We start from the raw sequence: 72,089 nt of genomic DNA, 5'->3' as shown, positions 1-72,089 counted from the left end.
TCATTCGGATCATAAATGTGACCTATACTTTGTTTACAATTTAACATCAACAGACGGACGGACATGCATAAATCGACTTAGAAAGTGATTCTATGCATATTCTAAACATCTCGTTTCAACATCTCGTTTTCTTTTGCCTGAAACAAACATATGCACAAAGACATAATACCATGTTCCATAGTTTGATGAAGGGTATAAAACTATTACAATTGCAACCTCGCAGTGAAAAAGTATCCAATCAAAACCAGTAAGGAAAGTAGTAAAGTCGGACGGGGCCGACTATATGATACCCTTCACCACTATGGGTATATTAAACAGGACAATTAACATGAAATTGGATGAACTAAAATATGTGATATTCATCTAAATGTGGATCAACTTAGATCAATCTATAAGCATGTCATTTGTTTGTTACAATGGGACAAATGTTGGGCTATGTCTGTACTTCCAGAAAAGGCAACTACGTTATTCTATGCTCAATTTTGTACGTTGTGCAAAATTTCATGTCAATCTGACAAACACCCAGGGCTGCCAGATTTGACGATTTATCGTCATTTTGACGATTTTTTGGTTAAAAATTGAAAAATGACGATTTGACGATTTTTGCCCAAAAAAATGACGATTTTTGGTCATTTTAGTAATATTCCAATATTTGGGTTCTTTTTGTTATGGCAACATCAAAAATGTACAAAGCGAAAGAATATGAATATTTGGCATATGTGTGTGAGGTATACTTTGTATTGTTACAAAGCCAACAAGAGTTTACGTTTACCCAGATATATGAAAAAATCCCAATCAGCTGTGCCGTTCTCTGGGTAAAAAGCAACAAAACAAATTAAAGTTAATGGTTGTTGTTTTTTGACACGGGCAAATAGAAGAAAATTGGTGAACGGAAAAGTTGTTATATTAAATTTAAGTTTCAATTTATACAAAGTTATTACAATTTTAAAAAGATTTGATTTGAAAGCATTTTTAAAATTGTATCTATGATAAGTCCCACGTATATTAATAATGAAAAGAATAATTCATTTTTCATAATTCATAATTCATATCCTTAAAGAATTTCCACATTTTGTGAACGAAGATGAAAAACAAAAATTGTATTCAGAATTTCGCGAACTAAGGTTGTTTAATTTGGTAACATTTGTGAAAATGATGAAACCGATTTATTTCGTTTTTGGAATGCAACATTCGATTTGAAACGTGGTGATGGTTCATATGTTTTTCCTATAATAACTAAATTTGTACGGAAGGTAATGGTATTACCCCATTCCTAAGCAAATGTTGAGCGTATTTTCAGCCGAGTAAATCTTAATAAAACGAAAAGTCGAAATTCCCCCAATAAGGATTCAATGGAGAAATGTATACCAAAGATTATTTAAAAGTTAACAAAACAAATTGTTATGATACGTTAATTAAAACCGACATGTTGAAAATGATATACACAAATATTTCTTTTCAAAATGAATGACTTTATTAAAGTCGAAATGACTATTCAAATATTTATTTATAAAATAAATGAATTTCTTGATTAGCTTTAAAAACGTGTTTAATAAATTGAATATCTCTTTTATGTTCCTTTTAATAATAAAATATATTTAAATATATCTAAATGTGCGTATTTAAATTTTTGACGATTTTTGATAAAAAAATCGTCATTTTGACGATTTTCCCAAAAAAAAAATCTGGCAGCCCTGCAATCACCATTTGCAACGTTTACTTAAAATCGGACGGAAATATATGTGGAATCTATATCCAATATGAACCGATTTCAACGAAACTTGTCACAGGTTGGGTTATACTAATTTCAATACGTTTTGTTCCTATCAACCATATATTGGTTCCTTGGTGCGTCAATTACTTAAAATCAATCGATCTATGCAATATTAGAACTTTGGTACATTATTTACATTAAATCTGACGGAAATATATACATCTTAATCTGAACCGATTTTCACGAAACTCAGCACACATCATTCCAGGCTCAATCCAGTATGCTATACCAAATTTCGTGCAAATCGAAAGATTTATAGGGACTTTGGTGAATCTTTAACATAAAATCGGGCGATACTATATATGGAAGCTATATCTAATTCTGGACCGATTTTCACAAAACTTTGCATAAAGCACTCTATGCTCAATTAAGTACGTTATGCCAAATTTCGTGCAAATCGAAAGATATATATATATATCGATTTACATGAAATCGGACGAAACTATATATGGGGGCTATATCTAAATCTATACCGATTTTCACGAAAATTTGCTGACATCACTCTAGGCTCAATTCAGTACGTTGTGCCAAATTTCGTGCAAATCGAAAGATATATGGTGCACCATTTACATGAAATCGAACGAAACTATATATGGGAGCTATATCTAAATCTGGACCAATTTTCACGAAAATTGGAAGACATCATTCTAGGCCCAATTCAGTACGTTATACCAAATTTCGTGCAAATCGAAAGATATATAGGGGCTTTGGTACACCATTTACATTAAATCGGACGAAAATATGTATGGGAGCTATATCTAAATCTGAACCGATTTTTCCCAATTTCAATACGGTTCGTCCTTGGGCCAAACAAATGAGCTGCGCCAAATTTCATCTAATTCGAATCATAAAAGCGCAGAGAAATATCTGGAAAGTAAATGTAAAAAACAATTCGAAAAAAAATTGGCTGAAAAAGCCATTCATAAACCCCAAAAACCTGTCTGTCGCTTTATTGAAGGAATTATGCATAACATTTATTATTTGAACATTCGAAAAGATCATTCAAAATGTGCTGGAAAATAGGCATTGGGGACAATATTTCAATTTTATCAAGATAATGACCACAAAATCGTGATCGTTCATGAATGGATGTTTTATAAATGTCCAAAAATGATTGAAAGTCAATTCCCAAGATTTGAATTCCATGGGGAATTCAAGTTTTCCTCAAGATCTTCATCTGTAGTTCCCCATGCAAAAATAAATGGAGTCGACCATTTGAGATGCCCATGATATTAGTAATTTCGCGCCCTTTTATTCGTCGATTATTTAAATACCATATCATGCACTTTGGCTACAATTTCTTTGGTTTTAGTTTTTTTTTGGACGCTCACTACGTGGTTCATATTCAATGCTTGTACGTCCGACCGTTTAAATTCAGCAACCCAATTTTTTACTGTTGCATATGAAGGAACACTTTCACCTAACAAATTCACCATATCATTATGAATTTCTTGTCCCGATAAACCCTTTTTAATATAAATATTTAAAAACAGCACACATTTCTAATTTTTCCATTGGAAAAAAATTGCGGATGGGTATATTTTCCTATGTACAAATTCCTGTCGATAAAAAAGCCAATGCATCTTTGGATCTACATAGACAGTTCAATATACTATGCGTAATTTCGTGCCAATCGGACAGACATTGGTGCTCTATTGATAATAAAAAAAAATGAATTTCTGGTTGTTTTTCTTTTGTATTTTTAAAAATTCTGGCTAGTATTTACTTCGTCAAATTATTATTAAATTATAGTCTCTTACTCCATATTGCACACAAACCTAATAGTAATTATAATCCGCAAATGCGGAAATCTTAAATGACGTCAAACAAATTAAAATTATTTTTTTGTATCAATTCTATCTGAATATAACTTGCTGACCTGAAAATGTTGCCTTTCCTTAGCAATATTTCGATGTATACATTTCGGCATTTTAGATTTATTTTATACCCACATACATTTGCACATGTATTGCTAATACACCTACGATATTTGTATTGAACATGTTGGTACACTTTTAAGGGTAGCGCCCATATAACGGTACCCCCAATATTCGGTATTTTGAAGCATCTTGGCACGTTTTTCAGCGAAATTTGTTTCCAACTTAATACTTATTGAGCAGAAAATCTCCCTACTTAAAATTATCAAAATTGGCCCAAATATACGGGTAGCCCCCATATAACGGTATCATATAATATTCGGTATTTGGATGTAATTTTATATTTGGGATGATCATTGAGTAGAAAATGTTCTTAACAATATTCGGCCAAGCTATTGAATAGCCCCCATATAATGGTACTCCACATTATTGCATGTTTGGGGGTTTGAAATGAACCCACGTTGAACTATACTACATCGAATGCATTTTTAGCTAAAATCTCAGACGTCATTTTACTAACTACTGGGGATCACAAATACCAAATTGCAGCCAGTTTTGCTGATAGCTTTTCAAAAATATCACCAACCATAATGTATTGACATGAATAAAGATAATAAAAGAGAGATTATAACAAAAATTGGACTTATACAGACGATTTTTTAACCCATGTTGTGAACCACAAAAAACACAAAAATAAATTTCAGCAATTCTTAATTATTAAAGGGACATTTAAAAACCTGGCGCCACTAATTTGGGCATACAATACGATGGTAGTTCCCTGGTCGACAACGACACGATAAACACAATTCAAATGAAGTGAATTTGTCTCTATAAATATCAAATGTTCCAAATTACTAATTACAACTTCATCATTCTCGCTGATTGGCTCTAGATTTTTTTCTGTATTCTTATTACAATCAATTAGACAATTAATGTTGAAATACTTTGTTGCAAGCAAATAATTTTTATTCACGATTATCTGTGATTAAAATTGGAACAGGTGTAACACATATTAACACATCAAATTATAGTTATTAATGTTAATTGTTTGAGTAAAACGATAATTACACTGTGCAACACAAAAAATATTTATAGGGAAATTGAAGAAAATAAAAAAGTCCCGAGAAATTTGCTGTCACATTCTTGAATTTCTGTAGTTTAGTAAAATTCATTAAATGCTAATAAAACAAATAACTAAAGCCAAAAATAAGCAAATGTAAGGGTTTTATAAACAAGTTCTATATTGTCGTTTGATATTTATATTAAGTTCCATTAATTTATTTAATGGTATTAATTTTTAGTGGGAAGAGGAAACCCTTGCACGGCTGCGAGAAGATGGTTGATAACACTGTGCGAACGAAAATTTTTCAGGGATTCTAATGTACAAATTCTGTTTAGTTGGAGTCCCTGGACCACGAAAATACATTTGGTTTTTCTGGGTCAAAGAAACATAGGGTATAATATACCAATATTTCGATGATATACCAATATTAACTCGATTAAGCATAATTTTTGGGGTATATAAAGCAGTGCCCATCATGGGCTGTCGGTGTGTACTTGCCCAAAATGTATATAACTTCATTAGCCATAAGTCTGGGGGTATATTTCCGTCCTCTAATGGAGTAATAGTAATAATATGCACATAGTCACCTTTACTTAATTACGTATAACTCCCGCATCGGAGTAGGGGAGACTGGGGCACCTTCGGCAATCGTGTTTTCGATATGAAGCTCTCACCGTACATCACTAGTTTCGATACATTGGTATCGAATATCGAAATAAATAACTGACACAAAGTTTAAAATTTCTAGCTAATAAGCTTATTTAGATACATAGATGATTGTATTTTTATAGATGTTTCTGTAATATTTCAATTCCATTTCGTAAGTATTTCGCGATAAAACTTTTAAAATTTTTAAGACAATATTATTAAAAAGTGGTTAACTACGATGTGTATTATTATTTAAAAATATAATGTTTTTACAAATCTGATCGAAAAAAATGAAAAAAATATAAAAAGTACATTCGGGGTACATTCGGCATTTTAAAGTGTGGCACATTCGGCCATATACAGATTGTGCAATATTATTTCCTTAAAATGTTTTTGAGTTTGTCTTTAAAACTAATCCTTTAATATGGCTCGAAATTGCATATATAAGATAAAACGTGCTTGTATTGACGAAAATGCGATAGAAAACCCCTATTTCTGATGGTGTGTGCGACCTTGAGATGTAAACGTCCGCCGCTAGAAAATCTTTTCCAGAAACAATAGGGTCTTCATTGGCCAGAACCCATCCTACATACAAAAATCCGTGAAGATTGGTCCATAACTGTGGCCTGTATCGCGGTTACAAATTATAATGGATAGACGGACGGACGGACGGACACACATGTCTAGATCGACTCAGCTAGTCGAGATATGACGATCGGTATACTTAAAGGTGGGTCTAGGACCAATATTTCGCGGCGTTACAAACACTTGGGGCTATAATACCCTGGCAACATAGTTGTGTAGGGTATAATAAAAACTCAGAACATGAGAATTAACCATGTACAGACGAGCGATGTTCGCTCTCTCATTCGTTGTTCGACCCTTAATTATGAAGTGATTACTTAGTTCCCCATACACAATTTTCTGAGCGAACACCTACTTTTGTACGTTGTTCAATTTGAATCACGAAGAAATTTGTCCCATCCCTTAAGCGGTGTACACACTATAATTTTTGACTGTAAATTTTTTTTATCGATTACTGACTGTCCAACAACCATAAATATTTTTGTGGTTGCCTGATGAATGACAAACATGTGAGGCCACACTATCAAACAAGCAAAATTTGGGCAAGAGTGCCATTCAAAAATGATAGTGTGTACACCGCATAACAATTGAGAGTATTTATCGAAAATAAATTAATTTTGACAGCTTGAAAATATTTATAAAATTTTCAAACTTTTTTAGTAAAATTGAAAATGATGAATAAAAAGTAAAAAAATTGTCTAGTTTGTATATATGCAGCAGGATGTAAATTTTGTTATCTACATAATGCAATATGAATTTCTTTCCCTTGGTTCTAATTAGCGCACAAAACTAGAAACAAATTTGGGAAAACTCAAACAAAAAATTCTCCAAATTTTTATATGTATGTGACATTTGAATTTAGAAAATATACAAATGTATGAAAACAACAATATTTTCAGAAAAAAATGGAAATTATGAATTAAAAGTAAATAGATATGGGTTCATACTATAGTCAGGAGAAAGAGAATTAATTTTTCTATTTAGATCCATATGTGATTCATGCAAATATGTTAGAATTTTAGTTCAAAACAAGAAACAAAAAGTTTGAAATAAAAAAAAACTCTGATGACATGGATTAAGAATAGTGTTGTATGAACGGGTTAATTCATGTACGTAATTCTGGGAGCGAACTACGTTGTTCGAATGCCCGTCAGAACATGGCATTAAGAAACGATTCAATTTCGAATTTTATTGAAGAAGGTTCAAATATTTTTGCAGTATGTGAGGAAATATCGATTACTATTGAATTTTTTTTTTATATCAAATCGATTGTTTGAGTAGTACAAAATATATTATATCAAAAATATATCAGTCACAACAGATATCCCCATATCCGTCCCCTTGCAACAATAGACTTAGACTCCAGAATTTATTTTTGAATGTGTCGATATGTTTTTCGTGAGTCTTTCCATGATTTGGCGCAGTGTGAAAATATGGTGTATAGTGGATTTCCCAGGTCTGAAGCCGCTTTGATAAGATCCAAAAATATCATTGACCATTGGATACAGGCGTTGACATAGCACGCTGGATATCACTTTATATGTTGGCACATATCGTCTTGTCTCCTGTTTTGTGCAACGGACATAGAATGCTGAGGTTAAAATCACCTGCATCTGACCACCGGTCTTGAATAGTTCGACTGGTAAGCCATCGGTACCTGCTGCTTTACTACTCTTCAGTCGATTGATTGCTATTCTAACCTCATCTTGGCTGGGAGGTATACACTCTATACCGTCATCTCTTATTGGTTCTGGGATATCTTCTTCATCCCCACTATTTGATACCAAGAACATTACAAAATACTCCTTCCAGATCAACACTCAACACGCTGTCTGTATCTGTCATCTCCTCTCTCTTTTTCTATCGATAATTCTCTCCCGCATTGCGTGTTGCCACTGTTTGCAGCGTTGCCCTATACGCTGCATTTTCAAACTCAGTAGCATTACGACACCCCTGATCGTACCATGGGTTTCTTGATGGTGGTCTTTGGTACCCAAGTGTTGATTTTGCTGCAGTTTGTAGGAAGTGGGTAATTTTTTGTCATGGTACTTCTATATTATAATCGGAAGAAGTGGCGCTTTCGACAAGCAAGTTGGTAAGTTGAACGGAGTAGGCTTCTGCTATCTGTTGGGTTTGCAGCTTCTCGACGTCGAGTTTTCGTGTTACATTAAATGCTACAAGTTAGTGGTCCAAATCGATAGTCGCTCCTCGGATCGATCGAACGTCTAAAACACTGGATGAATGTCTACCGTCTATCACAACATCATCAATTTGATTTCTTGTTGCTTGATCTGGAGAAATCAGGTGGCCTTGTGTATATCGATATGCTTGAAGCTGGTGCAGCTACCTACCATGTTTTTTGCTGCTGCGAAATCAATCAAACTCAGTTCGTTGTCGGATGTTTCTTCATGGAGGTTTAATTTTCCAACGGTACACTGTGGGCGAAATAGATCTAGCGTCGTTTAATTCAATTTTCAAAGTGTTTAATTGCGCCAAAATTGTGTCTCTATCGATTACTACCATCCCACTGAACTAATATATTGATTCTATTCTGATTGATATGATCTAGTTGAACAACTGTGAGCTGTCAAACACAACACATGTTTCAGCCAATGCATCACTAAGCTTCAACGCGTGTTTTCTTTGCATTGCCAAATTTTCTCTATAGTTGCATTTGCCTCAATTAAGTGAAAGAAAAGTTGATTTATTTATTGTTAGAGGTATGTATTAACTAAAAAAAAAATTGTTTGTGACCTGTGCATACGTGTTGTTGAAAAAATAAAGCTCAAGTGTACTATACCACTCATCTGCTACCATACCACTCATCCAAATTAAGACTTCCGTAGACCGGAACTTTTGATATTCGTGTGTATTTGCGCTATGTCGTCTTGTGATTGTAAAATGTCCAAATGATCTGCAGCCACCTGCAACATTACATGATATTGCATTTTTTAGGAACAATGTCGGTGCTCAGACTAGAAGTTTATTTACTACTGCGCAACGAGCCTGTTCGTACTAAAAAATGTTCTGTCCTTGAAACTCATATATCTAATAATATTATTAATATCTATATTTACGATGCTAATAATGTCCTTCTAATAAACAGGCTGGGAAATGGAAAATCAATCATAGAAGCAGCCACAAATTTGAAGAAAACAAGAAGGAGTGGTTAGACGGACAACTTTTATTAGTTAATCCACTGGCTAATCGTGGAAGACCCGATAAGAAGTTTGACGAATATTCCAACAAAACGAAACTAAAATGTCATCCAAATGGAGTCCAATTTACGAATTATTCAGCTCAAGTGCCTTTACAAGATATGGTGGATAATATTGTTACGCGCCTCGCTGAAGGTCATTCTTCTATATCTGAATTTAATGTTGCTGAACGGAATGAGCAGAATCTCATTTCTTGCGGGCTCAAAATTGATATTGAATTTTTTTAGGCAATATGCTTTACAGACCGCAGAACTTTTTATCACACAGAATCCTTGGTTTTATATCCCTTGTTCCATACATAAAATCTTAATACATGGAGCCGATATAATTAAAGTAACACCACTTCCAATAGGAAAAATGTCGGAAGAAGCGTTAGAAGCCCGGAACAAAGATTACCAAAATTTCCGTGAGCACCATAAGCGAAAGACATCCCGATTAAATACAATGGAAGACTTAATGCATGCGCTTTTGTGTTCATCAGATCCCTTGATTTCAAATTTACGCAAACCACAAGGCAACAAAAAAAAAGAAAGATGTCGATAATTATATTTTACAACTTTTGTCAGAACATTGTGTACCTTGCACCTTAGATTCATCCAGTAAGTTCCGAATCGGAATATGAAACTATTATTACTATTGTAATCAGTATTTTTTTTTTGTTGCTTTATAATTAAATTTTTTTACGAAATGTATGAATGATTTTTTTGTTTATCTTTGTAGCTTAATCTATTTCCAACCAAAAAAAATATTACAAAAAAAAAACAAAATCCCTAAGCGCTATTAATTAAACGCCGCTATATAAGCCTTTTCGCCCACTGTGCGGTGGGGCCGAAAATATTTTCCTTACTGATTTTTGCATTAAACTTCCCCACCAGAATGTTAATGTCATTGCCAGGACAGCGGTCATGTGCTGTTTCTTGGCGCTCGTATAATACGTTTGTGGTCTGTTAATCTACGTCTTCCGTCGGAGCAATAATCCTGTAAAGCAATAATATCTGCTTGTACATCTTGAGTACAACCGCGCACATTTCAAGTACCGATACGGAGATCGTTGTCCTTTATACGTTTGTGGAGATCGTCAACATTAGAGAGGTTTGATTATATTTTTCTTTGATTTTACATAGTAGGGGGGGTTTTCCGAGTAGCCGAAGCCTCAACCCATACATACGAAAATTTCAATGTGAAATCGAAAAACGTACATTTTTGGGATAATGCCAACAATTTTTAGCGTATTCAAGAAGTAATTAAAAATTCAATAGAAGTGTTAGGTGCTCGATCGCTTTTTATACCCTCCACCATAGTATGGAGGGTATGTTAGTTTTGTTTTTCCGTTTGTAACGCATCGAAATAATCATTTCCGACCCTATAAAGTATATATATTCTTGATTTGATACGTTGGGTTCTTATTGGGTACTTAATGTATCCACAAAAATTATTAATATAGGTCCACTTTTTCTGTTAGTCCCCATATAACGGTACCTCCTAATTTTCAGTATTTTGGGGATTTTGATCGTAATTTTCCGCCGAATTAGCTGTAATTTAGTATTCTGAGTTCTTAATAAGCACCAAATTTCCCCACAAAAAATTATGAATACAGGTACATAGGTCCGGATAGCCGCCATATAAGGGTACCCCCAATTTTCGGTATTTTGGGGTTCTTGAACGCGTTTTTTAGCCGAATTTGCTGCAATTAGGTATTTTGTAGTCGTATATGGTAACAAATCTTCCTACCAAAAATTATTAATATTCGCCCCTTTTTGGGGTAGTCCCCATAGAACTTAACGCTTTTTCACTTGTTTTGTGCTAAAATAGTTTAAAATCTAAATCTAACAATAATAATTGTTTGTGAACTTTCTGCCAAACTTACTGTAATATGAGGTCTGATTAATCTATACTAATAAAAGAGTAAAGTGATTGACTGACTGACTGACTGATTGACTGACTGACTGATTTAACGATTCATCAACGCCCAGACGAAACGGCTGAAGCTAGAATCTTGAAATTTTGGGTAGGGTCACTCTTGGCCCAAATGTGACAGATAAGGCTGGGTTTTTGGAAATTCGTACTAGAAGGGTACGAAAAGTACTAAAAAGTACTAAATATGATATCATTTGTATTTGGCGAACCAGTACAGCTTGAACTCTGAAATTTGGATTGAGGGTCACTGATGGAGTGTAGGATAGATGTACCAAAGGGTTTTTGGAAATTCGAACTACAACTATCCGAAATGTACGAAAATATACTAAATTTGGTACAATTCTGTAGCATGAGAACGGATAGAGCTAAAAACTTGAAATTTGGAATGCGAATTAGGGTTGGGAAGTAGGGTCGATATAAGGAGATGGTTTTGAAACCGTGTACTCATGTGTACGAAAAGTACTATATGGTACTGTATTTGGTACAAATTTGATTTGGAGGTACAAATGGAGCTAGAATCCTGAACATTGATATTAACATTACCGTCGGAGTATAGGATTGGGGTATGTACGTAGTTTTGGAAATTTGTTACTTATGAGTACGAAAAGTACTAAATCGTACTATAATTGGTACAATTTGGATTTGGGTGAACCGATAGAGCGGGAACAATAAAATTTGGAGTCAGGATCACTGTAGGGATGTAGGATTAGGGTCAGGATTCAGTTTAAGAAAATAATACTTATGGGTACTAAATGGTACTAAATTTGGTACAATTTGAATTTTAGGTGAACCAATAGAGCTAGAATCATGAAATTTGGAGTCAGGATCACTGTTGAGGTGTAAGATTGAAATATGTAGGATGTTTTAGAAATTTGTACTAATGTGTACTAAATTTGGTACAATTTAAATTGTGGGTGAAGCGATAAAGTTTGAATCCTGAATTTTGATTCAGGATCACTGTGGAGGTGTAGGATTGGAGTATGTAGGTAGATTTGGAAATTGGTACTAATGTGTACTAAATTTGGTACAATTTGAATTGTGGGTGAACCGATAGAGTTGGAATCCTGAAATTTTGATTTAGGATCACATTGGAGGTGTAGAATGAGGGTATGTAGGAAGTTTTGGAAATTGGTATTACTATGTACAATTTGAATTGTGGGTGAATCGATAGAGGTGGAATCCTGAAACTTGGTTTCAGGATCAGTGTGGGGGTATGATTGGGGTGTGTAGAATGTTTTAGAAATTCGTACTACTGTGTACTAAATTTTGTACAATTTAAATTGTGGGTGAACAGATAGAGTTGGAATCCTGAAACATGGATTTAGTATCACTCTGGGGGTGAAGGTTTGGGTTAAGTAGGAAGTTTTGGAAATTCGTACTACTGTGTACTAAATTTGGTACAATTTTAATTGTGGGTCAACCGATAAAGTTGGAATCCTGAAACTTGGATTTAGGAACACTGTGGGGGTGTTGGTTTGGGCTAAGAAGGAGGTTTTGGAAAATCGTACTACTGTGTACTAAATTTGGTACAATTTAAACTATGGGTGAAGCGTTAGAGTTGAAATCATGAATCTTGGATTTAGTATCACTGTAGGGGTGTAGGTTTGGGGTAAGAAGAAGGTTTTGGAAATTCGACCTATTGTGTACTAAATTTGGTACAATTTGAATTGTGGGTGAACCTATAGAGTTGGAATCCTAAAACTTGTATTTATGATCACTGTAGGGATGTAGGATTGAGGTAGGTAGAATGTTTTGGAAAGTGGTACTACTGTGTACTAACTTTGGTACAATTTGAATTGTAGGTCAACCGATAAAGTTGGAATCCTGAAACTTGGATTTAGGATGACTGTGGGGGTGTAAGAAGTTTTGGACATTGGTACAACTATGTACTAAATTTGGTACAATTTGAATTGTGGGTGAACCAATAGAGTTGGAATCCTGAAACTTGAATTTAGGATGACTGTGCGGGTGTAGGATTGAGGTATGTAGGAAGTTTTGGACATTGGTACAACTATGTACTAAATTTCCTACAATTTGAATTGTGGGTGAACCAATAGAGTTGGAATCCTGAAACTAGGAAGTTTTGGAAATTCGTACTACTGTGTACTAAATTTGATACTATTTGGATTATAATTAATTTTATCTAATTCATGATTTCAATTTGATTGCATGATGTAGGTAGTAATGGAAATTTTTACTTATGTATTCTAAGTGGTACTAAATGTGACACAAATTGGATTTAAGTGAACCGATAGAATCCTGAAATTTGGAATTAAGATTGTGGTATGTGGGAAGTGTTGGAAATTCGTACTTATGATTGCTAAAGTAGGTAGTTATGGAAATTTATATTAATGTGGACTAACTGATACTCAATTTGGATTTGGGTGATTTTTTTTTCAAAATAAGTATAACAAGAGTACAAATGGTAAAAAGTTACACCAAATTTAGTATAGAGGTAGATTTCTGTTGCGGTCGGAATGGGTGTGTAGGGTTGAGATACAGAGATATATTTGAGAACATACTATGGTACTAAATGGTTCTAAAATTTCAATAATGATCGATATAGGGTGGTTTTAAATACATCCCACATTCGCTAACGAAGTAGCGGGTATATGCTAGTAACTTATAATTCCTTAATTAAAGTGAATGATTAATTCACATTCGTAAAAATGAGATTCATATTTTTGTCTTGCTTCGTGACGTTATATGTTATACAATATTTGGTTAAATATTTCTTAATCGACAATATTTGTGTTTTATAAAGGATATAATGGAACAATCATGGGTCACTCCTGGTAGGACCTGCCCCATAAGGGTCAACATTTTTGAAAATGTGTATATATAATACGAAGCTTATTGACCCCAACTGTAAATGTCTACATTAGTTATTTATTACTTAGTTGTATGTTCTTATTAATCTACAAAAAACACACATTTTATTAATATAAAAATTATTTTTATTACAGACAATATGTTGGTTTGTTAAAAACACATTGCTCCAGTTGCACATTATAATAAGATCCGGAAGAGCAGTTATATTGGACGCCTTTGATTATACCGTTTTCTTTATAGCAATAAATATATCTGGAAGAGAACAAAAATAATATATATATATTGACTGACTGTATTTGTTGTTTACTAATATAAGACTGCAAATGACAATCTACAGATCAAATTAATCGATATATGGGTTACCATTTAAAGTATACAAATTATGAAATATTTAACTACACATCTAAATTTATAACACTTCAATTTTTAAAATGTTTGAAATTCAATCAGTTTTTTTTAAAGAATTTAAATTCTGTGAAATTGAAAATACAATAAATTTATATACCTTTTGCAGTATGGATCCATTGGTGATGTTGGATATAAACCAACTTGTCCCATTGCACTGCAAACTTGTTGTGGTGTTAAGCCTTCACTTGGATTTGGTGTGGTTGGAAAAACGCCCTCACCGCCATTACCACCATCTTCTGGTGTTGATGAACCAATTCCAGGTGTTGATGTATTCTCACTGCCATCATTGCCACCACCATCATCACCGCCCTCGTCCACCACATCACACGTGGCACTTTCAACCAATTCCTCCAAAACGCAAATTGCATCACTATTGGCATCGCAAACAAGTCCTTGCGGACAGTAGCCAATTTGTCCGATAGGCCGGATGGCGCCATAACACATTTGAAATGTGGTTCGACTCAGACAGGCAAACAAATGATTGCGATGGGCACTGCACATCCCACACAACGATGTGTCACCACAACTGGGCCGGCGCTGCGATGAGCTCTGGACGCAAATTGCATTCAAATCGGTGCAATCGAAACCCTCCTTGCAGTGATACAAAGTTTCCGTATTCGGCACATCATCTGAAAGTAGGACATAAAGTGGCAAATCAATGCAGCAGTCAGTGTTGGTGGCCAATAAGTCACTAATCAATGTTGAGTGTTCTATTTACCACCAAAGCACAAATAGAAGGATGTTGAATTGATACAGGCGGCTTGATTCGATTGGCACACATTGCATTCGCCGGCAGCATAATTGGAATGCAGCAGCAGTAACAGTAGAGTGGCCAGTATTAACTGATTTGTGAAACAGGGTGTTGGGCGCCAATTGAAGAGGCAAAAAATACAGACATGATTAGTACGAATATTTGGGAAATATAGTTTTGAAGTTCACTAGAACTTAATAATTAATAAAGCAATGATTTGTGACGTGTTAATGATGTAATACTTATGACAAATAATGATCATAGGAAAACATTTTATAGTAAAGAAATTGGCAATGAAACCCTGATTCAGGGCATGTGTACTAGAAACCAGCCTCATTCAGTCTCATCGAATTCTTATATATAAACATACCACCACATTTTTGATATTTTGAAGATTCTAGCAGAATTCTCAAAATGAAGTTACTGTTTTTTTTCACAAGGAAAACTACTTAAAAAATAAACATCCGATCTTCTTCAAGTACTCTACTGAAATCATTCCCGCCCCCATCAATTATATCCATATTTGCTAGTATATGCCTCTAGTCGTCCCCGAACCCACTTATATTAATCTAGTTCTCTTTTATGCAAAAGTGCATTCAGAAAGCCCGAGGTATAGACAATAGGGTTAGAAGTCGAGAAATGGCTCCACACAGCCGTCTTAAAAAACGTAAGGCACATACATACTTTAATACAAATAAGGAAATTGAATTTGAGAGCAATGTTGTGAGGGATGTGGGTATAAAATAACTATTTACTTGCGGTAAAATACAAATTCATCGGCTGAACACACACTATTGGCTGACGACTGTTGTTCTGAGGTAATTGTGAGAAAAAGAAATCGTCGTTGAAACTTCTTTTGGATGGGATGTTAAATCTATACTGTTATGACTATTTACAGAAATATTACTATTAGAGTCTGACTGGTAAAGCTGAGTTGCGGGTAATTCGTTTAACAAACTCATGAGGTTTTTTATTTCAAATCCTTCATTTTGGATAACAAATTCTTTAATTTATGGCAGTTTGTCTTGTTGCATATATGCAAGGCGGGTGGATAGAAAAAATGATGTGTAGTGTCATAAGCTCAAATTACCTTCCCATATTTTTCTTACATTTCTATTATGTTCACTTTAAATTTTGTTATATCTGCAACGTAATCAATGTTGTCAATTTAGCACTTTTTAAACTCATTTAGCACCGAAAAAAGTGATCTAGCACCTAACATCTTTCTTAGCACTTTTATTTTTTCAGGAATTTTTTTTTTTAAATGTTGGGTATTTTTGGTTTTATTCCAAAAAAATATTTGCCGTTTATCGATATCACAATGATGCATTGAAACTTACCTATATTTCATGCTATTAGTTTGATTTTCTTATGTTAAAAATAATATCCGAACATATATAAATAAGTAAAATTGCCTAAACAAAACAAAATAGCTTTATTCTTTTTGCTCTTAGAGTTTTACCATGGAATGCAGATTGGGCTTTCCCGCCTTATGAAAATAGATTGAAACTTATAGATCTCCCAACTCTTGAGAGAAGACATTTAATGCTCCGCGCAATTTTTATTACTAAACTTTTAAGAGGCAATATTGCTTCGAGTTTTTAGTTGGTGAAATAAAATTAAATGTGCCTACACGCAATACGCGTAACTAAATTCCACTTAAACTTACTTTAACAAAATCTAATTAAGAATTAAATGATCTCTTTCGTGCTATATGTGAGGTGTATAATAAGTTTTATAATTGTATACCATTTTACGACTCTGTAGATGCAATAAAAAAAGGCAATCCTTCATATATAGTTGTTTGTTGAATTGTCCTTGTTCGTAGTAAATACATGTATGACCGGCTGAAAATGTTTGTAGCCAGTAGTTTTCCTACCATCATATACCTCCAAAGTCCGGACTATGGGGTGTACGTGCTTCTCTCGTTATGAGGAGGTGGCCCCTTGGTCGTGGAAAAAAGAATTCAGGCGTCTCTTCAAATGAAATACCCAAGCAAATGCTGCTACAGTTAATTCTGTCATAATTTTTATATTACTATATTATATACATATTTATACCCTACACAACTATATTGTCAGGGTATTATAGCTTTGTGCAGCCCCAAAAGTCGCGAAAGCCGCGAAATATTGGTCCTAGACCCACCTTTAAGTATAGCAATCGTCATATCTCGACTAGCTGAGTCGATCTAGACATGTGTGTCCGTCCGTCTGTCCATTATAAATTGTAAACACAATACAGGCCACAGTTATGGACCTTCACGAAATTTTGCATGTATGATGGGTTCTGGCCAATGAAGACCCCTATTGTTTTTGGATAAAATCGGTTAATATTTAGGGGATGAAATGGACCAAAAACTTGATTTTTGTCGGTTTTTCTGGTCGTTCCAGAGGCCGCAATTATAGCCCAAACACCGCGAATTTTTGCATGGAGAAGGGGATCGGAAGAAAGAATAAGCATGTATGTTTCGATAAAGATAGGTCAATATTTACCGGGTCAAATGGACCCTATCTTTTGTGTGAAAAATGACAAAATTTGTATTCTATAGCGTATATATTTACCACAGAAGGACATAGACCAGAGAAGTTGATAGTATATCCAAGAGGAGTGGTTGATCTTTAAATTGATACCAATTATATTGTCGTAGGTACACGGATGCGGGAGTTACACTTAATTATTTACAGGTGCTTACGTATTCATATATTATTTAGTAACCTATTACCACACTGGAGGGCGGAAATATAGCTCTGATCGCTTTGAGATGTTCCATGAGGTTCCAGTGATAGTCAAGGACAACGCCTAAAATGTTAGGTGGTGATCAGATAATAATTTTTCGAATGAAGTGGACCGAAAACTTAATTATTTGTACTTTCCGAGTCGAAAGCCGAACATCACAACACAACCCACGGTGAAGGAAATCTGGACAATTTATTAGAGGGACTGTACCGATTATTAGTAACATTCGCTGACCTCTAGCCAGTCAAAAGTGTACAAATATCGCGAAATATTGCCCAATCTCAGAAGAAAGTACCACAGAAAGTTAGATTGTCATGGAAGTTGTGTAGGGTATCGTATGGTCGGCCCCGTCCGACTATACTGCTCCGCTCACTGGTTTTTGTTGTGGATCTTTCAAATTCTAAGGACTTTAAACCTAAAATGAAGTCTCGCAGTGCATTATTTTTATGGTAGTGCAAAGAATTCGTTTTATAAAATGGTCGGTCCACAAATCTGTCGTTGATGATGCACCATCATTCTCTACGGCAGATTTAATTTTTCCACATATCACTTTTTTTTTAATTTATGGCGACATAAGATTGATGTCAGCTTAATTGTGGATTTTAAAACTTTTTCGTATTTTCTGCAAAACACCCACCCTTCCACTATTTCATAATCTTCTTCCTGTATGTTCTTTACGGCTAGGAGTAATTTTATATTGTCCTTGGTTGATTTTTGCTTTCACATCCAAAGAATTTTCCATTTTTTGCATCTAATTTATATTACTGCTACTAAAATTCTTCTGATGATGCACAGTAAAATTGATTATCCAAAGAAAAACAAAGCTCAAATTAACGCGTAAATAGATTGTTCTCAAATCAAAACATTTTCGTGTGAAAATCAAAAACACACAAGCCACCTGTTAGTAAAAAAGTTGTTACTTCTTCGTTCTGATCGACTGACTTACGATAAGCTAAGTTGGCTGAGTAACAACACCTGATGTGCAGAAATCAAGAGAGTAAGATAAGAAATTTAACCAAGTGCACAAAACATCACGACAAAACATTCCCAGTGTCGATGAATCAGGTAATTCGTTGTTCAAATGGCTAAACAAATTATCTGGTATATAATACCCAGACCCGCCAGGATCACCTTTATAATTTAGAGAATAAAAGTGTGACATTGATTTTTGTCCTACATGTGTCGCAGGCGGGTCGGACTTTTCGTATCTCTCACCATTATGGACTCATAAATCTTCCAAAATTAAATGGACGCTCAATTAATATAGGAGGTTTCCAAAGCACTGCCGGGTATCAAAGGAAATTTATGGGTTCTCAGTTCAGGTCTAGATCACTATTTCAATAAAAAAATACATTCCTATGTTTAATAAGCATAGTCCAGGATTTATTGTTGTATTAAAACTCCTTTGTTGTAATTATTATTTTCGGGACTTAGTATGTTTTGCATTACTTTATTTTTTTGACTCACTAATATCCACAATTATTTTTATTAAACACTCACTTGCCACTTATCGGAAAAAGTTCTCTTGAACATTTCACTTTCTCTATTTATGATTTTAGGATTGTTCGGTAATTATCTACTAACGAGAAAAAAAACGGAAACACCAAACGTTCAGTGTTACCGTAACTCAACAACTGATCGATGTTAGAAATACTCAGATTGTGAAAAGTATTATTTGTGGATAATCATCGTACAGTGACAAGTTTTACAGCAAGTGAAATGACAAATGTTTACCATTCAACTTTGTTGGGTGTTAATTTTTGTTTATTTGCATTTCAATTCTTTTCTTTTCAGAAGAAAAACATCATTATGCATAGTGCTCAGAGTAAATAATTCCCAATTTCACAATTCTATTTGGGAGATGTCTAATTTTGTATACATTTGATGTTGTCATATAACGGCCATAAAGACTTAAAAGAAATGCTAATCTAATCGTCAACAAAAAATTATCTAAATTATAATTTGTCTTCACTGCTAATTATGATTTGAGAATTATCTGCAATAACAAATTTAATGAATGTTTCAACATATTTATATACATAAGTATGAAAAAAGAATATCTCTGGAACTTTTGAGAAAAACAATATCATGCCGATTGTAGAGTGTTTAGAGGTCAACGACACACAAACAATGTGTGTACATTTTTTCATTCCCACACATTTTAAAGAATGTAACGAATTTTAAATGTGTTAATTATTACTTGTCCCCAGTTAGGAGACTCGTGAATGAATGTTGTATTGTGAAAAAATAAAAACTGTGGTTGTTGCGATTAGACGTATTCTGTAAACCCTACGCAATGTGGAGAACTTGAAAATTTGTCAAATCGAGTGGTTACCATTCCATGAACTTCATGGAATCGACTTATGGTTGTTTTTTTTTATACCCTACAATTTGGATTGAGTACCGAAATATGTCAAGATGAATTTGTTTGTAGTGTGGACTGTCATATTAGTCATTTATCAGGTAATTACTAAAATATTCATGGTTGTTGGACTGTCAGTAATCGGTAAAAAAAGTCTAGAAAATATAAACAATTTCGTCCGAAAAATATATTTTGAGGAACAATAAAGGCAAATATAAGTTATACACCTAGATCATCAAATGCGCAATTGTATATATATATACACCTAAGTCTGTTTTTACATGGTAGATTGGTTCCAGAAAAAACCGTGTAAAAAGGGAATTCCCCTAAATTAAAAAAAAAAATTGTTTGTACGCGCTAAAGGGGATTCACATAAATCTTTAAGCTAGTGTTCGCAAACTATCGATACTATCGATGGTTTCAGACTTTTTTCTTTCATAAATACTTTTTTGTGATATGAACTTACATCGCAAAAATTAAATTTGACAAAATAAATTTAAGTACAGTAAAAACTCGCTAATCCGGATAATTGATTGCAGACCCCAATCCGGATTACAGAGATTTTCGGATTATCGATTTTTATTAATTGGTTTAAATTTATATTAATTTGGTCATAATTTAATTATTTTTATGTTTTTATTAAAAATGAAAATTATTCATTTCAAAAATATGAACTTTGAATATAATAGGTACCATTTTCAATTAAATTTGCAACGATTTTTTTATTAAAATAAAAAGTAACGTATCTTTACAATCCGGATTTTTGAGTCAAATAGGTCAATCAATCCGGATTATAGGATACGCAATGGGTTGTGAAATGCAGTCCGTATTACCGAATAATCCGGATTGTCGAGGTCCGGATCATCAAGTTTATACTGTACATAAAATTTCAAATCGTGCTAAATGGAATAAAATCGTGTAAAAAAATTAAAAATACTCAGTTAAAAAAAAAACTTTCAATTTTCAAACAGTGTTATATCAAAACCGCGTACAAAAAGACGGTGTAAAAACAGACTTAGGTATATATATATATATATATATATATATATATTATTTTTTCACAGATATAGCTGGTTTTGTTTCCTATTTAGAATACGTTCAAGTTTCTGCCAATGATTCAGATATCGTGTGGGGGTATATGCCATGTTTTGGTTTTATAACATAGACAAATTGGTTCGCCTTTATTGTGCGTTTTAAGCATCCTTATGTTTGGTCGATATTTTGGCATAGTCCGATTTTAGGTACTTCAAAAGTAGTGATAAATGCCCTATAAATTGCCTTTAATTCGGTATATCATGAAGAGTAAGGAACTTTTCTGTAAGTTGTCGGTATAGTATCACTTTATGGTATATGTCCCACATAATCGTAGGCAATTCGGTCCAGCCGTCCTTTAAAATATGTTTTTCAAGATTTTCGGAAATTTTTTTATAAAAATCTTCCCTCGTTAATTATAGATAACTGAAAGACATTTTGAGTCAAATCGTCCCCGCCATTCTCAATTGATGAGTTATTATACATTTAACGTCGGCACACGCCGATTAGCACCCAATCTCTAATCGGGCAAAACACAAAAAGCTATATAGCGCGCCATCTGTCGGACGGACTTAAAATTAAACAGAAACACTCCCCTACGCCCCATAGATAATATACATAAAACTTGGGCAAAATCTATGCAGTAGTTCTTAAGTTACGGTGCAAAACCACAAAAAAGTAAATATTGCGCCATCTGTCGGATTTACTTCAAACTACACAGAAACACTCCTCACCAGTGTTGTCGAAAGTGTTGCCCAAAAGTGGGCAAAAATAATATAAAATTTAAGACTTGCGCGGATTTTCGGCATATTTTTCGTTTATTTTTTTTCTATATTTGTTTACGCTACACAAATATGTTTTGCGAAATGTTATTGTCCCAAGAGTTTGTAAAACAGCGAAATGTTGCTCCAAGACCACCGATATATTTGGACTAGCTGATTTATTAGAATTTAGACATGTTTTTCCGTCCGTCTTTATAATTTGTATTTATGTATAATTCACCATTTGTATGTGGATTCGGTTCTACCCAAATACGACTCCTATATGTTCAAATGGACTCAAACTAAACAAATATTTGTCCGGTTGCTCCAGAAATTATAGCCCAACTTTTTCCCACTATCAAATGTCGCGCAAATGTTACCAAATATTTAATGTTCCGGTTGAAACCTATAGCTTTCTTTAGTGATCGGACAATATTAATGGGATACAATTGGCCCAAATCTTTATAAATTGTAATCGTTCTATATATCATATGTATGATCCGAATACCATATAATTTAATCGGAAGTGGATCTGGGCATCGAAGAACATAACATTCTATCGTGGAAATGTTTTATCCACGAACATATTAAATAAAATCATTTGTAATTTGAAATCATTTGAACTATCTTGACTTTGTGGTCGAATATACCAAAATGCTCATAAGTTGACAAACATTCACTGAAAATGTATGTTCAGTCGTATTTGTATGGGATAGTGTATAGTCAGCCCTTTCCGAATATTCTGCTCCGCTTAGTCCTGATTTATATTAGGCGAGTTTACCTGCGGCAATTTTTATCACTCTCTTTTAAACTTGCTTTATGCGTCTACACAAGGCAATTCCATTTCAAAAATATTTGTTTTTTTTTCTGTTTTGACATTTTGTGAAAGTTTTTTTTAATTTTGTGGAAAAAATTGAACAAAATAAGATTAAAAACAAATATAAATTGAAATATGAATAGAGCAGACAGAAAACCATCATCGAAAATATTGTAGATTGCATTGGTGAAGCGCTTGACTTAGATTCGGACGGCAGTGACAAAGAGGATATGCTAATAGGTTTGCAAAAAAATATGTTATAAATATAATTTAACATTATTCTTCTTAAAATTTAGGTTTGACTAGTTTATGCAAGAAAGCCACGTTTTGTCTACTAGAGCTAGAAGGCTATGGGTGAAGCCATGGAGAGAAAATAGAAGTGCTTCCGGGTCATTTGCGTTTCTGACAAAAGAATTGCTCTTGAAAGACGAAGTGTCGTACAAAAATTATTTAAGGGTGACTAAAGAGAAATTTAAATATTTATTAAACTTAGTGCAACAGGAAATCGCGCGTTCCAATACAAAAATGAGGGACGCAAATCCAAATGAGGGACAAAATCCAGGAGTCGTATCTGAAAAATTAGCATTGAATTTAAGGTTCCTCGCTAGTGGTGAGTTATCACATATTTAGTCGTTTTTTTAAATAATAATTGTTTGTACAGGAGAGACTTTTCAAAGTCTTGACTATCAAACTCGCTTATCTAAGTCATCAATTTGTCTTATAATACCGGAGGTATGCGAAGCGCTGTTAAATCAACTGAGAGATTTTATTTAAAGGTATTTATCTTGATGGAAATTTTTGAAAAATATATTTTTATAGTTTTTTTTATTCCTCACAGTTTCCCAATTGCCCTTTTAAATGGGAATCCATTGCAAAAGAATTTGCCATAAAACTGCCTAGGTGCAATAGACGGAAAGCATATCACCATTAGACCACTACGAAAAGATGGTGCATTCTACCACAACTATAAAGGGACAAACAGTATTATTTTGATGGCCCTAGTTGATGCCAATTGCAAATTTATTTTCGTCGATATAGGTTGCAATGGCCGTTGTAATGATGCTGGTGTGTTCCTACAAAGTAAACTCAGTGGTGGGTAAAGACCGGTGCCTTCCATATTTAGTAGTGGGAGACGATGCAAACACATTTATTGAAACCATATCCATACCACACGAACTGCAGGCAAAAACAAACATTTAATGCAAGACTCTCTCGAGCAAGACATGTTGTAGAGCATGCTTTTGGAATTCTTGCGAATAGATTCCGAGTTTTTTTTATCCCCAATGAACTTACGAGTTGAGACTGTGCAAACTATAACATTTGTTTGTTGTGCTTGCTAGAACGTGACGAGACATATATCAACACCTATCAGTATTTTACTCCTGTAGTCAATGAAGGTGGAGTGGATTCCACATATAATCCCCGAAAGGGAAACGCTGAAATAATTCGACAAGAATTTATGGCATACTTCAATAATGAAGGGAAACTAGATTGGATAGAATACATAAATTGATTTCATTCATTTATTTTTTAATAATAAAATCTAATTTACAAATATTTTGAATTAAATATGAATAAATAAATATAAAAATTTTGATTGTTTGTTTTCTTTGTTAATCTGAAATAAAAGCAAAAATAATTACAATAATTAATTAATATCCTAGACAGACGACAGCCTTAATTTGCATTAAAAAGTTCTTAATTTGAATTAATACTTACCCCTGACAGACGAGAGTTTCTGCATTTATGAACAATTTTTTGTTTCAAAACTATTGTTTGTCTGTGTGTAGGAAGAATATATTGACATTTGTTTCCAATATTTTTTGGGATTACGTCTTTATGAAACTGATACATTGCAGAAAGGAAGAAAATCAGCTATAACGATGGTAAAACAGCTCCCAATTTGAATAATTGTTAAATTTTCCTTTGTTTATAAATTTTATTTTCATAAACGTAAACAAATTTGACAACAATCAATTTATTTTCTACAGCATTGCCATATTGAAATTGTTTAATTCAGTATAAATTCAGTTTGATTTTGTGCATTAAAAACACATAAAAATGAGGATAATGTTCAAGTTAATTTGAATTAAGGCTGTTAATGCAAATTAAGGCTGTCGTCTGTCTAGGCTATAAAACAAGTAAAAATTGTTTTTGTTTGAGGTGTATGTTTACGTCTTATATGATAATGTATCCTCCCTACTATTCAGATATTTTCGTAAATGTCGTATTTAATATTCAATTCAGATGAAAAGCAGTGAGCGGAGCAGTATAGTCGGACGGGGCCGACCATATGATACCCTACACAACTACCACTAAAATCTAACTTTCTAAACACATCACCATACCTGGATCCTCATGGAAAATGTCTAAGCCATCAGCGCTATATTTCGGCCCTCTAGTGTGGCAATGGGTTAATAAATAATATATGAATACATAACGTCAGCTAAAATGCAAAAAGGCGTAACTAACAAAAACATAATTGTGTAGGAGAAACAAAAAACTGTTTTGAATGAAAACTATAAACATGTCATGTGAAAAATTAAAAAGTATGCCCTGCATGGTGATATTGCATATGACGAATAATAGACTATAATTTTTTAACAAATTTAGTTATTTAGTTTAATAGCAGTCATAAAAATTAAGTAAAAACTTGAATTTTTTGTTATTTACGCCTTTTTGCATTTATCAAATAAACCCACTTGTAGTTACGTCTTTTTGTTTTTTTGTTAACAGAAGCTTCTGTTTTGACCGCAGACGTGTAAATCTTTGTCAACACATGTAGTTTATTTTATTTTTTGTTAGTTACGCCTTTTTGCATTTTAGCTAACGATAGGTATCTGTAAATGTTTAAGTGTAACTCCCACACCGAGTACATACGACAATATAATTGGTATCAATTTAAAGGCCAACCACTCCTCTTGGATATACTATCAACTTCTCTGGTCTATGTCCTTCAGGAGTAAACATATTCCCTATAGAATACAAATTTTGTAATTTTTCACAAAAAAGTCAGAGTCCATTTGACCCGCTAAATATAAATCGATCTTTATCAAAACAGTCATGGTTATTCTTCTCAGCGATGTTTGGGCCATAATTGTGGCCTTTGGAGCGACCAGAAAAACCAACCAAAATTATGTATTTGGTCCTTTTCATCCCCTAAATATTAACCGATCTTTACAATACAAAAAACAATAGGGGTCTTCATTGGCCAGAACCCATCCTACATGCAAATCGTTCGTTGGTCCATAACTGTGGCCTGTATCGTGTTTACAAATTTTAATGGACAGACACACATGTCTAGATCGACTCAGCTAGTCGAGATATGACGATCGGTATTCTTAAAGGTTGGTCTAGAACCAAGTTTAAGTTTAAGTTTATATTTATTGAGTCTTTTTTTTAAACAATGTTAATATATAAATAAGATACATAATATGAAGGACTTATGACTATAATGTATTATCGTAATGCAGTGACAGACATTACAGCACCTAGCTTTTACATGAAATGAGACATAAAATGTGGGTATACATCAGATAAAGTTACATACATCCTTGCTCCCGAGACTAATACAATAAGAAGGGATAATTTATCCAGGGTTTATGAACTTAAAACTAATGATACAAAACAAAAATAAAACAAAACAATGAACAGACAAAAAAGTAAAAGTAGGTAAATCAATAACTACCCACGATGCGTACCGGTCAGTGCCTTTTCGTAAAACTGGGTAATACCCGCTTCGGACTCGTACTTATACCCTATAGGTGATGGATAATTTGTGTTATACCAACCAATGTTCACTTGACTATTACATGCTTCATTCATATGCACATTTTCATGAAACTCTAATCTTGCATTGAACTTATCCAAGATCGTACAGATATAGGTAGACATACGTTGCAATTTTGAATTTTCATAAATAAAATTATTCGAATATCTCTTATTGACACATATAAAATTTTTTCCGATGCAAAGTCTCAAAATTTTTCTCTCAAAAACCTCTAGCTCTTTCACAACAATTGGTGATATGTTAAACCAGACAGGAAAGGCATACAAAATAACAGGCCTTATACATGTCTTGTACAACATTAATTTTGTACTTGCAATCAAAGCTTTATTGTTCAGAATTCTCAAAAATAAAATAGAAATTCCTCGGGCCTTATTTAATGCTTTTCTAGCATGTGAATTAAATTTAAATAGTTTGTTAAACATTACTCCCAAGTACGTAATTTCGTCTCTAAAGGGAACCCATCCTACATGCAAAATTTCGTGTAGATTGGTCCATAACTGTGGCCTGTATCGTGTTTACAAATTATAATGGACAGACGGATGGACGGACGGACACACATGTCTAGATCGACTCAGCTAGTCGAGATATGACGATCGGTATACTTAAAGGTGGGTCTAGGACCAATATTTCGCGGCGTTACAAACTCTTTGGGCTGCAAAAGATATAATACCCTGACAACATAGATGTGTAGGTTATAAATAGTACAGATAATTTGTTTTGCTAGTAATGGCGATTTAATTGTATTCTATGTGTTTCAGACGACGCCATATCGTCGTAGTACAAGTCCTTACATATTAATGTAAATGGCATAATGTTAAAATTATTCCAGGAAATCATCTTCGGTAAAAAACTCCCTCCATTGACAATTCCAAAATATCATTCCCGGCAGAAGGACTCGTTTGCTTTTTTTCTAGCAGCCTGACTTAAAAGATCCCGCATAAGACATTGTACTTTCCAAGCCGCGTCAGCCTGATCACCAAGTTCAATATCTTCCATTTGGGAAGCCACTAGGTTGCCCAACCAGTCATTTTTTTTTCTTTTTTTTTTGAGCAATTAGATTCTTAAAACAATCCAGATCACTTCGAAGTTCATGAATTTGACGAGAATTCTGTATTATGTAAATTAAACATGTAAATGAAATAATGAAACACACATTGGATTAGAGTTCTTTAAAATAATTCATTTAATGACATTAGCCTTTTTTCTTGGAGGAACTTCGTTGATACTATTCTCCTCACAAAAAGTAGACATTGTTGTCTCATCGACATAGCTTAATATTTCAGTGTCCTGCAATGTGGAAGATATAAACAAATAAGAACTAATGAGGTAAATGGTGTCGTTTAAAAATATGCTCTATTCGAACAATATATTTTAGAAAAGAAGTCTTACAGTTCTTAATTTAGAAACTATATACCACAAATAAAGTTAATATCAGTTAGACCAAAGTTAACTCACCGGTACAATTGAATTTGGTTCGTCTTCTGAATTTTCTTCCACGACCTAAAGAAAAGATTTTGAGTATTAACACAAATTTTCATTATTTACATTTTTACTGCCTTCGTGTTATCCACACTTTCTCGAGATTGTACATGAATATCGAGGAACGACAATTGGTGGAAACACCATAATTTTGGTGGAAACACACATAAATTTCGGTCCAAATACTCGGCCGATTTGATGTTGTATAAACAGGGATTTTCTTGCACATCAACTTTTCTATTTCATCTCTTGACCACTTCATTGGCATTTTTAGTTTTTTATATGATTTATTATTAATTATTTACTTAATATTTTTTGCACATATATTTTTTAAATTATTGTTTCTAATATTTTTTTCACACTGAAATTCGAAATTAAAAGGTAATGTCAAGAAATAACTGACAGTCGCCCAATCTAAATTCAGACTTACTGGCTTTATTTTAGGTCATATAGTTGGGTTTGCCGACATATATTACATCAATCTACGGTTTGCTGTTGTCTATGAAATTACTGTCTAGTGTCAAGGTGGAACATTTTTTATAATATTGTGACCGATTATTGCCCTAAGTTTATATTAAGGCCTATCATGTTTAGACTACACAATATTTTCCATTCGCGTTATATAAGGTATACGTTTTTATTTATGATTTGTGCCCTAAAGGCCACATATTCGGATTTAATGCAGATTTGGTGAACTATTACGATATGCAATCAATAGATGAAATCAATATAGGATTGGTAAATGTAGGTGGAAAGTTTGAATCAGACATTCCGTTCAACTGATATTGGATGAACAAATTTTAAAAATTTCGACACTTTGTAGGGAACTTGACTTATTAAAGTTTGGATGAAATTGGTTACTTCTTTAGAAGGAAAACGTGCGCACCACTCATCCAGACAGACAGACGGTAAACTCTTGAATTTTTGGGTATAAACTGTTGACTTTGGGCAGAAATAAAATTTTCAAACGGCAACACTGTTCCTAATGCCCCATAGAGCCTATACATACAATTTGGTACAAATCGGTGCAGTACATACACGTAATTTATATATACACATTGATAATGCACCTTGCCACTTGATCTTGAGGTGAGATGTAATGCTATCAAATAAAAATTGAGCGTGGATTGCAATAGTACGAGGATGGTGAGGCTCAGGCCTTCTGATCAAGTGTAGAGCGGATAATAGGCGCACTGTTACAATGGAAGAGTGACGTACGTACTGGACATACTGGATCGGTCCAAAGTCCGGTTAACCGTGAGTACTAGTTTCTTGCTGAACACGCATGGATATAAGAATGCAGTTTTTCCGAGAGTCGAATTTATGATGCTGCATAATGATAGAGTACTGGAGGCATATACTAACGGAATGTTGTTACTGTAATGACATTTGAAATTTTGTTAATATGGGTATATCACTAGTTGGACACTTGAAGACTATCGGACTTTTAGTTGTTTAAGTTAGTTGCTCGGGAAGCGTTAACGGAGGTGGTCAGCAGCTAAGCGTTTTGGCTAGATGCACCGTATGCTGGCGGGTTGTTATGTACCAAGTTGAGATTTTGTTTGTGGCTGGTTACATCGCACAGCGTCACGGCCAAAAAAGGCTAAAACCAAGAACCTCGGAGTACAAAGTTATTGTCAAGAATTGGTAGTAAACACTCCATTTAGAATAAATATGAAAAAAATAAATAAATAGTTATATATCTGGAGACTTTGAACTTTGCAGCAGTAAAATTTTATAATATTGAGGGTCGCGGTTTACAAATGACATGTGGTCAAATTCAAAAATTCCCATTTTTGTGAATATAATTTATATCTGAAAAAATTATACGACATTGATATGCGTCAAAATATTAACATGAAATGAAGGTCAATTACTTTGGCACAGATTATAAAGAAAGTGAAAAATATTAGACATTTGAAGATAATCAGTATAAATTCCGTATCTAAAAATTATAAATACGATTTTTTTAAATTTGAGTTACATACCTAGTGCCAGAGAATATTTTAATGGTTATAGCAATATATCTTCTCTGTGCTGAATTTTACGATCGTCTGCAACCGTTCATAAACTTAAGAGTTATTGTCGATCATCTAAAAATAGTCGTTGAAAATTTTCTTTAAAAATTTAATAAAAAATTATTAAAATTGACTTTTGCCAACATAGCATGCGGATGTTTAAATTGGAAGATATTAGTCTCACATTGAACCAAATGAGCTGTAATTTCGTATTATAAGTTCGTATTGCGTATAGCATATTCTTACTAAAATTGATTAATTTTGGTCCACTATTTTGGGTAGCCCCCATATAACGGGATCCCCCTAATGTTGGTTTTTTTGATATTTTGTTTGCAATGTTAACTAAGTTGCCGTATTTTGATTTTAAATACTGCAAATAAATATTTAGTTTTTTTTCTTATATTCAATGCGCCATTTTGAATTCATTTTAATTGATTTTTAAAATCACATTTGTAATCAGTGGGCGTAGCTCTACGAAACATGTTCAAAAAAATTTGATTATTTCAATTTTCAAAAAATTTGACGGCCATTTCGGTTCACCCTATTACATTTTTATGTTTTTCTTGCAGATTCGTAATCATCGTCCTCGAAACCTTTATATTAGAATGGGGATGTACTTATAGATGTACTTATAGATTTCTCGTGAAGTATCGATGAAACAATTTCAGATTTATGCTGGTTCGAAGGGCGACATTTCGCAGTAAAAAAAATAATTTTTCTGTTTTTTGTTTGGTGCATTCAGTTGTGAGTTACAGGGTGTTAAAAATGGAAGTGAACAAAGAGAAAATTCGATACATTTTACAGTTTTTCTTGGACAAAGGTGAAAATGCAAGCCAAGCGGCTAAAATTGTGAATGGTTTTTATAGTTCCGATATCGTAACAGTCAATTATGTTTTATTTTGGGCTCGTAGATTCCGTTCAGGAATTTTTGATATTGAAGATGCACTTCGTACATGTATGTCGAAAATGTCGAAAATGCCAGAAAAATTTAAAAATGGCTAGGAACAAGTACAGTACTCCGATAACACATCTAATTACCAGTGATTTCTCAAATTATAAGTTTATTTTATGCAACTATATCTGTGGTGACACTTCAGCGCGTACGGAGGCTGCAAAAAAACATCAGTTCGTAGAGTAATTTCGTGTAATGTCTAATGTCTATAAAAAAGTGGGACGAGTTCGAAACATGGGCGCATTTAATCTGCGAGAAGGTATTCTATCCTCTGAAAACTCGATATGCGAAATTACAGCGGCTTTGGTTGGATAATGAAGCAAGGATGATGGATGGACATTTTTATAGACAAGTCTATATAATGTTTGATCTAGAATATATTTAGTCAACAAATCTACTATGTTTTTAAAACAATTTGTTTTTATTTTTACCATTATTACGCCCACAATATCAAAAAAATCCACATTACCCGATGTTACTCTATTGATCAACAAATTGTCATAGCAGTAAAAAATACATATTTAAGAGTTCAACGGATTTGGTGAGAGAGTTATCGTTGGATATAACTTCAACAACAGAACGTGGACGGGCTTACATGCCCGGAGACTATCAAGAAAGTTCTTTTGTTTCTGAAAAGAATCGGAAAACCTGATTGCCTTTCGCAAATGCTCATATTAATTGGAATCCAACTCAGCGGTGTAATATTAGCTCTCGGATGAATTAAAGTTTCATGTTAAACACTCAGACATAAAAAAATTACCGGGAAAAAGTCCAAAAATGGAAGGCTCATGCCATGGGAAGCATGGAGGAGGGTCAATAATGGTATTGTGCTTTTTTCGTTTCTATGGAATTTGATATATTTACGAGATTTATTTATGAAGTAATGGATCAGATTGTTCGGTGTTTCAGCTTGACAATAACCTCCGAACATACACTAAAACGTGCAAATATTGGTCACGATCGAGAATGACCCATTTCAGTCAACATTTAAGCCTCATATAACTTTGTATTCTAATTTGCAATATTTGGGGAAATTCTCTGCATAGGCCTATTTTTTGTATATCCCCTAAGGAAGATTCGCCGTTTTTTCTTGCGTCATTTCATGCAACTTTAACTAATTTTTCCAGAATTTTCAATTATTTGTATTTAATAGAAAAAATAAAGGTCATTATTTCTCAACATTACACACTGATAAAGTTTCAAAGAGTGTACAAGCTAAACATTTGCATGAATGTACCTGTACAATGAATGTCCACCAGCATTCATTAATGTTGAATGAATACAGAGAATACAAAATACAATGCATGTGATATTCACTCATTGGACTCATTGATGTTGTATAATTTGTTCTTGTAATCCATCATACTGAATGTTGTGCTTTCGAGTTTGATCGTTTGATTGGACAAAGCACAACGAAGAACAACACAACTTTGGTGGTTGTATTCATTTGCACTCATTAACCCTTTGACGCATCAATTACCGCAACGAAGTTCCCTTCCAACTAAGTACAGTCGACTCCGCTTTACTGAAACGGAAAAAAATCTGGATGTTTGTTTCAGTTATCCGATATTTACACTTAAGCGAAGTTCGGTTAACTAAAAATAATTTCAGTTATCCGAATATGAATTTTAATAATTCATATTTATGAAATTTTATGAAAATAGATGATAGAAATTGAAACTGGTTGACATGTTCACTGCTCAAAGGATTTATATTCTGAACAGTATTTTTTATGCGTAAGGTTCCATACTGTAATATAGGGTTGTAAATGAGTAACATTCTTCCTTGCAAAAATATAGAGTCACATTTTTACATTGCTCCTATTTAAAGTTTAGTTATCATCTTGAAGGCCTTAATAATAACATAGAGTAGTCAAAATTTTGTTAATTTTGTCGATTTCGCATTTCCTCTATGAACGGTACATATTTTGGTTACTTGTATATAAAAAATAGAAATGCGGAATGGAGTTTTTTTTTTAATTTCCAAATGGTTTTAAAAATTTGGCCGAACGAAACCTTAAGTTCGACGTTAAATTTATATATACATGATACATACGTCAAAAAATAATTAATTGCAGAAAAATATCTATTAGGGTGGGCTTTGATGTGTATTCCTCAATGCAAAATATTTTGTCATTATCCTTCACTCTAACAATTTTCAGTAACACGGAGTGATTTGAAAGGAAATTGGATATAGTAAAATTATTTCAGTTATCCGATATTTTCATTATGCGAAGTTTCACTTATGCGGAGTAAATTGTGGGCGATTAACCTAAAATTTAATGGTGCAGGAAATCAATTTCACTTATCCGGTATTTTTCAGTTAAGCGACTTACAGTAAAGCGGATTCGACTGTAAACCGGTTTTGATGCTTAAGAACAGAGTGACTTTCACAAGATGCTATTAAGTCATGCCACAAAATAATTGGAAACATTTGGAAGAGCCGAATCAAATAAGGATTTTAGTCAGTGTTTTGTATTACAATCCGACTATGCTATATATCCTCGATCAGCCATAAAATAAAGGTCTTAAATTATGGATGATATGGAGATGTCTACGATATCATTCCCAGACCTACGGAGTTTAATATTAGAACTCTTTAAGTCTGGGTATGATATCAATTTTATATAAATTAATTAAAGCGTTTCAAAATGCTTTGCGAATTACGTGGATTCCATGAGGATGCAAATGTCGCAAATAATATTCTGGCACATACTCGCACTTAGCTATTTTCGTGTCCACATTTTGAACTAAACTCTAATAAAAAATGTATATTATTTTCCAATTAAATTGTCAATGGACTAAGTCGACATACAATTTTATTCCGATTAAGAATAATTATATTTTATGGGGTCTCCGGTTAAAATTTCGAGGGCTTGAAAATGGAATTTCGTAAAAATATATAAACATACATTGTTTGATGTAATTTTTGGGATAATCCCGATGCTCATACGATATGCCATGGTTGTAACATGGCATATCGGGTTATATTAGGGTAAAAACCCCTGGTATCAGAAATTTCTCTCTGGTCCTAAAAGGTCGACCCGGACGAACTTAACGACGTCCTTAATAAACATTTAGACCTGCCTATACATAAATATGCACTATTATTTTGGCTTTTAACGTCCAGAAAACACATAACTTTTCCACATGACTACTTTTTTCGAAATATCTTCAAAACATATTGAACAAATTTTGAAAAGTATTTTTTTTCACACATCTCCATGGCTAATCTAAAAATATAAGGTGAAAAAATAAAAAATAAATACTTTAAAAGAATTCAATTATTAATAAAAATATATCCACCTTCCTCATAACCATCAAATTGTAAATATTTAGTATTCTAATACTACTTTATGTGAGTTCTGATAAATACAAGGGATTACAAACGACATGGACACGCCGCCTTATAGTGGAGGGTATACAAACAAATCTAAAATGTCGGAAACTATGCATCAACAATATTGCTTGGGCAAGACAACGTTTAATGTCAATTTATATATTTCTAATAAAATAAGTCTGTACAATAAAATAAGACAATCAATTTTGTTTTCTCTTCTATGAAATAAACACACTGACTTAAATACATCCTTCAGGTTTTTCCTCGGCACACAATGTTGTGGCTGCATTGAAATACAATGTACCGGGACATGACATTGTTGTGGACTGCATAACACCGCCTCTAATATAACAGTTTACGTATCTGAAATATAACAGGATTGTGGCATTATTACGTGAGCGCATGATTACCATCCACTTTCCAACTTACCTTCTACAAGTGTTGTCATTTGGATATGGATAACGACCAACGGCTGTTTGTTGAGAGCACAAAACGTCGGCTGGATTTTCGGTTGTCGTTGGCAACTCGGTGGTTGTCAATTCGGGTGTTGTGGTGGGTGTTGGTGCATAAATTGTGGTTGTTGTTATTGGCACTTCAGTGGTAGGAACTTCTGTGGTGGTGGTCGTGGTTGTTGTTGTGGATTCTGTGGTGGTAGTTGGAATTTCTGTTGGGTATTCCGTAGAAGTGGTGGTGATGGGTTCAGCTGGTGTGGTTTCTGGCATACTTGGCTCAGTTGTAATTTCAGGTACTGTGGGTTCCATTGGTGTGGTGGTTTCCTCTGGTATACCCTCTGTGGTTGTTGTCTCGGGTGCATCAATTGCCTTGGTTAGATCACAAAAACTAATGGATCTCTCTTTGCATTCGGGTACACATGGATTTTGTCCTTCCGCGGCCAATCCAGCATCACACATATTAAATTCGGGACATTCGAAACGTAATTCGGAAAGTTTATTTTTCATACACATTGTGTATGTGGTACGACTGGTGCACGTGAACGAACCGTCCGTGGCATCTTCACATTTGCCACAATTTGATGTATCACCACAGGCAGGAACAATATTTTGTGTGGTTTCAGGATTTAAACAAATTTGTCCAAATTTGGTGCAAATATCACCTGCATTGGGACATGTGTAGGTGACAGAAGTGTCGGGTTGGCCTAGAACAGAAAATATTATAGTCAGTTAGCGAACTATAAAGAAGAGAATGAACGTCATATATAGTTATGGTGTCCTCATATAGAAACCATGAAACGTAATTTAAAGAAGACAATTTAAATGAAGACAAACATATTTACAGAAAAGAGTATCCGGACCGGATTCGGATTATTAGTGAGCTATTTAAAACATATATTAAAAAATTTTTTATTCACCAAAACTATAAACATGTGGGTAAGAAAATACAAAACATCGAAAATTACAAATTTTGACCCAAAAGTCTTAAAGTTTTATAGATTCTGGATCTATTGTTTATCCAGAAATATCCGTGAAATCTACGATCAGTCAATAGAAAACATGTGCTGCATCTATGTTAAGATCGGTTGGGACTCAAATTCGAAAATCTATTTCAATTACAAATATTGGGAACATGAAGTATTACTAGGCCTTAATATCGATTTCACATCAACAATTTCCCCTATCGATTTCTGAATTGTACTTACCATCAATACACAAGTGGAATTTCGTTTTACTAATACATGCCGCACCATTGTTTGGATTGCAAACGCCACAAAGGGCATTCACGTTTTGCAGAAAAACAAAACTTAAAATGCAAATAATCTGTTTTGAAAGAAATAAATTAGTTCACTTTTAATATGAAACCGCCATATCTCAGAGATGCGAAAACACTTACAGCAATCTTATGCATACTGATGTGTTAACTATTTTCTTCCAAATTTCGTTTTAATTTGTCTCTTACAATGCTATATCTATTACTGAAGTGTTTCTTGGCACATTTTGAGAATTTATACTACTACAGATTCTGATTTTGAGTCAGCACATAATTATCAAAAACTGTTATCTTTGGAAGATTTTTTTGGCAAAATGAACATCTGTATCTTAAAAGCATATAAATTTATCTTTTATATCTTTCAATGCCAATTGGATTATAAAATTGTCTTAAATATGCAAATAAACAAGTCTCTATTGCCAAAAAAATATATATGTATATATATATATATCTTATTGTCGCCCCACATTTTATTGGTGACTGTATTTTGGTTTCTTGGAAATAATAAAAAATAAATAATTTGTAAAAAAAATACCATAATGCGGAAATTAAAATGCCGGTAATGATTGTAATTAAGTACAATAATTCAAACTTTTACAACACATATTGACACGTTAACAAATTTAAACAAACGAGGAAGTTACTTAAGGATAAATTTTGTAATGCAGTAGTCGGACAAATTCTACTTTTTATACTCTACAGAACTATGATGGGTTTTGTGTATGGAGCCTAGTAGGTTACATACGAGAAAATTCAATACAAATTAACTCTCAGGGTGGGAAACTGGGCTAGAAATTTTATCGTACCGATTATTATACGGGGGTTGTTAAAAAACCAGGACCTATATTAAAATTTGCTGGGAAGAATTTTTTGTTTAATCGGTATCTGGAATACTGAAATGGGGTGTAAAGTAAGGCGCCTAAAATCATCAAAATACGGTGTCGATATAGATAGAGTAACTTCGGGTACCCTTCACCACAATGTGGTACAGGGTATTATGTCTTTGTGCATATGTTTGTAACAGGCAAAAATAATCGAGATAGACCCATGGTTCCTTTTGAGAATATACATAGAATCACTTTCTAAGTCGATTTATGCATGTCCGTCCGTCCGTCTGTCCGTCCATGTATTTTTGTGAGCAAAGTACAGGTCGCATTTATGATCCGAATTGGATGAAATTTGGCATAGGTCACTTATTCGGCCAAAGGACGAACCTTATTGAAATTGGGAAAAATCGGTTCAGATTTAGATATAGCTCCCATATATATATATTTAACCGATTTAATGTAAACGGTCCCTATATATCTTTCGGTTTGCACGAAATTTGGTGCAGCCTAATCATTTAAGTCTAGAATGATGTCTGCCAAGTTTCGTAAAAATCGGTCCAGATTTAGATATGGCTCCCATATATAGTTTCGTCCGATTTCATGTAAATGGTGCCCCAAAGTCCCTATATATCATTTGATTTGCACGAAATTTGGCATAAGCCTAGAGTGACGTCTGCCAAGTTTCGAGCAAATCGGTCCAGATTTAGATATAGCTCCCATATATAGTTTCGCCCGATTTCATGTAAATGGTGCCCCAAAGACCCTATATATCTTTTGATTTGCACGAAATTTGGCATACCGTACTGAATTAAGCCTAGAGTGATGGCTGCAAAGTTTCGAGAAAATCGGTCCAGATTTAGATATAGCTCCCATATATAGTTTCGTCCGATTTCATGTAAATGGTGCCCCAAAGTCCCTATATATCTTTCGATTTGCACGAAATTTGGCATAACGTGCTGAATTGAGTTTAGAATGATGTCTGCCAACTTTCGAGAAAATCGGTCCAGATTTAGATATGGCTCCCATATATAGTTTCGTTCGATTTCATGTAAATGGTGCACCAAAGTCCCTATATATCTTTTGATTTGGACGAAATTTGGCATACCGTACTGAATTAAGCCTAGAGTGATGTCTGCCACGTTTCGAGAAAATCGGTCCAGATTTAGATATAGCTCCCATATATAGTTTCGTCCGATTTCATGTAAATGGTGCACCAAAGTCCCTATATATCTTTCGATTGGCACGAAATTTGGTACAGCCTGATCATTTAGGTCTAGAATGATGTCTGCCAAGTTTCGTGAAAATCGGTCCAGATTTAGATAGATATAGCCTCTTTTATTATAGATTGATTTTAAGTAATTGACGCACCATATATATTTTCGCCGGATTTCAAGTAAATTTGGCAAACTCCTCATGTTAGACAGATTGACATCAAAGTTTGCACATCGTACAAAATTGAGCATAAAATTATATAGTTGCGTTTTCTAGAAGTACAGACATAGCCCTACGGATGACCTATTTATATTTGTTTGAAGTCGATTTACATACTTTATGGAGAGATCTAGGTAGATTCACATTTAGATAAATATCACATATTTTATTTCATCCAATTTCATGCTAATAGTCCTGTGTAATATACCCATAATGGTGAAGGGTATCATATAGTCGGCCCCGTCCGACTTTACTACTTTCCTTACTGGTTTTGATATTGTGGGCGTAACAACGGTAAAAAATAAAAACAAATTGTTTTCACAGCATGGTAGATTTGTTGGCTAATTATATTCCAGGTCAAAAATTATATATATTTGTCCATAAAAATGTTATTGCATTATATTTCAAAAAGCTCTAAACTGCAAATAAAAAAAACTTGGCGGGTAATGTGGACCAGTATGTGTGGGTAATGAGGATCAGTAAGTTAAAGGTAGTTTGTGGATAAATTGTGATAAATTTCAATTTATTGCACTCATGGGTAACAATGAATGCAAAAATATATGGGTCCATGTTTTGGAATAGCCCCCAATTAAGGGTACCACCTCATTTGCGGTATTTTGAAGGTCCTTGCTTCATTATCCAACCGAGGCACCTATAATTTCGGATATCGAGTTTTCAGAGGATAGAATACCTCCTCGCATATTAAATGCGCCCTTGTTTCGAACTCGTCCTCATGAAAATGTCCCACTTTTTTATAGTGGTCCACATTACCCGACATTGAATATTTTTATTTAAAAATAATTATCGACTTCAAAAATGAATAAAAATTTAAAAATAACCGAAAGTAATTACAGATAAACGTGTATTTTTGTTAAAGAAAACAAGAAAACCACATAACCTCTTTATATTTGAGAAAAACAAAATGTTCGACTATGTTACAAAATCGTTCGACTATTGTGCTAAAAAATTTTCAAGTCACACTTTTAAAATCGGAGCTACATTTTCACCTACTAAATTTTAAACATTGCAATTATTTATTAAGAACCAAGTTTGATGTTTGTTTTCACTAATTAGGAAAACATTTATCAAGGCGGCATTGGCATATTTCAAGCATTTTCTTAGAAATGGGGGGTGGTCCACATTTGACGCATGGTCCACATTACCAGAAGTTACTCTACGTATAAGATACGAACTTTGAAATTTTGAACTGATATTGTATTGATAAGGAGATATAGGATATCATCATATATCAGACCACTTTTTAGGTATTTTGGATTCTTAATGCTTATAAAATTTTCAATATAATATAATGCTAAATAAAAAATATTGATCCATTTTTAGGGTAACCCCAATATAATGCTACATAAAAAATGTTTGTATTTTGGGAAGATTTGGGAAGATCATTGAGTGGAAAAGCTCTCTAGCAAAAAAATGCATTATTTTCCCTCGTTTCCGTGTAGAATAATAGCGGTATCACCCCCTATAACAGGGGTATCACCTCCTATAACAGGGGTATCACCCCCTATTATTCGGTTATTTGGAGGTTTTTGTGCCGTTATTCAACCGAATTGACTCTAATTAGATTTTTCAGGTTTTCATAGTGTGTCGAATCTTTATTAAAAATTGTCAATATTGCTTTGCGTTCTAGTACAGCTCCAATGTAACAGTGTCAAGGAAAGTAGTAAAGTCGGACGTAACCGACTATATGATACCCTTCACCACTTTGAGTATATTCAACAGATTCATCTTTATATAATTATAAAATTTTGTGCCTATCGGCCATATTTTGGGTCTTTGTTCATTATTGGTTTAAAATCGGACAAATATATATATATATATATAAAAGAACCGATTTCAACGAAACTTTACACACGTTAGTTTATACTAACATCAGTGCTTTGTCAATCTGCCATATTTTGAAGCTTTGGTGCACCATTTACTGAAAATCGGACGAAACTATATATGGAAGCTATATCTAAATCTGAACCGACTTCAGCAAAACTTGGCACACCTTGTGTTATAATAACATCAGTAAGTTGTGCAACATTTTGTGTCAATCGGCCATATTTTGGAGTTTTGGTGCACCATTTACAGAAAATCGGATGAAACTATATATAAGAGCTATAACAAAATCTAAACCGATTTCAACAAAACTTGACACACGTTATGTTATAGTAATTTCAGTACGTTGTGCAAAATTGCGTGTTATTCGGCCACATTTTGGGGCTTTGGTGTACCATTTACTAAAAATCGGACGAAACTATATATGGGAGCTGTATCTAAATCTGAACCGATTTTCAGGGTACTTAGCACACATAATTTTGGGCCTAATTCAGTACCCTATGCCAAATTTCGTGCAAATGGAAAGATATATAGGGACTTTTGTGACCCATTTACCTTAAACCGGACGAAAATATATGTGGAAGCTATATCTAAATCTGAACCGATTCTTCCCAATTTCAATAGGGCCAAACAAAATGAGCTGTGCCAAATTTCATCCGACCTGCGACCTGTAATTTGTTTACAATTTAACATCTACAGACGGATGGACATGCATAAATTGTTTAAAATTCCTTTTTTAAATGTCCGGGCGATGTCCACAGCAATAATAAAACACACTTCATTCATAGCAATTCAAACTAATAACGACACACGTTAACAACTGAGAGCACGACACTTTACAACTGAGAGCTTTTACTTATAACTGAGACTTATACACAACAACTGAGACTATGATCTATGGTTACAACTTTTTTTATTCTTATTTATATCTTATTGTAATTGGACAACCTAGGCATCTCTAATTAGTATTAAATATATGTGTTGCCAATTGCATAATTCACAATATTTAACATAAATCGACTCAGAAAGTGATTCTATGCTATGGAACCATCTATGCCTGTTACAAACATATGCACAAAGACATAATACACTGTACCACAGTGTGGTGAAGGGTATAAAAAATTATTTTTTTTTTCATATCATAATCAAGGTAGATTTATTAGGTAGTCGCATCGACCCCGTTGATTGTAACATTGAACGTCAAATAAATTGTTGTCATACACAAATAAAATTAATTTTTTAAAATAAAATTTAAATTTTGTGATTTTTTTCCAATTTTACTGTAAACCAATCTCTACTAAAACCAATAGAAGTCGTCATAGGCAAGAACCGAATCTACATCCAAAATCTCTAGAAGTCAACAATGGAAATTCTTGAAAGATGGAGACACAGAAAATTTGCTTTCAGAAGATAATTGATTTCAGCCGAGATTTGACTCGGGTCGTGATAATTAGATTACAAATTATAATGGACGGACACACATGACTGGAACGATTCTGCTTGTTGGTAACTATAAAAAGACCAAGCGTGTTCTATGTAACAATTATTTCTAAAATAATAATAAAAAGCAAAATACTTTTTTGTGATAAACATTTTTGGATTGTTATATATTTCGGCCGATATCTTCGAGACCAATAGGTCTTTCGCTGTGATTCTTGCAGAAATACGATCTAAATATGTCCATAAACGTACTCCATCATACATAATTTATTTTACATCTTTAGTTTGCTGGCTTAAGGCGTATATATTGGAATTTTTTCAAATTTTTATTGAGGCAAAATACTTATTACACTCACTGTACATAGAGGTGTAGGGCATAAAAACATTTTGTTCTGATTGGTTGAATCAAATTTGCCTAAATTTTGAAATGTCAAGGCAAATTGAATTTTATTTGCCTTGTTCAAGGCCTATATAAGGTCGGCCAGTAAGCACAGATAAGTCAAATCTTATTTTGAAACCTATACATACATACAAAATTATGTTAGACGTCAAAACGAAAATATTAATATTTTGTCAACATTCAATTATTTTTTTTAAATTGTCTTTGTGAAGCACATTCGGACTATTTTAAGAGTTTAATCAAGGTTTTTAAGTAAATTGTACTACAAATTATGAATTGTGTTGTGTTTTGGCTGTGTTTTTTTATTTAAAGGCGAAACAATTAGTTTTCGCCTCGGAAAAAAATTTACGTTAAAATTAATTTATCTCTATGAATTCGCTTACTGTTCGACCTTATATAGGCCTTGGCCTTGTTTACAAATTTTGACATATAATGTTACCAAAAAACTTTGCTTTGTTGTGGTAATTCGCCGATGCGACTACCTAATATCTGTGCTTTGGGCATAATTATTGAAGGTCTGATTTGATAAATAGATGATGGTAACCATTTTTATCTTCACTTGATTTTGTCATTTTCAAACCCTAACCATTTACGTACGACAAGTGGCATATTTGAATATAATGAATTAAATTGCAATACTATGTAATAATTTCTGTGATATTTATATAATGTCTTACTCTATATAATACGTTTTCTCTTATCTTTTTCCTATCCTCTGTCCTTAGTGAAATTTTGAATGAGAAAATCTCAAGCCATCACACTGAAAGTCATTTATTAACGATGAAACCAGGTGTTGTAGATGTTGAACCCATAAGGTATTTAATATCTTTAGGTGCCGAGTTCATATTCGGAGTCTTCCCAAAAATGGATCGGCTGTTATTCTCTGGTTCCATTCTAAACTTTTTGAAATTGTCCCTTCAGTTGCTAGAAACCATCATAAGAAAGTCGATATTGTCATGCCAGACCCATGGTATTGTTACGTTCTTGGATTTTACTTAATCCCGTGTAGACGTTGTTTTATTTCCCAGTACAGTTCGTACTAAATAAAACGCGGGTTCTTTCTGATTACGATTATTACAATGAGTTTATTGACACACTTTACTTTGCACTTCACCTTATAGCTTTACGTTACTTAACGGTTTCAATTCGCGATCTGATTCACAACTGACTAACTGCCTTGCCATTTCCTCTATTTATATGGGCCTTGCCTGTCGCTACAGAAGTTTCTAGACGATCTGGTAACATCTGGATTACGAACAATCTACCAATGCAACACACACATACAAACTTACATTGAGTGAACAATAACAACAACACAGGCTAGGAAGTAACAAAGAAAGAGGAATTAAGCGATCATCAATGATGACGTTTAGCAAGAATTGTACGTCAATAACAAAATGAAAGAGGAAATGGAAGGATGTAGAAAAATCTATACAGTAGTTGTTGTTGTGAAGTTATTCGAATAAACTGCGTAGTAGAAATTTACGTTACAATTCAAATTCTTAAATTAACGGAATTCATCTAAATTATCTTAAATCTAAATTCGTAACATTGCCCCCCGCTTAAGCCTGTTCATCCCGAATAGGCACAGTTCCCGTTCCGTAGGGGGTCAGCCGCTCCAAATGTACAACTTTCATCTTCGACCTGGGACTGTCGCTCCTCTGGATGCGATAAACCACATCATTTATTTTCGTGACAATCTTGTAGGGTCCTTCCCAGTGCGTTTGCAATTTGGGGCATAGTCCTTTCTTTCGTTGTGGGTTAAACAATAGTACCAGTTGCCCTTCTTGAAACCCATCGGTATTTGCCGCTCGATCGTACCTTGCCTTCATGCGGTTGCTAACCATTTTTATTCGATGGCGAACTGCATCGTGGACTTTACTAAAAGAGTTTTCACTGTCTTCTTCTTGGTTCACATCGTCGTTTGGGGTAGCACCGAATATCAAATCGCCAGGTAGCTTTAATTCATTTCCGAACAGAACTTTGGCTGGGGTCCGGGATGTGGAATCATGAATGGCCGATCTATAAGCCAGTAAAAACTTTGGAATATGCTCATCCCAGTCTCGTTGGCCACTGTCCACCACTTTCCGTAGATGTTCTTCCAGGGTGCGATTGAATCTTTCCACCATGCCATCTGATTGTGGATGTAGGGGCGTCGTTCTGGTTTTCTTGATTCCGTAGGAGTCACACATTTCCTTCAAGATCGCTGATTCAAAATTGCCATCTGATTGTGGATGTAGGGGCGTCGTTCTGGTTTTCTTCATTCCGTAGGAGTCACACATTTCCTTGAAGATCGCTGATTCAAAATCGGAATGAACCTCCGATGGAACACCATAGCGACAAATCCAATTTTTGCTGAACACATCCACAATTGTCCTGGCTTCTTGATTTGGGATAGCATAGACATACCGGTTCCCAGAGTCGCTTGTTGGGAACGGTCCAGCTACATCCATTGCGATTCTTTCAAAAGGGGCTCCTGAATTATACTGCTGCATGTAGCCTCGACTCTTCCGTCTTGGACCTTTAGCTCTTATGCACCTTTCACAATTGGCGATCCAGTCGGCAATGGATTTTTAACAGCCGACCCAGTAGAATCTCTGCTTTACCTATTCAGCGGTTTTTGGTAAAGCTGGAATTTAAATGAAAGAAAAGCTGAAATTTAAATGAAAGAAATTTACGTTACAATTCAAATTCTTAAATTAACGGAATTCATCTAAATTAACTTAAATCTAAATTCGTAACAGTATAATAAGGAAGGTAGTCTCGTGCACTCATATGTTCAATTTTTTTCTTATTGCACTTTCATTCTCAAAAATTATAATTTTGATTTCCTACTTAGTTAGGTAAAAAATGTATAAGTGAAAATGTATAAAAGATCGAAAAAGCGGAAAATTAATTATATGGGGTGTTGGTATTTGTTAAGACCCAGTAGGGACAACCGATCATGACTAAATCGTAGTTGTGGATTATGCTAATATTAAATAAATGGTGGACATTAAATCGGAACGACACGATTTACATATCCAGAATCTTCAATCGGTGGCTTGACGTGAAAAGGCAAGAAGTCCACCATTTCTAAACATTGAAATTTTCTTATAGACATTTTCAGTAAATAAAAATACACGATTTAATAAAAAATACTATTACCTCATTTATTGCTGTTATTTAGTTGTGATGACCCGAATTTTTGTTCGCTAAGTCGAATTTATTATATGTCTCTCCTATAAAATTATTAAATATGGTCTTATTGCATTGACATGTTAAGTCAGTGATATGGGTTCATACTTAAAATTATTACCTTTTTTACCTCCTGGGAACAATATCCCCAACAAAAACTAAGGGAGCTGATGAGGATTAGTGGCGAAATCCGAATCCCTGCCTTACCCCTTGGTGGACAATGACATTTTTCCCCAGTTATAATTATTTTTTTTATATAAAAACACCATACTGGGATGCATAACCAAAATGCGAAGTTAATGAATAACATTAACTTTCCTGCCTCTCAATGAAAACTTCAAAAAGGACAGAGACAAATTACCAAATATAAAGAAACGGGTTATTTAGAATAAGACTTTATATGAATATTCAAATATGCCACTCGTCGTACGTAAATGGTTACGATTTCAAATACAAATTTTATTTGAAAATTACAAAATCAAGTATAGAGTTTTTGGGGTTGCCATCATCGATTTAGCAAATGAGATTACCTTTAATAATTATACCATACCGCACGTAATTTTTCAGATATTTTATAATATCGATAGTATGAACATGTGAGACAAGTTTTTCATATAAGAAAAAATCTCCTATAAGAAAAAATCGCATATAAGAAAGATTATCAAAAACTACGAGTTTATACTTTCTTATATAAGAAAAAACGCATATAAGAAAGAAATCTACCGTTTTTTCTTTTTGAGTTTCTTATATCCGATATCCACTGTAGTTTGTTATTTTGGGAATAAGAAAAAAGTCCTTAAAATCTGATTCGTATTTCTTTCCCAACATTAAATCGACATAACTCAAATATTTAATGAATGGCAAATTTGTTCGACATTTCTGGTAATTTAATACAATTGTAAAAAATAAAACTTGTTTATTTTTAATAATTTTTCATGTTTTTGTAAATGTGTGACTTATTTGAAACGAAAATATCATATGTCTATTATAAATAAATTTATTAGCATTTCCAAGAACATGTTGCGTACAATTATACCTGTGAAGGATACAATTAAGTGTTAATCTATCATTAAACAAAAGATTAACAAACAACAAAGCATACAAACTAAATAAAAATCACATAAAACGAAAAAAACAAATATTTTCTCCTTGGTAGATAAGAAAATTCAATAAAAATGCCGAAAAGAAACTTAAATAACTTCTTCTATAAAAACTGACAAATTTTATGCGTTAGAATCATTCGTCACAAGAAATCGGAGATACTAAATCACATTGACGTGTGGACTTCTTGGGTGTTAACATTATGACACAATTATATAAAATTTTGGTAAGTAAATTAAATAGTTTTTTTATGAATTATATTCATACATGTCCCCCTTAGCCTTTGATGGTAGTGTTGGCCTTTGTCCTGATTGCCCAACAGATTGATGCCAAATGTGATACATGTGGCAGCAACGGTATTGCCTGTATCAATGAAACATCGTTCCACATGTGTTATGGCTCTCTTCCGGATACCAGTAGTGTTCTAACTTGCCCCGAAGGACGCATCTGCGTACGTAATGGTTTGAAGTGTGTTGTACCTGGTACTGGGGCCGAGCCTGATTGCATTCGTGAGAAGAGCTGTGGGGAATGCGATGGCTCAAAGTTATTTACCTGTACTAGTCGCAGGACATACGCCATGTGCAATGGAACGAAAATTGTCGAAAACGGAGGTGGAGTATGCCCGAAAAATTTAATTTGCAATTCGTCCGGTAGAGAAATGTGCGTTACTGAATGTGATTTAAATGGAGCAATTGAATGTGATCGTGATCCATAGAAGTTTGAGTTTTGTTTTGCTCTTCTGAATGTAAAATTGGCAATAAAACTCGGAAGAACTAAAGTAAGAAATGGCTTTAAATAATGCAAGTTAAAATAAAAGTATTTTGGATCTGACGTAATTGTATGAATAATTGTACAATTTATATACAGGATTTTCATCATTGTTATAAGTAATCTCAATGAAAAATTAACTGTCGTGTATTTCGAGGATGTATTGAGACATTGAGGACACAAAATGTCATTTACTACCAATTCGGTTGAACAAATTAGTCGTTCATAATAAATATCATCGTTATTAGATGCTTATATACATATATTTGTGTGTATATGTATAAACAAATCGAAAAATTTCAACGCGATCAGCACAAGTACATGCTCAGGCATGTGGTGTGAACTAGGAATATTTACTTCGTACGAAAATGGACAAAATTGCGGACTTTTTTCTAATAGAATATATTTATTTTGATGAGATTTACCTTTTAAAAAGATATTACAGCAAATCTTATTCTATGTGGTATAAAGTGATGTCATTTAAAAATAATGATACAAATTTGAAGACAAAGGGATTGAAAAACCTTAATAGGTTGATTATTAGTGGGTTTTAATATATATATATATATATATATAACTCACTATAACTCAATATTTCCCAATTGATAATTAGCTTTTAACTATATGCATAAGTGTTATTCTTTATATTCTCTTATTAATGAATAAGAGGAGTTATTCTTTCAGTAACCCACGAATCTTTTGATCAGCTCGTATCATGTTTCTTCATGTAATAGGGATGTGGAGTAACGCCATGTTTTCTAAAAATCATTTTCAGGCAATTATTTTGAACAATCTGCATTTGTTTTAGATGACAATTGGCTGCTCCATACCAAAAGGGCGATGCATATGTAAGACAAGGCCTGATAACGCATTTGAAAATCAAATTTTTATTTTGCAAGCTTAAAAATTGAGCGCGTGTTCAGGAAAGCGATTTCATAGTTTTCTCGCAGGTTGTTTGAATGTGCATATTAAACAGGAGTTTTTGGTATAGTATTACTCCGAGATATTTGACATCTTTTTCATAATATTTTTTCCAAATTTAGCTCAAGTTCGAAGATGGGGATTATCGTTCCACTCCCTCTGGTACTTCCCCCATAAAAATGATTAAAATTGTGCTTAAATTAATTTTATAATATCATGTGAAAAGAATACCCGATTTAAACCAAATATTAGACAACCAATTATTATGTTTACCAAGCCTAGATCAAGTCGATTTTTCTGGTACCACCCACACAAATGGCCAACATTTTCAATATAATTAAATCCAATATCAGGCCAATGGAATATCCGAGTAGAACCAAATATTGCACAACTTATTATCAAATTGTTGGTGAGGAGCGAATAATCTTGGAACATATGACAGAAGAAGACCTATGTCGACTATGTTTTCCAAGAATATTTTACAAGCTATAGGCCACAAGGAATAGTAAATTAAGCCATTTTTAAAGACTAATTTTTGGGCAACAAGAAACATAGAACCCAAAATATCAAATTGCAGCCAATTCGGTTGCAAAACGCGTCCAGAAACACTGAAATTGCCAAAATGTAATATTTAATAATTTTTCAGGTTTTTTTACCCATTTAGAACTTAAATATAAAACAGATAATTCGGTTGGAAAATATGTCCAAAAATCCTGAAAATACCTAAAATGTGGGCAGTATGTGGTTTTTCCTGCTAAGATTCGGACCTGTTTTCTAAACATTTCATTGAAATTTCAAAAAATTCATTTATTAATTTACAAAAATTAATATTGACCAAGGTTTAAAAAATATAGATGTCAATGATGACAGATTATAGAAATAGATGACAAATAGAGGGCATAACATTTATAGATGTCAGCCAGTTAAAATAGATGGTTATCCTCTAAAAAAGAGTTTACCTTATTATAGGACACACATGTCTAGATCGAATCAGCTAGTCGAGATATGATGTGATATGATCGATATACTAAAAGGTAGATCTAGGATTTTGCGGGGTTACAAACTCTTGGGGCCACACAAAACTATAATACCCTGACAAAATAGTTGTGTAGAGTGTAATTAGAAAATAGAAAGTAGAGGATGTAAAGAAAGCTGTAAGGGAAAACAAAATATTTTTTTTTACTTTTAATCTTAATTATATCATATCAACTATGTCGAACCGTCCTCCAACTGTTTCTGCATCACTGAAGGATGAAATGGTAAAACATTTACTTGAAATGCCGTATTCTACGTTCACCTAAATATACAAAAGTAAGGACCAAATGTACCAGCAATTCAAAAACTTCTAGAAAACAATAAATATTTCATAAAACATATGAAAATTTGAAAAAAAAAACTCCAATGTTGGAAATTCGCCTAAAGGAACGTTTCGATTTCAAAAGGCTTTAATGAAGAGATCCAGTATTTCTGCCGTCTGATTTATATTCGATTTCGATTTATATGTGAATCTATAAGATCAAATCGATTGTTTAAGTAGTACAATATATAAAAGCTTAATAGCTTTGCTCAAAACTTAACAAAAGTGACACTCTTTATTATTTAAGGGAACCTCCCCCCCCCTCCCTCCACCCATTCTGAATTTTAATTTTTCAAGATTTTCAAAGGGGTGGTAAATCAATACCAATGCTTGTTTAGCTTTGTAACTTTGCACATATATAATTGAAAATTTAAAAGAGAAGAAAAATAATTTCCAAAAAATTTTTGTTATTTTTTTGTTGTTGTTTTTTGTAATTAAAGAAAAGTCCTTATTTTTGATGGCGGGCATGATACCACCTCACTGGAACATCGGAATCCGAAAATTCCAACGGTGTTTGAAAGAGTACATGTCTGACTCTCGTATGAACTAGGATTATTGACTTCGCTCTAAAATTAACAAAATAGTGGACCTTTGAAAAAATATTTTTGGAAAATCGCCGATTTTTTACCAAAAACCAAGTTAAAAAATAATGAAGATGTTCACCAATTGACTTTATCCTAGTTCATACGAGAGCTATACACTCCCAGAGAAACGTTGCAAAATTTGGAACCGATTGGATTATTAGTTTTTGAGTTATCGTGCCCGCCATTCGCAAAAAAATGTTTAGAGAAAAACGTGTTTAAAGTTTGAGAAGTCCTTCAGCCGTCACTTGATGCTGACACAATAAATCGGATATATCTTCAAGAGTTCTTGAGATTTTCACTTGAAATTTTGTAGGGACATTCTTTAATTAGTATAGATTCGAATTATATCAACAAAAATTTTGACCCCGAGAATGGGGGGGTCCCCTTAATAGTTCGAATTAACAAAAAATTAAAATTTTTTCAAACCTAAACTTTTGAGACACACTTCGAGATTCCCATAGTTCAATTTTGATATACTGTCATAAAGAGGACCTTCGACCAACTTTCCAAGAGCCCATTCACAAAAATTTAGTGTTGCGGTAGGAAACAGAAACAGAGCACGCATTTTGATAATAAAATTCAAAGATCTGCAAGCGGTTTTCTTTTGTAGGATTATGTCTGATAAAATTATGTGAAACAAGACACGAAACGTTCATGAGTTGTTTAAACCAGTGTTGTCAACAAGATAATAGCTATAAATAACCCTTTACTTCTAAAACTATTTTAACAAAGATTCAAACGCAATCGGAGAATCTTTGGGAATTAGATCAAAATTGGCCGAAAAAAAATCTATGAGCTATATCCAAATTTTATCCGGTATCGATAAAATCTAACACACATCATTATAGAAATGTTGGAAGATATTATTGCAGAAAGTCGAAGAACGTGCCCTATTTTAAATTTTAACCAGTAAGGAAAGTAGTAAAGTCGGTCGGGGCCGACTATATGATACCCTTCACCACTTGGGTATATTCAACAGATGAATCCTAACTGACGTCGCATCTTTGAAGGACCAGTAAAATGAAATTGGATCCATAAACATGTCATTCTTCAACTTATACTAAATTTTTCATTTGGTCAGATAAAGAGTTGGGATAAAATTTTGTAAATCATTTTAAAACAAATATCAATCGGACACCCGTTGATTATTTAAATAAATATCTGATAAACATGTGGAGTTTAGTGTACCATTTACTTCAAATCGGAAGAAAATATATATAAAAACCATATCGAAATATAAACATATTTCATCGAAACTTGTCACAGGTTTTGAGTTCTTGATGCATCATTTACTTAAAATCGGGAGAAAATATATATGGTAGCTCTATCCAAATTTGAACTGATTTTAACAAAACTTTCCATATGCTAGGTTATATTAACTTCAGTGCGTTGTGCAAAATTTTGTGTCAATCGGCCTAATGTTGGATTTTTGGTGTACCATTTAACTAAAATCAGACGAAACTATATATGACAGCTATATCTAAATCGGAACCGATTCCTACAAAACTTGGCAAACGTTAGGCAATATTAATTTACGTACGTTGTGCAAAATATTGTAGCAAACGGCTTAACTTTGGGTCTTTTGTGCACCTTTTACTTAAAACCGATTTACTTAGAACCGATTTCAACAATACTTGCCACACTTTATGTTATATTATCTTCCGTACGTTGTGCAAAATTTTGTGCCAATCGGATCCACCTTGGGAATTTGGTGCAGAATTTATATCTACTTTCTAGGTTATACTAACTTCAAAACGTTGTGCAAAATTTTGTGTCAATGTTGTGTAAAATCGGACGAAAATAAATATGGGTGCTATATCTAAATTTTAACCGATTTTCAGGCAACTTAACACACATCATTATGGAATTAATTCAGTACACTATGCCAAATTTCGTGCAAATCGAAAGATATATAGGGACTTTGGTGTACCATTTACCTTAAATCGGACCAAAATATATATGGGAGCTATATCTAAATCTGGACCGATTTTCAAGAAACTTAACATACATCATTCTAGACCTAATTCAGTACGCTGTGCCAAATTTTCTGCAAATCGAAAGATAAATTGTTCAAAATTTTGTAGCAAACGGCCAAACTTTGGGTCTTTTGTGCACCTTTTACATAAAATCGGACGACATTAAATCTAGATGCTATATCTAAATCTGAACCGATTTCAACAATACTTGTCACACTTTATGTTATATTATCTTCCGTACGTTGTGCAAAATTTTGTGCCAATCGGACCCACCTTGGGAATTTGGTGCAGAATTTATATCTAATTTCTAGGTTATACTAACTTCAAAACGTTGTGCAAAATTTTTTTCAATGTTGTGTAAAATCGGACGGAAATATGGGTGCTATATCTAAATCTTAACCGATTTCAGGAAACTTAACACACATAATTATTGACCTAATTCAGTACACTATACCAAATTTCGTGCAAATCGAAAGCTAAATAGGGACTTTGGTACACCATTTACATTAAATCGGACGAAAATATATATAAAAGATATATCTAAATCTGGACCGATTTTACCCAATTTCAATAGAGTTCGTCCTTGGGCCGAATAAGTGACCTATGCCAAATTTCATCCAATTCGGATCATAAATGCGACCTGTGCTTTGTTTACAATTTAACATGGACAGAATCTCGGCTTAAACGGAGATTCTATGCATATTCTGAAAAGAAACCATGTGTTTCCTTTTGCCTGTTACAAACATATGCACAAAGACATAATACCCTGTACCACAGTGTGGTGAAGGGTTTAATAAGCCTGACTGAATTTGTACTTTTTTACATTCTGAAATATGTTACTTTATGATTATAATCATGTAACCGATTAAAAGGCCTTGTAACTCCTATTACAATAAATGATACGTAACTTTACAAAAAAAAATCATTTCACAATTTATTGTAATTGATGTTATTTTCATTCCCGTGAAGAGGTAACCTTAACCTAGTTACAAACAATTCTGTGCCTCATTACAGGTTAGTTTGGGTAGATTTGACGACAAAATAGTTGGTATATATGTCATGCGTACATTAACGATGTGTTGACATATCTGAATTAACCAATTTGTACGTAATTATGGCTATTCAACAACATTAAATATAAACAAAATTCCCCCGTGCTGGAGTTAATGAAATGATTTAAAAATGAGTTTAACAAATATTATCTAACGCCTGAATTATTTCCATCAGATTTGTCACCAGATTTCTCACTTTTTGTGTTTATTTTTTGTTTTCGGGTTTTTGCAGATTTTACATTTGATATTGTTACTCGTAGTCAGTGTTGCCAATTTAGCACTTTTAGTGCTAGATTTAGCACTTTTTAAACTCATTTAGCACCAAAAAAATCGTTCTAGCACCTAGCACTTTTTTTAGCATTTTTAATTTGTTCCAAGATTTTTTCAAAATTTTTAGTATCACTTCAAAAAATTGTCGTTTTTCGATTTCACATTGACGTTTCTGTATGTTTTATATAGTGGATTTGATTTTCCAATGTTTTTCCAGTGATTGGAGCAGTATGTCCGACTATACTGCTATCCATATAATGATGATGTGAAACTACCACAAGACTTACATTTTCTGCGAAACTAATTGCCACGTCGGTGAAAAAATCTGCGAGTTATCCACCTCCTGGGTTATAAATATACTACAATATCAGAACATAACAAGTAAACATGATTTTAAGTTTGGCCGGTCCGAACTTTTTATATCCTCCACCATGAGGATGAAAATCAAAATGTCTAAAATTTATGGGGCCTCCTGGGAGAAAACTCATGTTATGATAGAACCCTGAACATACCGAAAATACGTTGTAAACAGATATTGAAATTCTCAAAACATCAAATAGTGGGGCTATAATAAAACAGAGATCAATATTGATAGTTTTGGTAGTGAGATTTGGCAGCCAATGAGAATACAAAATACCAAATTACAGCGAATTCGGCTGAAAAACTTGTCTAAAATGCTCAAAATATCAACTTGGGTCAATATTAATAAGTTTTAGTGCGGTGATACCGTTATGAGAACCCAAAATACAAAATTACATCCAATTTAATCGAAAAACGTGTAAAAATCCCCATATTGGCAGGTACAATATAAAGCCGGGTATGCCTTAATCGATATAGAATTTTATGTTAATTTTATTTCCCGTATTTATTGGGTTATTGGTGTTCGGGTTACAAAGGCGGCATCAAGAAAAAAAAACAGAAACGGATCAGTATAGTCGGACGGGGCCGACCATACCCTACACAACTACCACGGAACTCTAAAATTTTGCTGTTTTCGGTCCACTTCATTCCAAAATTATTATCTGATCGTCACCGACAATTATAGGCGTTGTCCTTGGCCATAACTGCAACCTCAAAAAACATTTCAAAGCGATCAGCGCTATATTTCCGCGTGTAACTCTCACATCCGAGTACATACGACAATATAATTGGTATCAATTTAAAGACCAACCACTCCTCTTGGATATACTATCAACTCCTCGGCTCTATGTCCTTCAGGAGTAAATATATACGCCATACAATACATTTTTTTCATTTTTCTCACAAAAGTCAGAGTCCCTTTGACCCTCTAAATATTGACCGATCAAAACAGGCATGCTTATTCTTTGACCCAATCCCCTTCTCCATGTAAAAATTCGAGATGTTTGGGCAATAATTGCGGCCTCTGGAGCGACCAGAAAAACCGACAAAAATTCAGTATTTGGTCCACTTCATCCCCTAATTTTAACCGATCTTTACCAAAAACAATAGGCCGAACCCATCCTACATGCAGTTATGGACCAATCTTCCTAATTTCGTGAAGATTGGTCCATAACTGTGACCTGCATCGTGTTTACAAATTATAATGGACAGACGGACGGACACACATGTCTAGATCGACTCAGCTGGTCGAGTATGACGATCGGTATACTTAAAAGTGAATCTAGGACCAATATTTCGCATCGTTGCAAACTCTTGGGGCTGCACAAAGCTATAATACCCTGACAACATAGTTGTGTAGGGTATAAAAACATGACGATCCGTATACTAAAATTTGCGTCCAGGACCAATATTTCGTGACGTTACAAGCTGTTGTAACACAAATACTCATTGCTCGTAGTTTAAATTTTTGTTGTAATCTTGAAATAATTATTCATGTAATGTTGTGTTTAGCAACCATGTGCACCAGGAAGTCACTTGTCTCCCAGAAGAGATGATGACGATGATGTTGGCGGTGCTTGCAAATATTTATTTATAACTCGACTTTTGTGTGGCCGAAAAGTTTTTTGTTTTTATTGTTAGTGAACATTTCAGAGATAAAAATGTGAAAGTCGCATGCAAAATAATTCAATGAGAAATGCATTTTTAGATGTTATCTTGTATTAATATTTTGTCGAGTTTATAAATCTCACAAAGAGTTTTATGGTCGCAGCGATTTTTTTAAAGTACACAAGTCGATTTAAAAGTTTATGAAACACCATAAAAATGTAATGCGTTTATTTAATACTATGGATATGTGGGACTAAGAACCTAAGTACCATGGATCGGTTTGTGAAATCGGCAATATGCATTATTATAAGGGATGATCTGAGAAGACGACAAGCAACCATTGGTTAACATGAAAATAACAAGTAATTTAATTTATTTGTCTATTAAACGGATTCTTTAATTACTGTCACTTGTAGACAACCAGTTTAGATTTTAACGATTCCTTTATGTTGTTGGCTTTGTTTCGGAGTTTAGTATTTCAGATCTTTTACAAATTTGTTTTAATTTTGCACAACTTTTAAAACATCATTCATGACCACAATTTTACATAAAACCAACTCCCCACCTCGAACAATTACGACCAAAAAAAAAAAAAAATTAATACATCACCACCACCAACACATTTCACGCATTTAATTGTTCGTTTGTAGCTGAACTAATTGCTGTCGACATTGTTAACACCCTGAACACTGTGTTGGAGGCATATGCAAGACACTGGGGTGGAATGCATGAAATGTCACTAAAATACACCTATTTACGAAAATATATATAGATTCCATGGTTTTTTAAAGAAAGTATTACGGATTTCTTCTCTCCTCAAAGATAATAAAAATCAATTTTATACCCTACGAAATTAACTTTGTAATTCTATTTTGAACTACTTGGCATGATAATATTAGACCCATAGTATATATATATATATAAATCGTTATTGTTTTGCTTATAGTCCCATACAATGTCACGTCCTTATTTTGAAGGTAGTATTACCAAAAATTCTAAATATTTGTTTATGTTTCGGTGTAGCCCCCATATTACGGACTTTTTGAGGATTTTAAAAATATTTTTTCAAAGCATGTTTTCAACATTACTCCGTGGAAACCGTAAAGAGTCTACAAAATGAATTTTGTCAAAATAGTGTATGAAAACATATCCAGGGGGAATCAGGCATAACAGAGGCATGTTAAGAATAAAAACGCCAATACGCGAAAATGTCTGTATAAAATGTAAATAAAATCACAGGTCTGCACTCAAAATATATGTTTTCATTTTATAAGCTTAAGATATAGCACTAAAAACGGTTAACAGTGATCGCTCTGTTGTTATGATGAGGAAAAACCATCTTTTGGGAATTGTTTACGTATCGAGTGTTCTATCATTATACTTTTATGTCTTTGCATTACTGTCTCTATTATTAGGTTGGGGAAAAAGAAATCCATTATTTTTATATGAACTATAGGACTTTATTTAACGTGCCTCGGAATGTCCGATTTGTCCAAATATGCACCGCTTTGTTGTATGATTTGTTGCCATTTAAAGGTAACTAGTAGTCGATTTTCACAATGCTCCCTTGATACGATTTTTATACCCTTCACCAAACTGTGGTACAGGGTATTATGTCTTTATGCACATGTTTGTAACAGGCAAAAGGAAACGAGATAGGCACATGGTTCCTTTTGAGAATATGCATAGAATCACTTTCTGAGTCGATTTACGCATGTCCGTCTGTCCGTCTGTCCGTCCGCCTGTCCGTCTGTCCGTCCATGTATTTTTGTGAACAAAGTACAGGTCGCATTTATGATCCGATTTGGATCAAATTTGGCATAGGTCACTTATTTGGCCCAAGGACGAACCCTATTGAAATTGGGAAAAATCGGTTCAGATTTAGATATAGCTCCCATATATATTTTCACCCGATATAGGCACCAAAGTACCTATATATCATTCGATTTGCATGAAATTTGGCATAGCGTACTGAATGAGGTCCAAAATGATGTGTGCTGAGTTTCGTGAAAATCGGGTCAGATTTAGATATAGCTCCCATATATATATTTCGCCCGATATAGGCACCAAAGTACCTATATATCATTCGATTTGCACGAAATTTGGCATAGTGTACTGAATTAGGTCCATAATGGTGTGTGCTGAGTTTCGTGAAAATCGGTTCAGATTTAGATATAGCTCCCATATATATTTTCGTCCGATTTAAGGTAAACGTGGCACCAAAGTACCTATATATCTTTCGATTTCCACGAAATTTGGCATAGCGTACTGAATTAGGTATAGAATGATGTCTGCTCAGTTTCGAGAAAATCGGTCCAGATTTAGATATAGCTACCATATATAGTTTCGTCCGATTTCATGTAAATGGTGCACCAAAGTCCCTATATATCCTTAGATTTGCACGACATTTGGCATAACGTACTTAATTGGGCCTAGAATGATGTCTGCCAAGTTTCATGAAAATCGGACCTGATTTAGATATAGCTCCCATATATAGTTTCGTCCGATTTCTTATAAATGGTGCCCTATAGTCCCTATATATCTTTCGATTAGCACGAAATTTGGTGCAGCCTAATCATTTAGCTCTAGAATGGTGTCTGCCAAGTTTCGTGAAAATCGGTCCAGATTTTGATATAGCTCCCATATATAGTTTCGTCCGATTTCATGTAAATGGTGTCATAAAGTCCCTATATATCTTTCGATTTGCACGAAATTTGACATAACGTACTGAATTGAGTCTAGAATGATGTCTGCCAAGTTTCGTGAAAATAGGTCAAGATTTAGATATAGCTCCCATATATAGTTTCGTCCGATTTCATGTAAATGGTGCACCCAAGTCCCTATATATCATTTGATTTGCACGAAATTTGGCATAACGTACTTAATTGAGCATAGAATGATGTCTGCCACGTTTCATGAAAATCGGTCCTGATTTAGATATAGCTCCCATATATAGTTTCGTCCGATTTCATGTAAATGGTGCACCAACGTCCCTATAGCCCAACGGATGACCTATTGATATTTGTTTGAAGTCGATTTACATACTTTATGGATAGATCTAGGTAGATTCACATTTGATAAATATCACATATTTTATTTCATCCAATTTCATGTTAATAGACCTGTTTAATATACCCATAGTGGTGAAGGGTATCATACAGTCGGCCCCGTCCGACTTTACTACTTTCCTTACTGGTTTTTATCATGAAAGAAGTTTGCAATACATGGAAAAGATGATAATTTATTGGTGCCAAGTTCGGACTGTATGGCGGATACATTAAAAATTCCTAACCAAGCTCCAGAAGTTTCTGGCGAGTCACTGTAGATGTGTATGGCATAGCGTTGTCCTGGTGGAACACGGCACCTCTCCTGTTTGCCGTTTCTGGTCAATTGCAAATGGTTTAAAACAGTTTTATGGCCGATTTTTAGCACCTGGGCGATGTTACGACTCATCGAAATTTTTGACGACCGGCCTAGTTGTGCGAGGTGCATCTTTAACATGAAAAATTTCTGAACGGAATCTACGAAACCAAAATTGCACATAATTGGCTGTTACAGTATCGGAACCACAAACACCATTTATTCGATTTTTGTAAATACATACAGGTTGCACGTTTAGTTGTTTTCAGCATTTTCGAAAAGGTAAGTTCACATTTTCAAGACTACCTGTAAATCTGAATTCTATGCTCCAACAGCAATCAATATTGCAAATTTTAGGTTTCTAGCTCAATATGTTCACGCAAAATCCAAATAGTACTAAATTTCGTATAACTTAGTACACATAAGTACGAATTTTTTAAACTACCGCAATCCTACACTCCAACTCCAACAGGAGTCCAGCTCTATCCGTTCATATAAAATATAATTGTATCAAATATTGTGTCAGTATTTGTGTCACATAAGTACTATACTTCCATACCTCAATTCTACTCTCCAACAGCAACCGTTTTCCCAAGTTTTTTGGCCTCCAGCTATCTCTCCGTACACCCACATAAATAAATACGAATTTCCAAAGCTGTCCCTATTGTCCAATCCTCAACAGTAATCTGAATTCCACATTTCTGGATTTAAGCTCTATCCTTTCACAAAAATCCAAATTGTACTAAATTTAGTACCATTTAGTACATTTCGTACCTATAAGTACGAATTTCATTTTAATTCCCAAATTCAAGACTCCATCTCTATCTAAATCCAACTTTTAGCAAATTTCCGATTTTTACAGCTACCTCAATCCTGTACTCCAATAGTAATCCTAATTCCAATTAGAATTAAATTTAGTAATGCTTAGTACTTTTCTACACATTTAGGTCCAAATATCAAGCTTCAATTCGCTTCAGATTAAATATACAATTTTAAAAAATATAGACCCTTTGTGGGGGAGCTACCAGAAGGCGCCAATCTTCCAACTTGATCTAAGATTGGTAAAGATAATCCATTCGCCTGTTATTGGATTTATAAATATTGAAAATGTTGACCCTTTGTGAGGGAGGTACCAGAAGGATTGGACCGCTCGGTTCTCGGAGTTGATCTAGGCTTGGTTAAGATAATAGGCTGTGCAAAGTTTGGTTAAAATCGGACATTCAATTCGCCTGATACTGGAGTTATAAATATTGACATTGTAAACCTTTTGGGGGGTAGGTACCAGAAGGATTGGACCGATTGGTCCCATCTTTATACTTGATGTAGCGTTGTTAAAGATGATAGGTTGTACAAAGTTTGGTTTAAATCGGATTGTCCGTTCGGATGATATTTTAAATTAATTTTTGTGCAAAATGTTTACCATTTTATCGGGGAGGTACCAGAAGGTGTGGACCTATATTCCCCACCTTCGAACTTGAACTAAATTTGGAAGAAATATTATGATGTGCAAAGTTTGGATGAAATTGGTTATTTCTTTCGAGATTTATCGTGAGCACCAGACAGACGGACTTTTGTAAATCGATTCCAAATTGTCTGAAACAGATTTGATATAACGTTACCCTCACATACTATGGGGAGATTTGAATGTATATATAATGTATATGCTTTATCAAAGTTTTGTCCAACAGGAGAAGTTACTCTTTAGACCCTATCGTAGGATTAATGTAGGTTGTAAATTAAAAAATGTTTATAGATAATAATGAAATCTATATTTTATACAAATTCATTTTATACATAAAAACGAATAAGGGAATTTGAATTAAAAGCTATGTGGTTTTGTTGCCTAAAAATATTGGTCATAGACCCTCCTTTTAGTATACGGTCATTTATCAACTAGCTGAGTCAATCTAGATATCTGTGTCCGTTAGCATTTGTAACCAAAGTAACGGTCACAGGTGTGAAGCGACCGTTGCGAAAATTTGCATATCCAGTTCTGGCCAGAGAAAACACTTATTGTGTTTGGTAATATCGGTCAATATTTAGCTGTTTTCTGGTCGTTGTAGAGATCACAAATTTGGCATGCAGAAGCACCAAAGTTATCTAGTCAAATGGACCAAGACTTTTATGTTAAAATTACAAAATTTGAATTATTTATCATATACATTTATTTCAGTAGGACAGCGACATGATGTGTGAGCTATTTACAGGGGTCTACGTACTCTAATATTGTTTAGTATTACCATTACTACACTAAAAGGTGGAAATGTCGCGTTAATAGCTATGAGATTTTGCATAAATTCCGGTTACGGTGAAAGCAAAATCTTTAGCCTCTTGGCTGTGATCGGATAATATTCAGGTGGTAAAATTTTCTAGTCGCTCTAAAGGCCGCATTTATAACCCCAACATCAATGAATCAATAATTAATGGGAAGGGAATCTAGTCAACGAAAAAGCATGTAGGTTTTTTAATAATCGGTCAATATTTTTTCTAATAAAATCAACCAAGACTTTGCGGGACAAATAAAACAACATTTAATTGCATTTTTTATTGCGGAATTTGTGTTTATTATATCCTAGAGGAGTATATCTGACATTTCAATTTATATAAATTATATTGTTTTTTATTCTCGGATATGAGAATTACTCTAAAATGTTTACAGGGTTTTTCATATTCTGATATTTTTAGTAGTATTATCATACCAGAAGGGGGATATCTCCCAGAAATTTTGACCGACACGGCAATTATTTTCGTAAAAAATTGAAGTCTAGTGGTAGTTGCGTAGGGTGTCATATGGATGGCCCCATCAGACTACACTGCTCTGTTCAGTGGAAAATGAAATTCATTGTGTGAAAAATACGAAAATGTCAATGTGAAATCTAAAAACCGATCATTTTTGACAATTTTGAAAAAAATCCAGGGAGAGGTTAAAAATGCTAAAAAAAAGTGCTAAGTGCTAGATCACATTTTTTTTTGTGCTAAATGATTTTCAAAAGTGCTAAATCTAGCACTAAAAGTGCTAAATTGGCAACACTATTTCGTACACCACTATTTGTTTGCCTGAAATCTTCCGAGATTATGCACCATAACTATACTAGCTCTCAGAGTGTAAAATATCAGATCTATATCAAAACACACATCTGTATTGACAGTTTTTAGCAATAACAGTATCTATTGATACACAACAATCCATTCGGTAGCAAGTATCCATATTTTTAAACATCACACCCCAATACACCGATTTATTATGAATTTGAAAATGTAAACAGACAACAAAATGCTTCAGTACACCCACACATGTAGTTGCCTCTTAATTTGTCACAGCGAGCTGGCATTGCATGTAATAACCATTCTTTTTTCTGCTATTATTTGTGTGTGTCTAAAAATGTTTAAATATTCGTGTTGATAACGGTCATTAAACTCTATTTTTCAAATGAAATTTTCATTAAAACAAATTTTTAACTCTTGGATAATATCGCATATTTTGCTGTGTAATTTCTCCTCATTGTATAAAAATATTTGTTTTATTGCGCAGGCCTAACAGTTTGTCGCGTTACGTCGTCGGTTGCTCATCGTACTTGAAAAAAACGGATCGGTTCGTTGGATTACATTTTGTTATATAAACCGTGCTATTCATATCCTGTTGAGGATGTTTCTGGCCAAGAGTATCGTATTTTTATGTTATATGACATTGTTTGCATTTAGCACTGCTTCAAAAGTGGAAAATACTTCGTGGAAAGATTTCCTATTCGGTACAAAATGGAAATCATCATCAAGCCCTTCATCGAGAGATTCAAGATGTATGTGTGAATTTAAAGGATTGTGTTTTTTTATTTTAAGCATATTGCTAAAAAAAGTTTATCTAAATGAAAATTTAGATAACGCGAAATTTTATAATAATAAATAAATAACTAATAAATTAACGAACAAACGATAAGATGTTGTTGTGGAATTGTGAAATTTATAAGCAAATTATAACGAATTGCACTAAATAAATCTGTCAAAATGGACTGAAACCGTAAATGAATGGAACATTCAAAGCATACACTAAACTCAAAAGTAACTGAAATATACAGTGGTTATCACCTACACCTGAAGGAGATAAGTGTTTTGATTAACCCTCGATTCGATTGGAATATTTTGAAATAATTTTTATATTCAAAACATTTATGTGTACTGTACTATAGCGATTAAGTGTGAAAATATAAAAATAATCACGGGAAATTTGTGACATAAAACGGTATTTAGGAAACAAGTCAGGTTTTGGAAGGGACACGTTATTAGCACACCGTTGATATTAAACAAAAAACTTCGTGCAATGCAAGCGATTAAAAATGTGAATGGTATTTTTGGTTCCGATAATGTAACAGCCGTTTAGGAATTTTTGATGTTAAAGATGCACCTCGCACAGGTAGGCCGGTAGTCGAAAATGTCGATAAAATCGAAGCCATAGAAACCGTAAAGATTGGATTTTATTTTCCCAAATCTAACATGTTTTTCTTTTGGTTTAATATTAAATAACCAAGAACCATCCGAGTTAACATTTGATAAAATAATCGATTTCCAAAAAATAATTCCGGACTGGGCCTTTATGATACCCTTCCAAAGACATAGAAGTATAAAGATACGACAATTAGACATGGCTCTGAACATTCTTACTTTCAGTAGGACGTGAGCCAGAAGGGAGAAGAGTTAAGAGGACCCCCACCCCCCCTTTCTCGGTGTCAAAAATTTTTCTGATTTAATTCGAATCTAGAGTAATTCAAGAATATCCCTACAAAATTTCAAGTGAAAATCTCAAGAACTCTTGAAGATATAGCAGATTTATTGTGTCAGCATCAAGTTACGGCTAAAGGGCTTCTTGAACTTTAAACGCGTTTTTCTCCAAACATTGATTTTGCGAATGGCGGGCACGATAACTCAAAAACTAATAACCCAATCGATTCCAAATTTTTACACGTTTCTCTGTGAGTGTATAGATATCGTATGAACTAGGATAAAGCCAATCGGTGAAGATCTTCCTTATTTTTTAACTTCGTTTTTGATCAAAAATCGGCGATTTCCCAAAAAAAAATTTTTTCAAAGGTCCACCATTTTGTTAATTTTAGAGCGAAGTCAATAATCCTAGTTCATACGAGAGCCAGACATGTACTCTTTCTAACACCGTTGGAATTTTCGGATTCCGATGCTCCAGTGAGGAGTTATCATGCCCGCCATCAAAAATAATGACTTTTCTTTGATCACAAAAAACAACAACAAAAATTTTTTACTAATTATTTTTCTTCCATTTTAAATCTTCAAATATATATGTACAAAGTTACAAACCTTAACAAGCATTGGTGTTGATTTACCAGCTCATTGAAATTTTTGAACAAAATAAAATCGTGAATGGGGGGTGGGGGGTTCCCTTAATAAGGAAAAAAGATACGACAATTGATACGTAAGTTAAATTAGCATAAAGTCGGTCGAAAATATAGGAGGTGATGCAAATGTGGTATACCCATTTGTTTTTAGATTGCCAAATTTTTATTTTTTATCCGATTAAATTGAAAATTTACACTTAACATGCTACATGTGTTGTCTTTCCATGTATCAATTTGAAAATAATATCATTCTAACAATTTAAGAGATATTTGAGAAAATATTTGAAATCCCATAAAAAGTGATTTTAGAAAAAGTGCAGGTAATGTGGTATACCACATGATGTTAATGTGGTATAGTATAATTTTCACTTCCAATTGATATCATATATAATTTATTGTTTTTAATGAATGCGAATTAGCTCGAGATTTATGTCTGTTAAGATTTTTAACGGATATGTTGAGTGCAACTTTAATTTTTATTATATAATAATGTCTACACATGGCAATATTTAATTTTTGTATGGAGAAGTTGTTAAAACTCATAGCCTTTGTTTTTCATCCTTGTGATTCATGGTAGACTCTCGTTGAGTACAAATGTTTCACATAGTAATGAGATTTTGTCTAGTGCTGGCCTTTTTTCATGCAGAATCAAGGTATACCACATTACCTACACTTGTGTTTACTGAAGAAATGTCTAGTTTTTTTTTCCAAATTGGTGATTATGTGGTGCAATCGCTCATATTATTTGATTTTTAGTTCATACTGATTATTTTAATGCTTTAGTAATAACGATTAAAGCACATCCGTAAAACAAAAAATTATTTTTAAACTTCAACCGAAAAAAAGTCAATTTCATGAAAAATTTTATTTTTGGTACTGATTCTCAACGTGATTTAAATAAATTAAACAGGTCATTGCTATCTTATTTTTTTGAGAACAGCAAACTATAGAACATGTTTCAGTTATTCTAAAATTTTCAGTTTACAAAAAAAGTGACTATACCACATTACCAACCTATACCACATTTGCATCACTTCCACTATATATCGGTCATTTGCTGCAAGACAAGCATAACTCATACCAGTAAGGAAAGTAGTAAAGTCGGATGGCGCCGACTATATGATACCCCTAACCACTTTGGGTATATTTAACTGATGAATCCTAACAGACGTCTCATTTTTGAAGGACCAGTAAAATAAAATTATATCCATAAACATGTAATTCTGGAACCTATACTAAATTTTTCATTTGGTCAGATATAGAGTTGCTTCTTACAATGGGACAAAATTATGTAAATCAATTTAAAGCAAATATCAATCGAACACCCGTTGATTATTTGGATAAGTATCTGATAAACATGAGGAGTTTGGTGCACCATTTACTTAAAATCGGAAGAAAATATATATAAAATCAGTAGTTTTGGCGGGTTATTTGGGATACCATTTGTATTTTGTTTTTGCAAAATAGTCAGGCTGAATCCCAGGTTGTTGTTTTTATAAAAAACAACTATTTATTAGTGGGGAATGTATGGCATTGTCCGCCGAGGGTAAGGCAGGGAAGACTATAGTTTCGAATCTCGTCACTGATCCTCATCAGTTCCCTTAGTTTTTTGTTGGGATATTCTCCCCAGAAGCTACAAAAAACCTTTCATACCCAAATGTCTCTTGTGGCAATTCGAAGTTCTTACGTTACCTGCGATACGACCTCAATGAGAAGTTCGTTTCGTTGGCGCCTGATTTTGTGGTCAACAAGGCATTTGCAGACAACTACAATACATTTCCCACAGTTATGTGTCGTCAGTTTGTGACGAATACACATTACGTTGTAGTTGGTATTGCTAGTTTAAGGAATAAATCAAACAGTATGACCGTGCCTGCGTCCACAACTTCAATAACCCGCCAGCACTACTGTTTGGTTTATTCCTTAAACTAGCAATACCAACAACAACAATATGTGCTTGTGACGAATGCACATAGCGTTGTTGTGACGACACATAGCAGCAATAAATAGCTTCTGGGGAGAATATCCCAACAAAAAACTAAGGGAACTGATGAGGATAAGTGGCGAGATCCGAAACTATAGTCTTGCCTGCCTTACCCCTCGGCGGACAATGCCATACATTCCCCACTAATAAATAGTTGTTTTTTTATAAAAGCAACAAACTGGGATTCAGCCTGACTATTTTGCAAAAACAAAATGTATATAAAAGCTATATCGAAATCTGAACCGATTTCATCGAAACTTTTGACAGGTTAGGTTATACTAATTTCTTCATTACGTTGTGCAAAATTTTGCGTAAAACCGGACGAAAATATATATGTACAAGCTATATCTAAATCTGAACCGATTTCAACGAGACTTGCCAGAGCTTAATTTATATTAACTAGAGTTCATTGTACAAACTTGTGTGGCAATGGGACAAACTTTAGGGTCTTTAGTGCACAATTTACATAAAATCGAAAGAAAAAATATATATAGGAGCTACATTAAATCCGAAGAAAATATATATGGGAGCTATATATATCTGAACCGATTTTCACGAAACTTAACACACATAATTCTAGACTTTATTCAGTACGCTATGCCAAATTTCGTGCAAATAGAAAGATATATGTGGACTTTGGTTCACCAATTACATTAAATCGGGCGAAAATATATATGGGAGCTATATCTAAATCTAAACCGATTTTCGGGAAACTTTACACACATCATTCTAGACTTAATTTAGTACCCCATGCAAAATTTCGTGCAAATCGAAATATATATAGGGACTTTGGTATACCATTTACTTTAAATCGGACGAAAATATATATGGGAGCTATATCTAAATCTAAACCGATTTTCGGGAAACTTTACACACATCATTCTAGACTTAATTCAGTACCCCATGCAAAATTTCGTGCAAATCGAAATATATATAGGGACTTTGGTATACCATTTACTTTAAATCGGACGAAAATATATATGGGAGCTATATCTAAATCGGGACCGACTTTTACGATAAACAATGCATTTTGTTTAATTATACTAACAGTTTATACAAAAATATTACAAACGATGAATTTTTCCAAATCTGTCGCTACAAAATAAACAAAAAATCTAGCGTTTAATTTAATTTTCGAGTCTCTGTCTATATTATTCGTCCTTATGTCATGTCACTCATAAATTCTTAATATACTCCCAAGAACATTTGTCCAGCTCGATTTTGTTGCGTAGTGTATTGTAGCCAGCATTTTTTTTTAAATAATTCTGTCTATGACTGGGTATTCCTATTTAGATATAGGATATAGGATATAATTCGCCAGCATTTTCCTTCAAACCCTTCAGAAACACATTTTTTAACCAACAGCTTCTCTTTCTATTTCCTCCATCGTAGCAAAACTCTTTTCTTTTCATCATTGTCATCAGTTTTTGGAAGAGAAGAAGGCCGGCAAGGACAACGGCAAGTTTTTTTTACCCCAAAATCTCACGCAAATGTTTTGATGTGAGATCTGATGTTTTATCCTTCTGGAAAATCCATAATTGGTCTTTCAACAATTCTGTGCGTTTCTGTCGATTTATTGCTCCTAACTTCAAGGTAACAAGAAATCATTGTAGTCGATAAAAACACTGTTATTCTCAATTGAATTTGTCTTGCGCATTTAATATATTTTTTTACACAAATACAGTTTCTTTGATCAATTTTTTGAATATTAAAAATCTTAGAGCACACCAAATCACGACTAAAATGTATACACTGGTGGCCAAAACTAAAGCAATCGAAATTGCAAACTGAATAAATGGTCTGTAACTTTTATGAAAATAAAGTTATAGTGAAAGTTTTTTTTAGAAATAAAAAAAAATTTATTCACTTTCAAACACAAATAATATAAATGCCAAATTTATTTTGAAATAAAAAATATGCAATGGAAAACTAAATGGACCCAATTTTTGCTTGGTGAAAAGTTTTTTCTTATAAATAAGCAAATTTTGTTAGTAATCGACATCATAAACATTATTTTTCATTACGGCAGAATACCTACGAGACATTGAACCAATAAAATGCTCAAGTTGATCCTTGGGTATACTATTCCTTGGATCCTAAAATTTTGGGAAGAGGTTATGTTTGTTTGTTAGTAAATCCCTATTGATTTTGCAATCTATTATGCTCCAAAGATGTTTCTATAGGGTGAAGACCTGATGATTGTGTTTGGCCATTTTAAAACGCTGATTGTTAACTCCTGTTATTGTCAAGCTAAAACAACCAAATAGGCGGTATATGTTCTTCAGGGAAGGAAACTATAACGTCTTCCGACACATTTGTATAAACAATTCGATCCCTTAATTCATAAATCTCGTAATAATATCCAACTCCAAAGAAAAGCAGCCCACTAACATTAATGACCCTCCTCCAAGCTTCCCAGTACCCTAGCAATACTTTGGCACGAGCCTTTCATTTTTGGACTTTCTCACAGTATTGTTTTTTATGACTGAGTGTTTAATATTAAACATTAATTTATCCGAGAGCATAATATTTCTCCACTGAGTCGGATTCCAATTAATATGACCTTTTACAAAAGACAATCTGGCTTTCCGATTCTTCTCAGAAATTAAAGAACCTTCTTGATACTTTCCGGTCATGTAGGCCTGTTACCATAGGTCGTCCACGCTCTGTTTTTGAGGTTATATCCAACAATAACCGTATCACATATTTCCTTGAACTCTTAAATGGGTATTTTTACAGCTATGACAATTTTTTTTATCAGTACGAACTGATGTTCTTTTGCAGCCTTCCACCATGCCGAACTGTCACTACAGATATAGATGCATAAAACGCACTTATAATTTGAGAAATAATGGAGAAATTCATGGAATATTTCTCCGAAATAATTTTCTGTGATAACTCATTTTCACAATCACAGGTAATTAGCTGTTTTATCGGAGTACTGTATTTATTTCTACCCAATTTTATATTTTTTGGCAGTTTTGGCCACCAGTGTATGTGTCAAAAAGAATATGAAAATCTAAAATGGTTGATATTGCCAACACATACAACATAACAAAAAGACGAAAATCGAACATAAGTAACTCGCGAAACGATGGAAATTATTTTTTTTTATCAGACCTGAACACCATTTTTATTCTAGTTACTCAAATCGTGTCGATTTAGAAAGCATAGTCTAAACTGGATTTAATGGTTGACTACGGTATTTGTCTAAGTTTATATTGGGTTGAATTCACGAACCACTGTTGTCTCATATTTTGTGTGTATCTTCCAAAAACCTATGCTAAGTGATGCAATTCTGTATTACATGTAGCATACTTTTAGGCATTTAATAAAATTTCTATAATTTTATTATAATAAAGGGTTTTTTTCTAATATGCGCTGCATTTGCTTTCAGTTTTACCAATATTTAACGTAATACCCATTGGGCCGTCGTTATGTTTGGCACCGTCCGGCGAAGTAGGAAATTGTTTGCCAAACAAAGATTGCATACTACGAGCTGGAATTCCGGCTGGTCCCTGCGGTGGTGGTTATGGACTCTGTTGTGTGTGTAAGTATGCTATGTGTGGAAATAAGGAAATTGAAAAATAACATTAAATATTACACAACTGAAATAGTTTTACAGACCTGTGGGGGCGTTATTAGAGAAAATTCTACATATTTCGTTAATCCCAATCATCCGGATACATATGATGGCACGGGCAGCTGTCAGGTTACGGTACAAAAAATGCATCCAGATATATGTCAATTGAGGTAATAACATTTGATTTTCAAATATCATGGTAACAATTAAAACAGACATGTACACATATATTTTATTTAGATTAGATTTGGATATGTTTTCCATAGCACCACCTGAGTCGGTAAATCATTTGTGTACTCAAGATCAGTTGTTAATCTCTGGCAGCAGTCCAGTTCCCACGATTTGCGGCATTTCATCAGGTGATCACAGTAAGTATTGAATCAGTTCTTATTATTCGATTTATCGATTACCTCGAATTTATTCCAGTGTACATTGATGCTGGTCTGGGACAAAGTAATCCCATTGTTATTTCGGTCATCACAAGTGGAACATTCCCGCGCATCTGGCGCATACGAGTAACGCAAATTCATTGCGGTAGCATAGCTCGTGCTGAACAAGGTTGTTTGCAATATTATACTGGAATTAGTGGTCGTGTAAGGAGTTTCAACTTTAACACTGTCTCCGGCAGACAATTATCAAATCAGGATTATAGTATTTGTATACGAACTGAGAGAAATTTTTGTGGCATACAATATAATGCATGCCCAGATTTGGGTGAGTTCCCAATCTAATTGTATTTGATAATAGACGTAATAAAATATTTCAACATTTCAGAAAACAATCGTTCCAGATCATTCACATTATCGGGAAATTCAAATAACCCGACGGGAACCATGGTTGGTGGCGGTACTCAAGTAACGCAAAATGCTTGTATCCAAGATTGGCTATTGATTGGTTGTATGCGTTCCGCTGATCGTATTCCACCACAAAGTGCCTGTGAAGATCGAGTTTGTGGCGGAACATTTAGTGCCGAAGTTGGCATGGTACAAAAAACCGTACAATGTAAGTTTCACAGGTGTCTTATCAAATTATTAACAATTAACAACTTATCGCATTTTTGTTGTTCTATTTAGCAAGCGTTAGACCCTTCCGTCTTTACTTCCACACAGATGGTATTGAAGCGCCGACAGATATAGATAACCGTGGCTTTTGTCTAGATTATGTACAACAACCGTGTACAAATGGGTTTTAAGTATACATTTTATTTGAGTTATTGTCTTATCATATTTTATTATATATAATTTATGATTGTTTATCTGTTAAGAGTTATTATTTATTGCAATAATTTTAAGGTTTTTTTTGTAGCTTTTGTATTTTGATAGTTTTTTTTTAATAAAATTGCGAAGTGAAACCCATATATGCAACTAAGTGACAAATAGATAGCTATCATAAACATTTCCCCCATACCCGATTTAAATTTTCGATGAATTTTAACCGACTGGCAAATGAGCATAACTTATATTAAAGACTTGTAACTTTGCATACATGTATTTAAAAACTTTAGGGAACCTAAATGTTCAAGTGAAATGAGTGAAATTGCTAATATTATGGGCATCTCAAATGATCGAGTCCATTTAATTTTGCATGAAGAACTACAGATGATCGATCAAAAATGCAAAAGAATGAACATTTCTTAAGCTTGTTTAGATCGTTTTAAGCGAAATAAAACAGTTGATGAGGCATGGATCCACCAATATACTTCAGAGACAAACGAACAAGCCAAACAATGGACTGACGCTGGAGAAGTGACCCAAAGAAGGCAAAAAAATTCAATCGGTTGGTAAGGTTATGGCAACGGGTTTTTGGGACTTCAAAGGTATTTTATCGATGTACTATCTGCAAAAGGGCAAAACAATAAATTCAGAGTACTATTGCATCTATTTGGATCAATTAAATGTACAAATTTGAGAAAAATGTCCTGGTTTACAACACAAAAATATTAATTTTTTCATCAATACAACACACCAGAGCACAAGAGTGTTTTAACAATAGCTAAAATCACCGAATTAAGGTACGAGTTGCTCGACAAACCACCTTATTTTCCTAATTTAGCTCCCAAAGACTTTAACTTGTTCTCAAATCTGAACAAAAATCTTTGTTGCAAGAGTTTTACCTCAAATGAAGATGCAATTACAGTTGTAAACTACTATTTTAAAGACCTTGAGGAAAACTATTTTAATCAAGGGATAGTATTGCTAGAAAAGCGTTAGACAAAGTGTATTGAAGTTTCAGGAGATTATATTGAAAAATAAAAATATTTTTGAAAAATTAACTATTCTCTTTCATTGATAGGCTAAGAAGTTTCATTGATAGGCTAAGAAGGTACTAAAATCCCCAAAATATTGAATATTCGGTGGTAACGTTAATTGGGGACCGTGGACCGATAATTATTAAACTTTTTCAGATGTAGAAGCTTGACATAATACTAATTCTACTATATTTGATATTTATTTGTGATTGATCATAATTGTTTGCTGCATCAAGAGTACAATAAAAATTTTTGTATATACCCGCTATTTCGTTAGCGAATGTGGGTAATATTAAAACATGTATTAAGTGAACCCCCCCCCCCCCCCCACTTTCGATTTTAATTTTTCAAGATTT

General features: G+C 33.7%; 4 protein-coding genes across 4 annotated transcripts; 2 read left to right on the top strand and 2 right to left on the bottom strand.

Annotated features, from left to right (window-relative positions):
• Positions 1 to 14,042: 14,042 nt before the first annotated feature.
• Positions 14,043 to 15,220, bottom strand: LOC133331179 (uncharacterized). The gene is made up of 5 exons (XM_061539576.1): positions 15,215 to 15,220; positions 15,041 to 15,164; positions 14,574 to 14,951; positions 14,420 to 14,501; positions 14,043 to 14,166 (listed from the first exon to the last, which is right to left on the bottom strand). The coding sequence occupies exons 1-5, from the start codon at positions 15,218 to 15,220 to the stop codon at positions 14,043 to 14,045; spliced, it is 714 nt and encodes a 237-aa protein (XP_061395560.1).
• A 19,378-nt stretch (positions 15,221 to 34,598) lies between these two features.
• On the bottom strand, positions 34,599 to 46,503 carry LOC133331178 (uncharacterized). Its single transcript, XM_061539575.1, has 3 exons — positions 46,473 to 46,503; positions 34,789 to 35,515; positions 34,599 to 34,722 (listed from the first exon to the last, which is right to left on the bottom strand). Exons 1-3 carry the CDS (start codon positions 46,501 to 46,503, stop codon positions 34,599 to 34,601), a joined length of 882 nt encoding a protein of 293 aa, XP_061395559.1.
• Position 46,504: 1 nt separating this feature from the next.
• LOC133331177 (uncharacterized) lies at positions 46,505 to 47,017 on the top strand. The gene is made up of 2 exons (XM_061539574.1): positions 46,505 to 46,528; positions 46,583 to 47,017. The coding sequence occupies exons 1-2, from the start codon at positions 46,505 to 46,507 to the stop codon at positions 47,015 to 47,017; spliced, it is 459 nt and encodes a 152-aa protein (XP_061395558.1).
• A 15,223-nt stretch (positions 47,018 to 62,240) lies between these two features.
• On the top strand, positions 62,241 to 70,677 carry LOC133331176 (uncharacterized). Its single transcript, XM_061539573.1, has 7 exons — positions 62,241 to 62,355; positions 69,300 to 69,452; positions 69,520 to 69,655; positions 69,726 to 69,853; positions 69,912 to 70,199; positions 70,260 to 70,487; positions 70,559 to 70,677. Exons 1-7 carry the CDS (start codon positions 62,241 to 62,243, stop codon positions 70,675 to 70,677), a joined length of 1,167 nt encoding a protein of 388 aa, XP_061395557.1.
• Positions 70,678 to 72,089: the final 1,412 nt, after the last annotated feature.

Source organism: Musca vetustissima, unplaced genomic scaffold, assembly GCF_032173495.1.
Source record: "Musca vetustissima isolate MV318-11 ecotype Yass unplaced genomic scaffold, APGP_CSIRO_Mvet_v1 utg64289, whole genome shotgun sequence".
In the NCBI taxonomy this organism is placed as follows: domain Eukaryota; kingdom Metazoa; phylum Arthropoda; class Insecta; order Diptera; family Muscidae; genus Musca; species Musca vetustissima.
This window is presented reverse-complemented; position numbering and strand designations above follow the sequence as displayed.

Excerpts from the sequence above, each read along its gene's own strand:
- LOC133331179 (XM_061539576.1), bottom strand. Across the intron at positions 14,952-15,040 it reads CTTCTATTTGTGCTTTGGTG|ATGATGTGCCGAATACGGAA; the intron begins GTAAATAGAACA and ends TCCTACTTTCAG. Across the intron at positions 14,167-14,419 it reads ATGGATCCATACTGCAAAAG|ATATATTTATTGCTATAAAG; the intron begins GTATATAAATTT and ends GTTCTCTTCCAG.
- LOC133331178 (XM_061539575.1), bottom strand. The coding sequence starts at position 46,503 with ATGTTAACACCCAAGAAGTCCACACGTCAAT. Across the intron at positions 35,516-46,472 it reads CAAGAAGTCCACACGTCAAT|GCCAACCCGACACTTCTGTC; the intron begins GTGATTTAGTAT and ends TTTCTGTTCTAG. Across the intron at positions 34,723-34,788 it reads AATGACAACACTTGTAGAAG|ATACGTAAACTGTTATATTA; the intron begins GTAAGTTGGAAA and ends GTTATATTTCAG.
- LOC133331177 (XM_061539574.1), top strand. The coding sequence starts at position 46,505 with ATGACACAATTATATAAAATTTTG. Across the intron at positions 46,529-46,582 it reads CACAATTATATAAAATTTTG|CCTTTGATGGTAGTGTTGGC; the intron begins GTAAGTAAATTA and ends TGTCCCCCTTAG.
- LOC133331176 (XM_061539573.1), top strand. The coding sequence starts at position 62,241 with ATGACATTGTTTGCATTTAGCACTGCTTCAAAAGTGGAAAATACTTCG. Across the intron at positions 62,356-69,299 it reads TTCATCGAGAGATTCAAGAT|TTTTACCAATATTTAACGTA; the intron begins GTATGTGTGAAT and ends ATTTGCTTTCAG. Across the intron at positions 69,854-69,911 it reads CATTTCATCAGGTGATCACA|TGTACATTGATGCTGGTCTG; the intron begins GTAAGTATTGAA and ends AATTTATTCCAG.